Raw genomic sequence first — 72089 nt, forward strand, 5'->3', positions numbered from 1 at the left:
CATACTCTTCGCACTTGGTGCAGGCATTTCCCTATGTAGACATTGTGGATTAAACCTGGTTTAAGTTGATGTGTTTCCCGCCGTTTTATTTTCTCTCAATCGATTTATTACGCGGTATACTACTGTTGCCTTTATTTATAGGTAGCTAAATCGCAAATCATTATGGCATATCTATTTTATAAATGACGAAGGATATATTCAAATTACTGTTAAAACAATTCCGTCTCCTTTGTCCCTTATTGTGACAAATCGAATTCAAATTATCAACATTTGTACTACCTGAGCAACATGAAATGTGCCACGTATGGAGCAGGATCTGCTCACCATTCCGGGGCCGGATATCACTTTTGAATTTGAATGTCTCTTTGGTATCTTTCGCCTATCCTTTAGAAACTGCTGACTTCAAAGCAAGATTTTGAAGAAATTCAGTATTTCTTTGGATTATTTTGAAAAGTATCAATACATAGATCACAGTTAGCAAACAATTATAACAATACAAGACCTATCAATCTTACTGACAATTTCTAAATCTTCTTGGAGTTTGCCCTTGAAGGATGATTTTTAATCAAGTTTGCTTTTTAAATTTTAATCTTGAAAAATTATTACAGATAGACAAAACACTGCTTGCATCAAAAATGATCAGCCATTCGAAAACAAAATTGAAATTATATTTCGACGGATACTACATATTCATCATAGATACCATGATTACATTATGATTAAAAGTTTGAAAGAAAGATTTCAAAAAGACTCTTTAATTTTAAAAAGTTCAAAAGTCCAAATGGAGTACGAAAATGAAGAGCATTTGGGACCCGATTTCCAAATTGTTTTGTCCAGATACAGTTAAATTAAATGTTAATCATGGTGTAGAAATCCAACAGTTAATGTATGACCATATCAATGATAGGGAAATGATAATTCGTGTCAACACAGATGTACAATATAACTGACGCCTCAAAGAACTACTAAACAAAAACCTAAGATTTATTTTTGTCTAATAAAATTGAGAAAGGAAATGGGGAATGTGTCAAAGCGACAACAGCCCGACCATAGAGCAGACAACAGCCGATGGCCACCAATGAGTCTTCAATGTAGCGAGAAATTCCCGCACCCGGAGGCGTCCTTCAGCTGGCCCCTTAAACATATGTATACTAGTTCAGTGATAATGGACGTCATACTAAACTCCGAATTATACACAAGAAACTAAAATTAAAAATCACAAAACTAACAAAGGCCAGAGGCTCCTGACTTGGGACAGGCGCAAAATTGCGGCGGGGTTAAACATGTTTATGAGATCTCAACCCTCCCCCTATACCTCTAGCCAATGTAGAAAAGTAAACGCATAACAATACGCACATTAAAATTCAGTTCAAGAGAAGTCCGATTCCGATGTCTGAAGATGTAACAAAAGAAAATAAACAAAATGACAATAATACACAAATAACAACAGACCACTAGCAGTTAACTGACACGCCAGCTCCAGACCTCAATTAAACTGATTAAAAGATTATATTCATCATATGAATATCAGACACAATCCCTCCCGTTAGGGGTTTAGTATCATTCTATCATAAAATATATGAGAAGAACATAACCCATGTCATGCCAACAACTGTTTTTTTTTTAAACAAATGTGTTTAGTTCCGATGCAAAGACCCTATAAGTGAATCAGTATTAAAGCCAAAATATGCAATATTTAATGATCTTACAACAGTTTCGTAACTATATCCCTTCTTAATAAGTCTGTTAAAAGGTTTTGTGAGTTTTTGAGGTGAATACTGACATTTTTGTGTTTTGTAAAGAATATTACCATAAAAGATTGGATGTGAAATACCTGAACGTATAAGATGTCTGCATGTTGAGTTATATTTACGAATTATTTCCTTATACCGATGATAAAATTAAGTAATTGTTTTGACTAGTTTGTGATATCGAAAATTCTCCATCAGGGTAAATAATCGCTGTGAATATATCTAGATATGATGGTAACAATGCAAAATCATAACTATCCAAATATTTTAAAATTTTATTCGAAAAAGGGATACCCGTAATAGTTAATCAGCAATCACTAGCATTAACACATCACATCATACTCTGCAATGAAATAAAATGCAAAATTATTAGCACCATCATCATAACTACAATGATTGTGTTATATAATTATCCAAAGTACCAGGATTATAATTTAGTACGCCAGACGCGCGTTTTGTTTTCATCAGACTCATTAGTGACGCTCAGATCAAAATAGTTATAAAGTAAAAACAGTACTAAGATGAAGAGCATTGAGGACCCAAAATTCCAAAACGTTGTGCCAAATACGGCTAGGTTAATCTATGCCTGGGGTGGGTAAGAAAATCCTTAGTTATATAATGGTAAACAAAGAATTGTAATTATTAAAGAGTATTTTAAACAAAAAAAAACATGAATACAAAATGCTATTTTTTACAAGTTAGTTTTAAACTGCCAGCAATTCTGCAAAGTGTTTATCCTTTTTTTTATTTTGTTTGAGGTATCAAGTAAGCCGTTATTTCAGAATATAGTGTTTTTCAATCAAATTGCAAGATTTAAACATCGGTAAACTTTTGCCTAATAACATTAATGGTACATTTTCATATTGCAACTGATGCACATTTCGATAAAAAATAAACAATAAATGTTTTTTTTTTTTGTGATGCTCATGTCCAAACATCTGAAAATAAGATCCAAATCTTATTTCGGATAAAAAGAGCTACAATTCAAAACGGAAAAACAAGTTTATCCAATACCGGTGGAGGAATCAGAGCTTTGCATGATGGAAATATATTTCTAATTTGAAATGATTTGTTAAATTTTGTAAAAGCATATTCTAATAACAAAGAATTCCGACTAAATTTACTTACACAACTGGCTGGTAAATTAAATACTGATGGATCAGACGCAACTGCTTCAATTCCCATATACTGTATTCCCATTTTAACGGATTCTATATATAAAAAAAAGATAAAACGGTTACAGTGAGACAAGTCAATGACGTCATTTATACAAATTTATCTTACAATTTTGAGAAATATAGATAATTGGTAAAGCTCATTATTCTGAATAGTTTGCTCCTTTTAGATTTACTCTATTCATATCGTTTCAAAAAATGGATTTCACCCTTATGTTCTGTTTGGCAGGCAGGGTCTGTAGACACATTTTGTTAATATCTTACCCTAATGATAGTTTTGGACAAGTTTGGTTTTTACCTCAGCAGTTAAGGTTAAGTTATTTGTCTTAAAATTTCAGGACAGAGAGATCTTAAATTGATGAACTTTTTTACATGTCAGATTTGCTCTAAATGCTTCAGTTTCAGAGATTTAATTCACTATGCAATTTTACCCCTATAACCGTTTTGTAGCCATGGTGGCCACCTTGGTTATCGGGTTAGGTCATCAAACACATTTTTTTTAAATTAGATACCCAATGATGATTGTGGCCAAAGGATAAGGTACGATAAGGCCAGTTTTGGCCACCTATTTTCTCATTTTTCAAATTCTGTTTTTGAAAGCTACTTATTATGTTAAAATATTCCCTGATGTTTGAAGTTTGTTTAAATGAACTTCAAACCCAATTATTCTAGCAACTGGGCGAGGTGAGGGGAGTAAACTTTCTGTTATTATTCAAATATTGTAATTATTATTCACTTTTCAAGTGTTTCGTACAACGAATTTTTAGTCTTTAAGTGCCTGCGCCAACGTGACCCAGGATTTTGTTTATTCCAATTTCATAAGCACTGTTTTTGCTATCGAAATCGCCGTAATTTTCTCCGGGTCACATAGGCGCACCCTATTGATTTTCAGAAAATATGACTCAAAATCGTAATTTTTCCTTCTTTTGGCGTTTTTGGTGCCCTTTAACCCCTTCACCTCACCCATTTTCTGAAATTAATAGCTTTGAAGGTCATCCAAACAAACTTCAAACCTAAGGGAATATTTTAACGGGTTAAGTAGCTTTCCAAAACAGAATTTGAAAAATGAGAAAACAGGGGGTCAAAACGGGCTTTATCGCATCTTGTCCTTTGGCCTATTAATTTCAGAGAAGATTTTTGTAAAAGTTAACAGACGACGACGGACGACGACGGACGACGAACGCCAAGTGATGATGAAAGCTCTTTTTTGGTCCTGAGGGCCAGGTTAGCTTAAAACTAATAAAAAAACACGTATCTAAAACTAATATATCAATTGAGAAAATATCAAACAACTATTGAATTTAGTGTAAAGACGCCATTAACAGTAAAAAAAAAACCACCCACATAACATTGTGTAAGATAGATGTGTAGATTGTTTTGATATTAATCAAGCCGAGGCTTCCCCGTGTGAATTGTTTAACAATTTGTCTTTTTAGCACCGCTAGTTGCATGCACCCTATTTGTTTGAACTATTAAGCATTTCGCATGATTGGTAATTGATTTATTAGCTGAAATAAAAGTATGTGACTCCTTAAAGGGTGTAAATACCTCCTTTTCTGTTCATTCCTGCACCCTCGTAAAAAATTGGAACACAGCCATCATCTGCAACAGTCAGGTAAACCAACAGTTGTTCATCTTCAAATCTATATATTGTTGTTTTAACCTTAGCTGCTCCAGCGCCCATGTACGACTGATTCATTACAGTTGCATTAGCTGGAATAAAAATAAATAACTGCTACAATCGTTTTTAAAAATTGGAACCCAAACTTTTAGTTCATAATCTTTATGATATTGTTATGGGCATAAAAAAAAAATGCTGATAAATATTATACTACAATCACATATAACTCAACTTTCTCTTAAAATTGAAAATTATACATTTTCTGCCTGATGTTCTGCCTCTGAAGCACTTTGATGAATTAATCCTCATAAGTTAAGCACAGCCAAACATTTGAAAGTCAGGAATGCGTAAACTTTGAGATGAGATTTAATACCAAAAAGGACCTTAACATAACATCAAAATTTATCCAAAGGTCAACTTTGCTCAAAGGGAGTCGACAGCTTTTTTTTTAATATTTTGTGATGCAAATTACTTACTAAAAGAAAGATACAATAAGAATGCAGTTTTATTCTCATTTTTAACTTCAGTTGATTTTATATGTGGATGATGTATGATCTAAAGCTTATATGCTAACCAAACGCAGGAGTCTCGTTCAGACCGTTTAAGCGTTGACGTGTTATTGACCAAGAGAAGGACATTGAATCAAAGTACTACACAGTCAAAACTTCATGTTAAGTGTGTTTACATAATTTCTATTCATTTCTTGTATTTATCTGTTTGAATATTGTATGATGAATGCATATAGGAATACGGAGATATTACTGTTTTGGTATTATTTTGTTTATAATTTGATAGTGTTAGAGCTAGCAACTATAATTCTCCTTTTTTCAACTTACTTGGTATGCAGCCTGGTTCCATGGTTGTAATATTGATCTTCGTACACTTGTTATCCCGGAGTATGTATTCCATACCCTGCACAATTAAATAGAAAGATCAATTTCACAAAGAACAACACAATTGTAAGGCTTCATCAAAGGAGAAAAGCTATTAATGATCAGAATTTCGCTTCATCAAAGGAGAAAAGCTATTAATGATCAGAATTTCGCTATTAAAAGTATATTCGGTCTATAATTTTAAAACATTAAAGAAGATAATAATATAACTTCACATTCCAGGCATATGTCTTATATTATGTATTATGTATTGTAATGACTTTTAAAAAAAAATGTTTGATAGGTACGTTTTTTTAGGTAATTTTGTATTACGCTTTTAATCAAACAAAACTGTTTGTTTGTTTTGAGATTGTGACACAGTGATGACTGCGGTATCCATAGTTTGACTACTTTACCTATTATGTCTGTTTTGTTCACGCATCGTTGTAAATATAATGGAATTCGATGTGACTGTCATACAAGTGAGAGGTTTAGCGCTATAAAACAAGTTCAATCCACCATTTTCTACATTTGAAAATGCATGCACCAAGTCCACGGTGGGTATGGTTGTCCTGCGAGAGAACGTACTGTGCTGGTGATTTGGTCCTGATGGGTGCTGGTGGGTCCTGATTCTGTGCTGGTGGGTTTGTTTACATTGTATCAGAACGGCAATAAAACGACTGTTTTGTTGCTTAATTTTTCTCTGATGCGTCATAAGTACCATGAAAAGTATATTACAACAATATAAAATTGCAAAAGTCGTGCAAGTTCGTTAAACGGAATTGTCCTGACGATGTGCTGGTGATAAGAAAAACGGTCCTGGTTCTGTGCTCCTATGTCCTGGTTCTGTGCCTTTATATTTTAGTTAAAAGTGGCAAATATTCAGTCAAGATCAATGATGCTGTACTGTTATTGACTACTAGTAATTAACTGTTGTCTGCTTTCTTGAAATTGACATTGTTATGAATCTGTTTACTGTTATTATGAGAGAAAAAAAAACCCTATTTTTTATTCTTTTTATAATTAACTGTGATTTTATTTATTGGCCTGTTAATGGAACCCTTCTTGCCCCCTTTTAAGATAAGAAAATATGTTTACGATTTTCGGGATTACGATCATTTTGCAAGATCGCCAAAATACGTTGTAATTTATACAATACTTATATAAAGTAGATGATGTTGTATGTTTGTTGTCAATGGACAAATTTCCATAAGAAACCAAAGAAAGTATGTGTTAACAACCATACGTCATTGTACGACCTTCAACAATAACCCATAAAATAAAAATGTAAAAGGTTTTGTATAAAAATGGAGAGCAAAAATATAGAAGAAAGGACTTTCTGAGCGTTTGAATCATATGTCTTTAGCAGCTTAAAACACATTTGTTTGTGAAAAATTGAGTGCTGACTACAAGAATGACAATAGTATTGCGGGTTTGTTTGTTTGTTTTTTTTTGGGGGGGATGGGGGATAAGTTAGAGCGAGGTTACAGTGAAAGTGTTAAGCTTGGAATAGTTTCCCGTAAGATTTAAAAGTTGTATTTTAAAAGAAAAATGTATCTTACAGCTATTAAGAATCACTTGCTGTATCTGTAAGATTTTTTCAACATATTTTTTTTGTCTGAACGGTTATCAGGTATTTTTTTTCGAAAGTTCGATAGAACACTAAAAAAAATCACTATTTTATGAAAGGGCAGACTAGAATATGTCAGAGAATATGTCAGAGAATGAAGACGAGATAACCTAGAGAACATTAACAAAACTAAGATTTCTTAGCTTTTTCATTTCAAAATTCCAAAATAAATAAATATTTTTGATAAAGAATTACAGGGGAGGAAGTGAACAATGTGTCCTACTTTTCTATATTTAAATATTTTTATGAATAAAAAATCAAATGTGCCTTAATTATGATTGAAAATGAGTAAATGGAAAAACTACCAAACTAAAATACATTTTTATTTTAATATTGGTAATATCACTAAGCTTTTAAGTTTTGTGTGTCAAACACACCATCTCTGTAGTAATGACCCCTTATTAAGATATTTCACATCTCCATTTTTTTTCTGCATTTTTTTATATTGTGAATTCTTAGTATTATTATATTAAAATGTAGACTTAATTTATATTTAAAAAAAAACTGAATCTAAAGCCAGATAAATCAAACATTTTTGTTTCTATCTATCCGTTTTCAGGACTTTAACAATCAACGTAAACACGCCTGGAAAGTAAAATGCGTACTCGGCTGTCTGTAATCGACCATTTTTAGACACCCTCCTAAAAAACAAGCCGGGGTGGGGGTTCAGAGATGCAAATTAAGTACTTAGATCAATATTTTATATTTTCGTGTATGGTTTATCACCCCCTCCTGTGGCCTGTCAATTACGAAAATGTGCAAACTGCAATAGTATCAAAACAGCACAGACAATGAATAATAGAGATATAATTTTGTACATATACATGTATCAAGGGGAAACTTCTTGCAAAGCATTATTATTTATAGTTCATTATTGTATTTAGTAGAAAAAGAGAATTTGGTGAAAATAAAATCACTATTTTTGTAGAAAATTCACAGACCTTTGTACAGAAATTTTTGTTATGTTTAGCATGGGATCAACACAAGGGTACATTATCCTTAAAAATCTATTTAAAAGTATTTGAAACTAACGTTTGCTTTGTTAGTTGTGCCTTCAATTTCAAAAATTAAAATATCTCGTAACTTCATACTACCAATTGAGTATAAAACAAGTTAATAAGTTTAAAAAAGAAATTCTTAGATTAAACACCTAGATTTAACTTTAAAAAGTCATAACAGTTTAAAACAATACAAATCTACACACACAAATAACTGGCTTAATTTCAACTGATTTTCAACCCGAATCGCTATAAGATCATATATAAGCTCAACTGTGTCGAGGGATCGTGTGAGGTTCATTTATTGTCTTGGCGTCCGTATTACAATGACCAAATGTTACCAAATGATATTTTCAAGAGTGAATCTAGGAAAAACAATATTCATCAACAAACCAGACCACTGTCTGTTAAAATGTATTCGAGTTTTTAGTTACAGCCGATTCCATTGAGTATGTAGGCAAATGTTATATCTTTGGTTAGCTTGCTTGTTAGCTAAACCGTGAAGTCATTGTTAGGTAAGGTCTATACCCTCCTTTCGAATTAGCCTGGTCCTACAGACAGAAAGATGTGTCATTTGTCGGACTAGTCTACTCTTAAAGTAGGGTAGTTTACATAACCTAACAATGACTTTTCTGTTCAGCAAGCAAGATAACCAAATATATTCCCTTTGTCTACACACTCATTGAAATCGGCTTTAATATTGCAAATGTTCAAGCAATTAGGGCAAAACTTACCGAGTAAAAAAAATCAAAATGTCTATCACCTTGCACATTTCAGAAAATTCAGATCAGATAACGAAACTGGGTCCAGCAACATTTATAAGCAATTTAAGATTTTGACCCTCACAGTTTCCATTCACCACAAATATTCTCGTTACAACGAATCAAATACCAGTTGCAGCCTTTTGTTTATCTATTAATATATGTATACGGATAAAGTTATGAAAGGCAGCAGGGTCACCAGGGCTGAAATAAATGCTAAGCATAGATCTAGAAAGCGGCAGATAATCATGGCATTAAAAAAACTCTCTTCTTTTCGACTTTTTTCGAACAAATTGACACATAAAATGAATTATATAGTATTATGGAATTTTTAACTTGTTTTCAATTCATTGATTACACCTTTTACTAGGATAACAGTCCTGTCAAGTATGAGCTGGGTAAAATATTTCAGAAAAGAAGATGGAAATGTGAAAGTTTCCGTGCGTCAGGTGCAACAGCATACGAACAGCTAACATGTCTCGTCAGGGTGGAAGCTAAAAAGTCCACGAAAATTTGATTTAAAACCTTTATTCGTTCCAACAAAGATATTGTGATTTTGTTGAGGATTTAACCATCTACGACAACAAAATTTCTTTTTTTTTAGAATTTACAGCTCTTCTATAAATATATGCAAAGCAAACCATTAATTAAATTGCTTGCTGTGATTGTTTGGATGTTTGTAAACGACAGGTAAGTAGTCTGTTTACTATATACTACAATTTATTTGGAAAATAAACATTAACTTCAATTCCTGTCAGTTTGTATTTGTCCAATCAAATCCCAGTATGTATTGAAACTCCGCCTACCTATTGTTTGAAAACATCCAAGCAAACATAGCAAGCAAGTCAATCAAAGTTTTTTTTTGCATGCTTTTATAGAAGAGCTGTACTATATAATGCAAGGAAGCGTTTAAGTCTTTCGCCAAAAAATACTATCAATTTCTTTTTGTCCTATGTAAACTTACGTACCATTTCCTTCCATTCATGATCATTAAATTGAACTGTAAAATATTGCTTGGTACCTTCTTAATTCCTTTATGAGTCTTATGTAAACATAATTATGACAACAACTGTTGTGAGAACAAGATTCACTGCACACTTTTAAAGTTCTGCTTCATCAAACATTAAAATGTGAACTTAAGTTTTGAGACTTTTTTAATCTACACGATTGGGATTTTTGTATATGAGAACATGGTTTATCTATTAGTTGAAAATGCGGCTTTGAACTAGCTTTCAGTACCTGCAAGCATTCGTTATTCAATAATGTGTGTCTTTGTGTTATTATTTTATGTAATAAATTGTTGTGTTGGTACACCACTGTAACAATGAAGGAGGAAATGAGGAGGGTTGGTTGGGTGGAAGTGGGGAGGGGTATGCAGAGCGCTAACAAACATGTCTATGCGGCATTGGCTTTGATCATTGTTGAAGCATCAATGTAAGGGACATTTAAAATATCTTAATAAAACTATTCTTATTTTAGATACTATATATTGTTATCTGATATTGGACGAAAGATGTTGCCCTTTTATGTAATTATTTAATACAAGTTACGATCATTTCAAAACACATATTAAACAGCCAAATGGATGCACAAGAGCTAAAATAGGAGTCATAGATCCTATTGACAACAATTATCTGCCCAATTTTATTGATTTTGTAACATTTGTTTCAAATATGACCAACTTCTTATCCAAAATCACCAGCACCGTATCAGGACCCACCAGCACAATGTCAGGACCCACCAGCACAGTATCAGGACATGAATAAATTGAGAAAATGCTAAATGTTAATAAATTGCAATGTTTTTTCACAAAATAGTTTTGTCGCGTGGATTGCGGTATAGAAAGCGGACTCTATGAGCATTTTTGTTTTATTTTTTCAGTTCGAGATTTTCTGAAAATGAGCATTTCTGTGTTACGCTTACTGAAAAAGTTTAGAGGGTCAACTTTTTAATTGTTTACATATGAACCCATAAGAAACAAAATTGAAAAATCTCAACCGTTTTCTTCCATTTTTTATGAGTGAAAACGTCAAAAATTATTATTTTCGTCTTTGTTTACATTTTTTCATTGATCACCAGCACAGTACGTTCTCTCGCAGGACAACCATACCCACCGTGAAGTCAGGAATATGACAGTTGTTGTACATTAGTTTGATGTGTTTCATTATATGATTTTGCTATTTGATTCGGGACCTTCCGTTTTCAATTTTCTTCGCAGTTCAGTATTTTTGTGATTTTACTCTTTTTTCACATATACAAATGATGAAATGTTACAAGGAAATCGCACTTTTTAATTTGAAGTTAAAAAAAAGCTACATACTAATATTTAAATTGTTTTCATGTGTTGACATTTTATGAATAAGAATTCATTTAAGTACTTACCGTATTAAAGTCTAGTAAAGATGTCTGGTGAAATTCAGGTCCCCCGTCAACACTTATTGTTTGATTTGCAACCAACTTCCTAACTGTTTGATCGTAAATCAGACCTTCCGAAATCTTCAATAAAAGACACAAACTTAGTGACAGAATAATTATACAGTTGAAATAGTATTGCAAACTGTAATATACACATAACATGAACCGTGTTCTGATATGAAGTTGGGATGCATCTTCGTTTTACCTAAAGTTTTCTTAAAGGGGCATTTTTTGGGGTTAAAATATGATTTTTTTTAATCATTAATGAAAATGAAAAAGAGAAAAAAATAAGTAAGTATCGTTCAATTTTGTAAAAATAAGCCACCTCATTGGAATCCATATTCATGTGAATTTTTGCTAGAGATGGATTATGCATGAAATAGCGTGTTCGGTTATTAAAAGGAAAAGAATGTCAATATTGAAAGTGAAACAAGGGTTAGCCATATAATTGACTGATTCGATCCACACAAATTAGTTTTTAAACTGGCAAAAAACTGTGACTATAAACCTTTACTAGTAATATGAAATTAAACTGACATAGAAAATGCAATTACATGAGTTCGCTATGTATTTATATCTATATTTATGTTTATATCGGGTTATATATCCGCAGTCTGTAGAGGTCACTACAATGGTTAATTTAATATCGTCTACACAAAAATGCACACAAAATTTTGATTCATTTTATATCACCTTTTGGTTGTTCATTTATGTGTTTATTTTAGACTTTCTATAAATGGACACGTATACGTTTTAGTATGATATAAATCAAATATAAAAATTTGAGTCAAATCAGTGAACACAAATTTGAGCTAGTGCCTCTTTAATTTGACCATTTTCGCATTAAATATGATAGATCAATTGTATTAATTCAATCATTTCACAAGTGACCAATTCATGATGTGTACTGTATGTTTATGCAGTGAAAGAATTGTAAAAAGCATACGCTATTTTAACTACGCATATTAGTCATGTTAGTATTTTGTTTAGTATTTTAATATTTTTTGTTAGTGCGGAAAGCATTATTTACCTCACTCCGGTGACCCATTCCATCATCACCCCGCATGGAGTAATCGACGAACACCATACCTCTCCATTGTTTCGGAGGGCAGCAACACAATACAAATGCTGGTAATAAAACAAGCGCAACAAATCGAGTCATTTTCTAATTTTTGATTTTACAACTGAGAATAATGTTATATTTACACAGGTACTTATGCGGAATTGACACCTGATAATTATACATAAATTCCCATTGTTATATAACTTTACATCTGATACATGTATGATAAGGCATACGTTCTTATATAGTATAACGACCTCTTAACTGTCAATTACACTTATGTCTCGAAAGTTAGAAAACCGACTTGTCTTCAGAAATCATTTCTTTAATTTGCAATAAAGAATAGGCAATAGAAATCAGGTGGACATATAACATAACAAAACTAATGCAAAATTTATTAAAGTTATTATTAAGTTAATTCACAATGCGTTGATTATTGTTTTTCCGACACCGCCCTGTCCCATTTGTGTCTTTTTTTGACGATATAACTCTGTGCCGGAAATAAAATGTTGTGATATCAAGAAATATATGTATCTGTTGGGCATAATTTATGAAATACATTTACAAACATCTTTTATACACTAGTTATTTTTCTTATATTCTCAAAATAAGTAGATGTGATATGATCTCTTCGCAAACAAAAACCTCTCAAATCTACATGTATGAGGAAGAAAAACTGACATCGACGTTAAATAAGTTTTATCGTCAGCTTTACGAACTGGTTGTCCAATACGGTCTGTCGGTGTCATAGATCTTTAGTATAGTCGTATGATCTGTAACTTGAACGATTATGTCCTTTTCCCGGTTATTGCCAACTGACTAATTGTGTATTGTCAATGCGGGTGATGCATTTATAGCTAAAGACGCTTACCCTGTTAAAGCACACATTGTCAATCTCTCTCTCTCTCTTCGAAATTCATACGATTCTCTGAACTTCTTGTTCCTACGTCGAGTATTCGTAGATCGAAACCTCTGAACTACTTGTTCCTACGTCGAGTATTCGTAGATCGAAACTGTATGTCTTTTGTTTGTATGTTATTGGTTTGTTTGTGCTACGTTCCAATCTTAAGAGTCGATCGAATTTTTTTTGACAAACTACTGTTGTTTTCTATAAAATACGTTGATAAGTTATATCAAGTTATTAGACATCACGCAATATCAAATTGGTAACAGACACTTATCTAATATATTCATTTAGGGAATTTAGATAAATAAACGAAAAACTTGAACAAAAAAATAAATATCTTTTATTAGAAACTGTCTGAAAACATATTTTGAAAATGTGATGCGCAAGTTTAAGATCAAACAGGTGGGATTCTAATCATCTTTGATAGCCAAGGGTTACGATCCACTCCCTTCCTCTGATGAGTGGATCGTAACCCTTGTCTAGTGAAGATGGATTTTAAAAAATTGAGTACGAATCTGCTTTGACATTCCGATTATAAGTTTTTAATATTTTACCATTCTAGACCAAAGGAGGTGGCATGGCATGTATTGCTAGATTTGTATTATCACCGGTTCTTACCCAAAATAATTTCAGTTCAATGTTCCCAAAACCACCTAAGATCTAAATATGTACAAGTTGTGTGTGTTTAACAAACCAATACCGTGTAGTCGTCAGCAATGAACTGGGTTTTGTTATAGTTTGTAGGTTTTATGTTAAAAGAGGAATCGGATGTTTGGTTTTCATGTAGTCTGTTATAATGTCGGAAGATTTTGGTGATTCCTGTTTTTTTTTCTTTTTATCTATTATTGACTCGAAAATCAAACAATAATGGTGGAACTAAACTCATTTAAAATTAACTATTCTCTATTTTAAATTTATCGACTACGTTGATTTCAATTGTAGATTGTTAGTCAAGGGAAACAACTCGTATAAAGGAACACGTTTATTCCTGCCTATAGAAAGGATGTTGATAAGCAAGTTGTATTAGTCAATCAAATTATTTACCTTTGTTTCACTTTCAATGTTGACTTTTTTCCTTTAAATAACCAATCATGCACACTTCACACGTTATCCATCTCTGGGTGAGGTGTTAAATTGAAGTTCACATGGATACGGATTCAATGAGGTTGTATTATTATTTAGTTGAAAGGAAATAATAATAAATCATCAATGATTGTAAGCTTAATTTGACAAAAGTAAACCATACTGGCTTCTAAAAGCGTGTGATGATTTCACTATTTCAATTTCTTAATGATTGAACAAAAAAATATAAAAATAAAATTTGAAACTCACGTACATATAAAATCTAAAGATCTTTCAAGCCTCACATTTTTAAAGTGTTCCACATAGTTCTTAGCATGGTACCATTTCTCAAAATATACCTTTCTTCACCATCTAATTTTTCAATTACGCCGGTCAGCTCTTGCCACGTAATTTTTCAATAAGGTTATATGGTCTTTTTGTAAACATAACAATTCAAAAATTATATGCTATAAAAGGCTACATCCAGCCATACGTAAATTCTAAATTTTCTAAATAGTGTCTTTTTGTTGTTGGGATATACATGTACAAATACCCGACCACGTCCACTCTGTATTTATATTTGTATCAATCTCATGAGTTAAGACTTTTTCAACTGATTTGTAATTCAGATGTATGTGCCTGTCCCAAGTCAGGAGCCTATTATTCAGTGGTTGTCGGTTTTTATGTGATACATTTTTGTTTTTCGTTCATTTTTTGTACATGAATAAGGCCGTTAGTTTTTTTTCGTTTGAATTGTTTTACAATTGTCATTCGAAGCTGACTATTGGGTAATGGCTTTGTTCATTGTTGAAGGCCGTACGGTGATCTATAGTTGTTAATTTCTGTGTCATTTTGTCTATTGTGGAGTGTTGTTTCATTGGCAGTCATACCACATTTTCTTTTTTTATATGGATTGGGAATCATAAAATTATCAACAAGACAGCATTTGTATTATGTTTATTTAGATACTTTTGATTGTGAAAATTAAATGGCAAATTGATAAAAAATCCTATTTCCTTAGAATTTATTGTTTTACAACAATGTAAAAGTTCTAAAATAAATACATGATCGATGATTTTCACCTACACATACATCTTACTTATCAAGAGTTCAAAAATACGAGGAAAATGTTGTTCGGTCGGTCAAAAATTCACGATGAAAGTTCATATGATTAATGGGTCTTTTTTTAGGTAAGTTCTGAACATTTCAACATACCACCAATAAATATGTTCTGGTTAATGAACTGATTCTGATCTGCTTTATCTTATCGGTTAACTTCCATTACGAAGGCTATGCTCTTACTTTATAAATGGAAAAATAAGTGATAAGAACCAGCCTTCAATTCGTGTATATATAACACTGACAAGTGGTAGAATTTAATTATATCGGACAATATGTTTCGTTACACAGCTTTGATTGTGCTCCCAGCTTTGGTTTGGTCTTGCTGTCCACCAAGTAAATGGGAAGGAACCGAGTATATTGCTCTGGGTTCCACAGATGGCAAGGGACAGGGACATTACACTGAGGTAACTTTACATATCACAAAAAACTGAAGAAAAGTGTCAGGTTTTCATTTCTTTTTTACTTATGCTTGATTAAAAAAAAATATGTCTATCAAATTATTAATCATTTCACTTTTACCTACTCTATCATTGACCATGGACAAAAGAGGTATCGGTGTTACAGACAATCATCCATACAAGTAATGTTTGAGATTTGATGTTGTTAAACATGGAGTCTGGAGCCTATAAACGCGGAGTCAGGAGACTATAAACTTAGAATTGAGAACTCAGTTGTAATTCAGTGGGTGTCATTTATAACCGTGTATCATATTTGGTTTCGTTTATTTTGTGCATAAAATAAAATCAGATGTTAGTTTTCTCGTTTGAATAGTTTTACATGTTTTGTTATGTAGGTGCCTTCCTGGGCTTCCTAATTGCTATTTGATTTGCTTATTGTTGAAGGTCATAAGGTGACATATAGTAGCTAATAAATACGTCATTTGGTTGCTGGTGGATAGTATTCTTACTGTCAATCATGCCATATCTTCGTATTTTATATAAACGATCAATCTTTGAAACAGTTTCAATACGAGATTGTCTTATCGGGTCACACATGTATGCATGCATGCTCATAGTACATGGAAGCTCAAAAGTATAAATGTGTATATGTAGTCTGATAAGGCACTTTAAGAATTCATAATTTAAATTTAAAGAAATAATTCCAAAATAAAAAAAAAGGATTTTGGACGATATGTATAATATTAATGCAGCAAAATGCATTAGCGAAACAATATATATAAATAGATTGATTCTTTATTTTCGTAAGTCGTTGAATCAAAGATAAAATAAATTTAAAAAAACTACTTATTTTAACTATTTTGAATAAAAGGTCCATGTTTTTGAATATTTCAACAAAATTAGCAGTTACCTGAAATTGTGCTCTCTGAATTATTAAATTTATCCGTAGTCTGGTTCGTACGAGGAGGTATCTTTGATGAAGTTTATAGAATTTAAAATGGAAACTTTTTTACTCCATGCAGTTTGAAATCTTCACTTTCAGTTTCCGTGGTTGGCAATTATGCAAAAAAAAATTAATTTTATCCTTTCAAATTTATATTCATTTTAGTTGTAAAACATTATCTCGAATGGGTTTCAAAAGAGGTAATTCTCCCTCTTACATACAAATACAAACTCTTGAAATAGAATTATAGCTGATTATTCTATTTTTAGATTTCACAGAATGTAACTGTAGATACAGACATGAGGAGAGTATTTATAACACAACAACTTTCAATGGACGGTCAGGGTATGGAACAGAAAATATTACAAGATTATAGTTCTGTAAGTGAATAAATATATCGATCGTCATACTAATTCTTAAATGTTATCTACTTTAATTGCCAGTTGATTATAGTGTATTATTATTTTTTTTCCTGTCTTTTGCAATTCCTTCAAAACTTTGCTCATTACTCCAGAGACCAATCTCCAGCATTCAAACCTGTTTTTGCTTTTATGATGACTTTTTACTTATAAACATAATGTTGAAAAGAAATTAAAGATTTAAAGTCATTACAATAAGTTTGTTAAATAGTTAACTATGTGAGAGTCATATCTTTACGGATATATTACCGGATTTAGTATCCATTGGAACTCACATAAAATGAGAGTAAAATGAGTATTTGAATAATATTTATTTTTACTTATATTTATAAAAAAAAATAAAAAATGCGTCAATTAAACTTTTGTCTTTGTTTCATGAACAGGGAGAACAATATGTAACAACAACAAAAGATGGTATGGAAATTAGTTGTATGAGAATGCCAATTAACTCAATTGAGCCCGGATGTGTTCCAAGTAAGTCTAGTGTTTTGTTGACATTTGTTTTTATTTTTGACATTCGATTTGGTCATTGTGGTGTCTGTCGAATGACTGTTCTGGTTACCTCTTGGTTTTTTCTGCTTTTTATTGTATCAGTGTTAAACTTTTGGATACGTTCTACACTGATTGTATGGCGTTTTAATACAAAAAATAATCAGCAGTATTTTAAATAGCCCGCATGCTATTGTATCAACTATAATATTAATTCGCTTTTTCGCCTAATACCTAAAGATATCGGAAAAAAAATTTCTGTAACAAACCTTCGCAGAAACAGTCAGTGCACCTAATTTGATCCAATAATTCGAACTGCATTGCATAAATGAAAATAAAAAAAATCATGCAAGACTTATTTAAATTAATTATACATTTTGGGACGAGAAAACAATCCGTTGACACCAAAACGCAAAGGCCACCAATAGACCAACATTCAATTTTCTGACTGCTAATTACATATGGAAAATTTGAACTAACATAAAATTTTGTTTTATGGCGTCCATTTCAGAAGGTAGGACAGGGGGTTAGCCTGAACAATATAATTATGTAATAGAATATGCTTACATTTAACATCTTCAGAAACAAAATGTTCTCAAATGATTTGATATTCACTATTTTATATTTTACCTTTTTTTATAGAGAATCATACAAAAATAATTCAGTCTTATTTCGGAGCTGGAAGCTCAAAGGTTATGGCTACAATGTACAAATTCAATATGGGCCAGAACGTTATCTATGCCACTATGTCCGACGATGGATGCATACCTTTGGCTTATGAAGCATCAGGAGCAACTGAAGATGGAGGTAATAGTTAGGAGCTACTTTAATTATTTCGATCAGATTGACAATTTAATGCATGGGAAAACTAAATTTGATGTATGTTATACTAAATTTGTGTTAACACGTCTTGAACGGATTGCCTTGGAGATGTAAACAACTGCAGTTCGTTTTTTTTTATGGCAATGTGTAGTTCATCTTAAACAAACTTTAAGACAAACCTTTGGCATATGAAACCTCGGGAGAAACTGAAGGTGCAGGTAGTAATAAGAGCTACTTATATAATATTTTGATATTGTCCAGTTGGGGGAAAACATGATATTTAATTTGTTTATGTTATATTTAATTTGTGTATACACGTCTTGAGCGGATTTCCAAACAAATGTAGTTCTTTTTTTCATGGCAATGCCTAGATCATCTTGACCGGACTACAAGGCAAAGACAAAATATCAGATATCTGGCAGTTTCAATTCACAATATATAGCATTACTTAAACTGATTAACTGACATCCGTGTAGTTTTAAAAGTATAAACAAATGTTGGAACTGCTTATTTATATATCACTAACATCATCAAAGAAAGGCACCATTTCCTAACGTGTGTTTAATAAATGCAAAAACTTAAAATCAAATCATAGCAATCAAACTTAACTTTTAAGGATTCAAATTTTAAAATAATTTTAATTGATCGCACATGTGTATACAACTATAACTTTTTTTTTTATAATTTGACCTCATTTTGAAAATTCCCTTCCAGCTAGATCATTTATTTTAACTCCTGGTGTCTGTTTGATTAACATTACCCAAAGATTTAGTTATATATGGTTAAATTCTCATATGTTGTTACTTTACACGTATATTAATTTCTTGTAGGTGGTTATCAAATGACTGTTGAGTTTTTCGGAATTACCCCAGGAATTGCATCCACATCTGTATTCCAAACACCAAAAAATTGCGTAAGTAGTATTTCACATCATAATTACCTTTATATATTCATCCACAAAAGTACTAAAGATTTCCGAAATGGTACATTTTTTTTATACACATCAATTAGAAGAAAATTTAAAATTATGACTGCATGACTAAAAAAAAAGAATTTACTGTAACGTCATTAAAACAAAACTTGGGGAAATTCACTCCAGGAACATTAGGATAATCTGACATGGAGTAGAAATGTCGCTCAAATTATTATTTTGTTGTCAACATGCAGCTAGTTACAAAATACGTTCAGTATAACTATCTGTTTGTATCAGGGTTGTGTCCAACGGTAAATAGGTTCAACGACTTTGCAGTTTAACTGTATTCATTGGTGTTTCATAAATGTATAACCAAATACACGGAAATGATTCATACTAAAATATGTTCTTGAACTTGATTACTCTAATGTTCATTCATTTTTGTAGCCACTACCACGACCAGTCGTAGCAGGACTTGGAAAATAAGAACATTTCTTTATGATACTCAAGATTTCAACCTCAGGATTGGATATATTAAAATGGTGTACTTTTTCATAGTTGTCTTGTTTTCATATATATTGTGGGAAGGAGGGTATGGGGTAAAAGAGCACGAGAAAAAAAAGCCTAATACTGGGAGTGTATCATTGTACTAAGCAATATTATTGTTGTTGCTGTTCGTTTTGGTACATAAAGGCAACAGTATAGTTTATAACTCACTGCCTCATATTGATTGATAGTTAAAATACATTGATTACTAGTGGAATGTTATCTGAAACTTCCGGTTTCATGGTATTTGTTAAACGAATTCACGATAATCCATTTCCGTTCTTGGTTTTCGGTGTTGTACATCCTTTAAATTTCTCTATAGTAGTTTTATTTGTCTTTTTGCCATTATGTTGCTTGACTTAATTCCTTTTTTGTTTTTACCGAACTGTTACATGTTTGATTTTCAATGTGGTCCTTAGAGAAACAATCATCTTAATAACAATAAACATTCGAACAACACATGTATTTGAAGAAAGACTTACAGTAGAAAATAGGGTTGATAGATAATGCCAATATACTTTCTGAATAAATCGTCTTTCCGTAATAAGGAATTTAAGTTGATATCGATTGTGTTCTTCATTTTATGAATAAATCAGTCATTGCAAAAAATTGCGCTATTAAATGAAAAACAAAGTTTTCGACCGCTAATCAATCGCATTGTTTGTAACCGTAAAAAAACTTATGACAACAAAATTATCGACATTGCAAACAGGAATCCTTAGTATTCGATTTGTTCGCCTCAAGGACTCTTTTGCTATTTGAATTTGAAACACATTTATTACGTGTAGTTTAAAACTGATAAAAGATTCAGTGAAAACTAATTTCAATAATTACTTTGAAATATGGCAAACATTGATAACAGTATCATTCGTGTATGTAACTATGACGACCAATAATGACAGAGAGAAAACTTTACTTAAAATATTCAAAATAACATAGTATAACGGATATTTTAAAGAACGATTTGTTCATTAATCATATCACGAAATTTTGGACAAAATCCCCTATTTGCATAACGTTATCATCTTAATGTTTGCTATCTTAAATGCTGTGTGACCACAACTCCATGGTAAACTACCTTTATCCATAATTACCCTAATTTTAACTTTATACTGGATGTAGAAACTGACAAAGAACATGTTCACCCTAAGTATCGTAGACGGCACATAAACATGAACACTTGTTGTTTCGAAATAATTCATAATCAATTCCTTTACCAATGTAAGCAATCTTTCTAACGCTGCTTCAAATAACATAATTTTTGAAACACGTCAACAAAATATAGATTTTTCATTTAGTTTTATTTAAATCAAACATTACTTTGACATAAATTTTAGAATCTATAACATGATTTTTTTTCAACCGACCCTTCATGTCAATTTCTAGAAGTAAGATATGGAACAGTCTTAACCATCTTTGGTTCCCTTTATTTTAAGTTTGATTTGATAGACGCGTTTTACTTTATCAATGAACTAAATTATTCAGTGTGATAACATCATCATCTAACAGAGTTTAGAGTTAAAGTTATTGCTGGCTTCATTTCATTCTTTCCGAAAAGCTCATCTATGAATACACAATTGTGTCCCAAACAATTTAGATTGCTAGTTGAAAAACACATTCTCCAGATGTAACACATATGTTGACAACCCAGAACCGTCTTGATTATATCAATTTAGAAAAATTGTTTGGTTATGCCGTTTTTGACAAGGTTTACTGTTTCCTTTCTAAAATTAGATATTTCTATCTACGTAAATGGAGGAAAAATTCATTAGTTTGAGTAAGATCTTAACCCATCATTGTCGTTTTATCAGTATGTAGGTTTACTAGAAATAAGCAACAATAAGAAATGTGTTTAGCATATTTTCAGGACAAAACAAAAGACTTTTTAAGTAGTAAAAATTATAATCTTAGTCTGTAAACTTTCATTTGTTTGCTTGAAAAAGTCATAAGAAAGAAAATAAAAACAGCCGAATTTGTACATAAAAAACAATAAAGCAAATATCTAATGAATACTCAACGTCGAAAGACTTTATTTATTTGCTCGATAAATCAAAAGAAAGAAAAATTCGAGCTTATCTCATACCATTTAAGGTAACAGTAAAAGAAATCCGAAAATATAAATAAAAAAAAAGAAAGCATTTCTCTAATGAATATATGCAACGTCAAAAGGCTTATAACAAACATTGCAGTATGACGTGTCTTTTAAACAAAATTCTTACGAAACAAAACAGCGGAATTTGCAGTTATGAAAATGTTTTTAAAAATAGTATAGATTTTATTAGTTACAAATGTTAGAAACTAGATAATTTTAAATTCGATTTCGGACAAGGTTTGTGGAACAACCTTGAACCTTCTAATCTTGTATTAAAGTTTAGGATAAGCGTGTTAAGTCTAACTTAGTAATACATTATTACTTATAAACTTAACGCAAATAAAAAAAAATCATTTCAATTGAATATGGACTGTTACTGGTTTAATAATAATATAAAATAAATCTCAATTCAAATTTGATTTTTCTTTTAAAGCATAAAGTTTAAAGTCACAAGATAGTATGAATATAAAAATGATAAAGGCACTTGCATCTGTGAAGGACACTGAATCAAACAGTAATGAAAGCTATGTATGTTGGTTTGTTAAAGACACATTGAGGAAAACAGTATTTTCACAATCAAAAGATTCATGAAAAGTCCAATTCTAAATAAAGAAAAATGTTGTCACATAGACTGGCAATTAGAACATCTAAAATAATGATGTGACGAACGTATTATTCGCTGCCCAATCTTCCAATCGTATGTGGTTCGATTTTTGTTCTCAAATATTTTTCTGATATATAAGAGAATATAATCTTCGTCATATGTGAAACAGATATCTCATTAAATTTCAAAGGGATGATTTCGATTTCACCGCTTGGAATTCTTGGATCAATAGCATCCTTGCAAGCAGCAATACTCATCAAAGAAATACAACCTCTGGAATGTCGTACCAAATTGTAGATATATACACCATATGCCGGTACTTCTGAGATGTTGCCACATAAAAAAGAAAGTTCACAATTTGCAATCTGAATTCATCTCTTTTGTCGTAAAGTTTTGTTCTCAACAGATCGTCATTGAAAATTTTTAGGTACACGTCAATTTATTAGTCAGACTATTGTATTTTTTTATTACAATTTCGATGGAATTGTTAAAGGATAATGCTAGATTGTGTTCAGTTTTTTATAAGAGTCTATATAATGTAAGCCTTCTATTGATAAAGGCAAGATTGTGAAGAAGATGAGCACAGTTAATTCTTATGGGTGTACCAATTGTTTGTTGACAAACACGTCCTTCAAACGTTGCAAAGAAATCAATTAATTGATAACGAAAATTTCTAGGAGTGTTATGTTTGATTCTCAGTGATGTGTTTTCAAAATTTTGTTTAAATGTTTAAATTTGAATAAAAAAGATCCTTGGATCACATGGAAGACCCTCTATTTAATGCTGTTATAATTACATTTATTTAATTTAGGCATCAAATTAAAGCTAGGTTCACACTGCCGATCAGACCAACTCGATCAAGCCCGATTAAGACAAATTACGTGATCGGGAGACTGATCTGACTCAATCGACAAGGATGTTCGGGATTGTCCACCCTACTCGTCATCGATCTGACCATCTACCCGAGAATTTTTGACATGTCAAAAACAATCGAGTAAGGACCGAGAAGCAAGTCACTCGACAAGAGATCGGGAGTTCGTCGAGTAGCGAGTCAGAGTGGTCGAATGTTGTCGCAAAGGGGTCGGGTATTGGTCGAGTTGGTCTGGGGTAAAATAAATATTGAAGTCGCAGTGATCTGGAAGCGATCGGACATTGGTCGAGTTAATCTGGAAATGATCAGACATTAGTCGAGCAAAGGTCGAAATGATCGAGTACTGATCGGAAATTTTGTTGTATTCCGACCAATCTCGATCTCTACACGATCCTTTCCCGATCAATTCGACCGCTACTCGACGAATTATCGATCTCTTCTCGAGTGACTTGCTTCTCGGTCCTTACTCGATTGTTTTTGACATGTCAGATCGATGACGAGTAGGGTAGACTATCCCAAACATTCTTGTCGATTCAGTCAGACCAGTCTCCCGATCACGTAATTTGTCTTAATCGGGCTTGATCGAGTTAATCTGATCGGCAGTGTGATCCTAGCTTAAAGGCGAAATCAGGCGTTTGAAAATATGTAATAATTATAATTAACTATTTTACACAAAAAAAATCTAAAGGAATGAAACACAGGTTTCCATTTTGCTCTATGTTTATCACTTTTTTGCAAAACTGTATAATTTTATTATAAACATTGACACTTTTTGCGAAACAATTAAACACGTTTATTCCATTTGTTACAGTCCTACGTTCCTCGCGTCCCTAGTTTTGGCGTCACTAGGTATATGTATGGACACTATACTTGGCTCCATTGCAGGCATTTATTGTAGTATTTGCAAAATCTCAAAATATTATATATCTCCACAAAAGAGGCGTGGTTTGTAAAACCGCTGTATTTACAAAGTGCAACCTAAACGAAATTATGCATAGATACTTCCACACTTACAGTACGTTGAAAAAAACCGAAAAGGTCCATAAGCAGCTTTTCACAAGGTAAATTATCTTCTAATTTTTTCGCATGGCATTTTGCTGTCCGGACCACCAACTTTTACAAAGCTACCTTTGAACACGTTGTCAATCAATTCTCGTCTTGACTATGCATGAAATATTATCACTAAACGTGTTTATTCCTTTTTCAGTAGTATCTTTTTGGTGTGACTTGTGAGTTATATATCTCGCAACTGTGTTATTGTGCTTTGGTCATTTCGTTGTATTCTTGTCTGTTATTTTCCTTATGTGCTCTATCCTTAGAGTGTTTACATGCCGTTTTGTTTTTCTTTGTTGTCATAGTTGTTAGTTTAATAGTGAATAAGATCATAACACAATGTTGACTGATTAACCCCAAATTTTTCTCATGTTTACCTATTATGCCTAGAGGTTTGATTTGGTCACACATTGTTATCAATATATAGCAATTAAACCAGGTTTAATCCATCATTTTCTACATAAGGAAAAATGCTTGTACTAAGTTAAGAGTAATCTGACCTCGAGAATCTGATAGCTGTTTTTTTTATTCGTTTGATGAATTTAGGCGTTTGATTTTTCCATTTGTTAAGAGATTTTCCTGTGAATTTTGTATTTTACTGTTCATTCCATTGTAAAGGGTATGATATTTTAATTTGACAAACTTTGGTGTTTACAGTACAAAAAACATTTCGGATCCGAGTATATTGCCAGGATTATAAGGTTCTTGTTTAAAATTATTCACAGTAGAAACAATTACAAATTATTCCAAAGATCCAGAAAATAATATCGTGTTACTTGTAAGCGCATCCGAGTACAGATAAAATATCGGCACTCACGACGTACACATCGAGATAAACGTACATGTATTCAATGACTTCCCAATGTCACAACAACTTGTTTTTTGTGGTTTTATTTGTTGATTATATCGTGCCTGGAAAACTTAATTAGCTGATATTGGTTGATCATATTGTTCCTTTTTGGTGCCTATAAACATAATGATAAAGCTCAAGTTTCAAATTGTATACTAAGTAGAACTGAGTAGGAGTGTGTACGTATTATAAACTTCTACGTTATATCCTAGTTACTTTAATGATTTATAGGGTCACTGACCTACTTACACGATTTGTTGTGTTTTGATATGCTATTATTAACTTGTTATTATCAGGACGTGGATAATAATATGTAAACATAATCTTACAAGCAGGTAACAATAACTTTTATTGTTTTGAAATCAAATTGTTGTAGATTTCTAATATTCTGTTACAGTATTTTTTAAATCTTTTTTAAACATGTTTAAATGTTAGACTAAAAATAATTTGTTTTACTTTTGGGACAAGTTCAATATGTATAGAGGACATAATTTTCCATGCATATGTAATGTTTAAATAAGAAGCATATGTTTCACAAATTGTTTGTTTTTATTTCAACATATTATTCCCTTTCTTCTTTTCTGTTGACATCGATAAACGCTGGTGAAAACTAACATGACTAAGTTAAACCTAGTTCTAGAGGGTCTGCAGGATAGGGTTTACAGAAAAGAGAATAATGGGCAAAATTAAGTGCAGAATAACTAGGCCCAACAAATAAAACAATAGAGCAAAATAGGACAAAAATACTTAACTTTACAGAAACCTCTAAATGGGAAGTAACTATGTAAATTGAAAATAGGACAACAAAATAACTTAAAAGAGAATAATGGGGTGCTTAAAAATCAAGTTTAAGAGAACAATGGATAAAACATATAACGGACGAATAGAGTAAAATGACATATAAAAAGTTTAATACAGATGGCATGATCATGTGATTCCTCTATGACGGTTCCATGATCTCACATTCCTCTTTATCATTGACATGTTCGTGTGATTCCTCTCTGTCGACGCCATGATTGTGTGATTCCTATTTGACGATAACAAGATTTCACATTCCTCTGTGTCGATTGCATGATCGTTATATGTATCTTTGACGATAACATGATCTCATATCATGTTCCTCTTTGGCGATGGCATAATTGTGTGATTACTCTTTGGGGATAACATGATCTCATGTTCCTCTTTTGCGATGACATGATCTCATGTTCCTCTTTTGCGATGACATGATCTCATGTTCCTTTTTAGTCATGGCATGATCGTATGATATATCTTTGTCGACACAAGATCTCATGTTCCTCTTTGTCGGTGGCATGATCGTGTGATTACTCATTGGTGATGACATTATCTCATGTTCCTTATTAGCGATGGCATGATCGTGTGATTACTCCTAGGATTACTCTTTTCTTTGGCCATGCCATGATCGTGTGGTTCCTCTGTGTTCATTGTTTAATCGTGTGGTTCCTCTTAAACTAAAGAATTTGAAAGTTAATGATATAGGTCTGGTCATTTTCACAATCTGATTGATATAAAGAGGGAAATGCAGTGAATGCCTTGGCTCTATATGCGGTTTGACAACCTATATTCTGCTAAATACTAATGGCTTTGTTTTAATTTTTAACTATAATTTTAACTGGTTCATGTAACAACTAAACACATTTATACCAAAACAAGCTGTTGTTATTTGAAAAAAAAATATGTTCTTCTTTTTTAGTTTTAAAATGGACAGAACGTCAGATGAAGCCTTACATTGCTGTAAAGTCCCTATATTCAATGGACAACGTGCATCTTTGGATGACGGACCAAATTACCTGCCATTTTCCAAAAAATATCTTAGATCATTTGATCTGTTTTCTTCAATTGGAAAGACAACAGATATAACTCCCGACGGAAATGAAGGTACTTAATATGTTTTGGGCTGCTTTCTGCTCTTTAGCCGGGTTGTTGTCTTTTTGACATATCCCACATTTCTACATCAGGAATAGACTACCTTAGCTGTATTTGGCAAAGATTTTAAGATGTTTTTGTCCTCCATGCTCTTTCAACTTCGTACTTTATTTTGCCTTTTTAACATTTTTTGATTCTCAATTTTATGTGTATATTATCTTTATTGGTCAGTAGGCGTAATTGATGAGAATAGTAACTTTTTTTTTCTGTAGCTCAGTCCATATCGTAAACTTGTATATGTAAGATGACTCGTTTCGACATTTTCACACATGTGGTTCAATTTTCGGGGTACGAACTGGATTCAATTTTCTGTAAAGTAGCACACCCTGACAATCCATCCGTGATGCGGTTCCTCGTGGAAAAAAATCCCTTTTTTCACACAATTAGTTCTTTGATCATTTAATTCTTTGTATACATTTAATTACTCTTAGTTTTACACATTTATTCTGTGGTCCTATCCTTTCCAAATCAACATAAATGGTAAAACTCAGTCAAGCATATCACTACAGAGAGATTTTTTTGTTTAAGCGCAGCTTTTGTGTTCCTTAATTTGACACACATTAGGGATATTGACCCATGTATATAAAACTGAATATATGGTGTCTGATTGCTTATGAATTTGTTTTTTTGACAAAAAATCAAATTAAGGTAAGTGAATCAATTTAAATGTGCGGTTGATTGCACGGTGATCTATGATGGACAAAGGTAGTCTGTCATAAATTTGACATACAACTTCTGATACCCTGTTATCATAATATTTGTGTTTGAGTTTGCTCTAACATGCATTTTTGGTTAAACACACTTTAGTAATTTCATCTTCAAAATTTTCTCTATTACAGATACTACAAATTTAACCTTCAGACCGAGAGTAAATTCGTGTCCACAGACTTCCAAAACTAGAAATAATAAACAACATGCAATTTCTGACGAAGTTAGTAGGCTAGGATTAACTGCTGAATCAGTGTATGATGATAACAAATCTGAAATTGACGAAAATGAAAGTTATTTGGAAGAAAATAACGACAGTCGTTTTTCGACCGGATATACAGGAAGTAAATTGTTAAAAGATGTCCAAAATGTACCAAAGTATTCAGGTTCAATGGCAGACAATTATTTCAAAGAGAAAAATGCAGAGGAAATTAAAAATGACAATATAAACAGACGGCTTAGCGAATTTGGACATTTCGATATTTTAGATTTAAATAACATAGCCGATATTCCAGGCAAATCATCTACTAGCACAGCTTTGCAGAAAGCGAAAGATTGTAATAGATATCAGGATACCTTGGGATTATTGTGGTTAAATGAAGACACTTTATCATTCAGCTCACCAGAAATGGTGGATGGAGGAGTTAAAACAAATAGTACAGAATCAGGGTGGTCAAGTGACCCTGGTGATCGACAGAAAATAAGACATAAAAAAAGGCTATCAAAGAAAAGTGTGAAAAATCAGATCGCAGGGGAACGTCATAACATCGACGATACCAAATCTTTTCAAATTCATCCTGAAAATGAACAGAGTACAATTGACATTGAAGTCCAAATAGCGACAATAAAACATTCTGCACACACAACTGAGACTAACGACTCCTCTGAAGACCAGAACATATCAAATTTGAAAACTTTGAAAAATAAGACAAATACAGTATCGAAACATGTGACAGCCGAACATCACGATAGTGGGGAAGAGGATATGCATGAACACTCTACGTTTCAAAAACAAACTTTACAATGGGTCACGACAAGCAAGGTCCAACAAAGTGGACGTGAACAAAACATGCTTTCTCAGCCAACCTTTTGATTTGTTTTCAATAATGTTCCGAGTAGGTTTGTCCTTTGATATTGATTTGTTTATGTTAAAGAGTTATTTATTGTTACTTCCATAACTTCGAGAAGAGTCGTAGTTGTGTTTTGTACAAATGAGTGGGGAGAATATGTCATGGCGTTTCTTCATTTGCTGTTCTGTAATTGTACGAATACCAGGTTTATAATGATGAATAGCAATTTTAACTTTTGCTTCTGATTGTCCTAATAAGTGCTTCAATATTTTCCCATTAATTGTTCTGAATGTTCTACATTATTGTTGAGGTTTTCATGAATTGTTAAACACTACATAATCATGTCATTTTATCATATTTACACAAACTCAAACTAACTTTCAATAAGCGCAATATTTATCAATCTGCGGTCCACTTAAACTGCTGGGGTAAATTGAAGTTTTTGTAGCTGGATTTTTCTTATTTTTAAATATTTCTGTAATGCACACCATTGAGAAAAAACAGTTTATCTAATCACAAATAAAATAAATTTCAATAAAAACAATTTGCATGCATGTACATCATTTTCGAATTTGGAGCTTTCCTTAAGTAAGTCAACGTTTAACTTGTATAAAAATGGAATTGTGTACATCATGTATATTGGAGGTAGTCAAACTATATGTATGTTTATTATTTATTATTGAAGGTCTTTGGTCTGGTACTTTCTCATTTTGTAAATAAATTCAACAAGAAAATAATTATACAAAACAGTGTTATGTTATCTTTGAGTTGATTTATCCGGGTACACTTCAATACTAGGAAAACAAATTTTTCGGATTTTAATAAAAAGTCCAATTCTGAAAAAAGGAAATGTTGTCACAGAGACTGGCAATTAAGACATTTAAAAAATATATATATAACGTTTTGACACAATAAAAACATTTCCCTGTTTTTTTCATTTTTTTTGTGGGTGTAATGTATAATACAAGTCCAAAAATATATCCAACTTTCAGAAATATTGCATGTTTACACCTTACACAGTTAGTCAATACATATCCATTCCCGTATAGACAAGTCATGAGATGTTCCTTAAAAGAGGGACGAAAGATACCAAAGGGACAGTCAAACTCATAAATCTAAAACAAATTGACAACGCCATGGCTAAAAATGAAAAGGACAAACAAACAACAGAACACAAGACACAACATAGAAAACTAAAGAATAAACAACACGAACCCCACCAAAAAACTAGGGGTGATCTCAGGTGCTCCGGAAGAGTAAGCATATCCTGCTCCACATGTGGCACCCGTCGTGTTGCTTATGTGATAACAAATCCGGTAAAAAGTCTAATTCGGTAGGTCACATTCATGAAAGGGAAGGGGATTGTAGTTACGACGTGATGAACATATCCGAAATCATTTGTGAAACGGTTATTCCATAACGGTCAACCAACTCGTGATGGCGTCCGTAAAATTTACGAAGGGATGATTTCAACTTCACCATTTGGAACTCTTTGTTTAATAGCTTCCTTGTGAGCAGCAACCCTCTATCGAGAAAATCATGATAGGAAATGCAAGCACGGGAATATCGCATCAATTGGGAGATATATACCCCGTATGCATGTGCTGCTGGAATGTTGCTACTTAGAAATGGAAAGTTCACAATTGGAAAGCTGAAATCATCTCTTTTGTCGTAAAGTTTTGTTTTCAACCGACCCTCATTGTCAATTTCTAGATGTAAGTCAAGATATGAGGCCGACTTAACTGTATCTGTAGTATCCTTTATCTCTAGCTCGATTGGATAGATGCGTTCCACATAGTCACCAAATTTTGAATTATTTAGTGAAAGAACATCATCTATGTAGCGAAAAGTAGAGTTAAAGGATATTGCTAACTTCTTATCTTTCTTCATAAGAAGTTCCTGCATGAAGTCAGCCTCATAATAGTAAAGAAACAAGTCGGCAAGTAGAGGGGCACAGTTTGTTCCCATTGGAAATACTGTCGAAAAACACGTCCTCCGAACGTAACAAATATGTTGTCAATCAAGAAATCAAGCATCTTGATAATATCAGTTTCAGAGAATTTTTTGTTCGATTCAGAGTGATCCTTTACAAAATAGGATTTATCCCTCCCTAAGACAAGATACTTGTATCTACGTTGGCCATTCTGTTTTACGAAGCAAAGCAATACCAACTCTTTCAATTTGTCTTTTATTTTGGAATTAAACTGTAAATATGACCTTTTTGGACTTGGCCGAATCACTCTTTCCATATCAGAATCAGTTAAAATAAAACATCCAAATTCCACCTTTTAAAAACTAAGAAATGTATGAGATTTGAAGAGAAACAAATAAAGAAAAAATTAACTTTGATTAAAGGGGGATCATTAATTGTGGTCTGGGACCTATTCAGATAAGATTCAGTCATAGGGTCTTTGCATCAGATATAAACACATTCATTCTAAAACCAGTTGTTGGTATGATACGCTTTATGTTCTTTTAATTTATCTTTTAATGGTATGATATTAAACCATACATTTATTTTAAAACCAGTTGTTGGTATGATATGTATAGGGTTATGTTCTTCTCATATATCTTATAATGGTATGATACTTAACCACTAATGGGAAGGATTGTGTTTTATTTGAATATGAAGATAACATAATCTTACAGTCAGTTTAATTGAGGTCTGGAGCTGGCATGTCAGCTACTGCTAGTATTCTCTTGTGAATCTATGTATCATTATCATTGTCATTTTTATTTTATTACCTATACTGATATCGGAACCTGACTTCTTTTCAACTGAGTTTTACTGTGCATATTGTTGTATGTTGTTTTTGTTATATCTCCATTGGCTAGAGGTATAGGGGAGGGTTTAGATCTCACTAAACTTGTTTAACCCTGTTGCATATTTGCGTCTGTTGAAAGTCATGATCCTCGGGTCATTATGAATCTTGTATTAATCTTAATTCTAGTTAATTTCTATTTTTCGGATTTTAGTATGACGTCCATTTTTACTGTACTAGCTATAGGGACCAGATGACTCCCACTTCGTGTGCGACTGTGCGATGTTCTCGTTGTGATGAAGGCCCATTGGTGGCCTTCAGTTCTTTTCTATTTTATGGTCGGGTTCATGTCTTTGACATAGTCCCTATTTCTTCTCTTAATTTTATCATATGTATCATAGCTTGAGAAAAAAATAATCTCATACGGTTGGAAGATTAGGCAGTGAAAATCATGTTTACATATACGAGTGAATCGAACAAGATATATAAACACAATAAATTAGTATCAAGGGAACGTCACCATCTAAAAATGAATAATCAACAATAGGAAATGAAAAATCATATCTTTTATCATAAATTTTGTTATTAAGCTTCCCCTTAAAGTCATAGATATCACGATCCAGGAAAGGGCAGTGTTCATTATTAGTAATCGCTTTATTTAAAGTCAGTTCAGCCGAATAAATCTCTTCAGTGTATATACTGAAGTCGTCATTATTGAGAGCCAATATATCCTTCAAATATCTTAATGTGTCATAAGATTTTTGTATCAGTATTGTTTCGATAGGTCTTTGTTGATGCTTGTCATGATTGAGAGGTGCACAATTAATTCCTATTGGAATTCCGAACACTTGACGATATACGGAATCTCCATAGCGAACATCATATTTATGCAGTAAAATTTCAAGGGCAGTTATAGTATTAAAGCATGTCATATCGACAGAGTTCTTTTGTTTATAACATAGAACCTAAAAAAGTTTGGACGTATGTATATAAGAATGTATCGATCATCATATTCGAAACAGATATCCAAGGCGTGAAGGCGTCTGTAAAGTTTACGGAGGGCTGATTTTGTCTGCACCACATGAAACTATTGGGTCAAAGTGTCCATTGTAAGCAGCAAACCTCAAGCGAGGAAATGTAAAATCTGGTATGTCCTATCAACTGGTAGATTTTCTCAACCGACAGCCATTGTCAATTTCAAGATGCAAGTTTAGATATGGGACAGACCGTTGTATTCGTTATTTCATGTAATGTAAAAGGATACTCATAAACTCTGTTCATACTTTCTTATGATATACTATATGAAGTCAGCCTCGTATGGATAAAAGAAAAAATCGAAAAGAAGAGGAGCACAGAGTTTACTTTCGCCTTATTTTTATCAGTTTATTGAAAAACTGTATGACTATATACTCTGACATTTTTTTAGAAACAAATAAAGGTATATATTCAATTTGTCGTAGCAATAATATAGGTTTACATTCTCGAATTCATAGTTTTGACGTCGGTCGGTATATAACTATGGTTTCCATACTTCGACCCATTGCAGGCATGTATTCCAATATTAGTAATATTTTTCTCTAAAAAATGCACTTTACTTTGCTATAGTGACAATTTACTCGACCAGCAGCAGTTGGCCGAGTATCCCTGTGAATCATTCACAGAATAACCAGAGAAATTATCACGTAAATTCATATATTCCTTTCTCAATTTTAAATATTTAATTATATATACGTAGTTAGTTAGTTAGCTAATATAGCAAAATATTTAACTACATATTAGTAGTTAGTTAGTTAGCTAATACCAACATTTTTATATAATATGTAGTCACCTGATTACGACAAATGTTACTGAAATAGTAGTCATTTGTTTTCGTTCTGAATATGAATGAAATATTTATTGGACGTTAATGAAACAAACAATCAATCAATCACTTCCTCGTTAAGTTATTGTAAGACCACAATAAGCTATACATCGAAACAATATCTTAAACAGGATAGATTACCTTAGCCGTATTTGGCACAACTTTTTGGAATTTTGGGTCCTCAATGCTCTTCAACTTTGTATTTGCTTGGCTTTATAACTATTTTGATCTGAGCGTCACTGGTGAGTCTTATGTAAACGAAACGCGCGTCTGGTGTATTAAATTATAATCCTGATACCTTTGCTTTAAACCTTCACATTTAGGCTTCAACTTTAGCCCTTCGGTTGACTGAAATTTTTATAACGTGTTGTTTTCAGTTTTTATCTTTCACTGTAAATATATAAATGCAATGAAGATTAGACCAAACTAACCCTTGAACGCAAAACGTTGATTTGGAAATACAGACATTATGATCAGACATCACGCTAATGATACCGAATCTATAAGAATGGAGAGGGGGTGTCCGTCTTTAGAACTGTATTCAAAATGCAAGGATACGCCTGTTTGTATATGGAAATAAAATCCGATGTATAGACACTTCAATGCTCATAGCACGTTGAAAAACACTTGGAGGGTCAATAAGCGGCCTGTTGCAAGGCAAATTGTCTACTATTTTTTTAACATTGCAGTTTGATGTCCTTCATCCGGACCACCAACTTTGCAAATCCCAGTTATCCAATCATAAAATTGACGTTAACAATCAACCAACACTATATCAAGGTATATCCCCTCATTGTTTTCTTTTGCTTTCTTTTCTTCCAACATGGCCTCCCCATTTATTTTATATCTATTCCTGAGCCCCTATCCCTATTTTTAAAAGGTTTAGTCCATATGATGTTACGGGAAAGCCCACAAATAGATCCGAAAAAGAAGTAAAATTGCATTGCGAAATTTTGTGCCATAGTGAAAAGCTGGTCCATTTTTATGTTATTTTGAGTAGATTTAACGATGGCAATTTTTTTTTGCCATGTATAGAAATAGAGAAACGTAAAATATCAATCTGACCCAGAGTTCATTTTATCAATATTGCTATGTCATACAAGTAACTTTTCTATGTACTGACGTTGTGTATCATCTTAATTGCGTATTATGTGTTCTTTTGTATTTGTTTTTATAAACCTTTACTTTTATTAAGTTTTTGCTAATATCCCATTGGCATGGCTTAAAATCTGTACATTCCACCACTGTGTTATTGTACTTTTGCCATTTTTCTGTACTCAAATTGTCTTTCATTTTCGCACATGTGCTTTGTCTATAGAGTGTTTTCGTGACTTGCGTTTTCCTTCGTTTTATATTGATAGGATTATAACACAGTATTGACTGCTTTGGAACAATTTTTATCTATTATATATGACAAAAAGAAGGTGTGGTATAAATGCCAATGAGACAACTCTACAAACGAGAAAAAATGTCTGTTTGATTTGATCACACATTGTTGTCAATGTAATGGAATTTTATTCGACATTTATAAAAATGAGAGGTAAAGCTAGCTATAAAACTGACATTTGTTTTTCGTTTGTTTTATGCATTTGAGTGTTTGATTTTGCCATTTAATAAGGGATATTCGTTTTTAATTTTCCAATCCATTGTATAATCAGTGATGTTTTAATGGACCACCTTTGGTGTTGATATGAAAAAAGATATTTAAATCTGAGTATTGTGCCAGAAGTAATAGAGTTGGTTAATATTATACATCGAAGATATAGTTGGGAAAAAATTAATATCGTTTCACCTCTTAGCACATCCGAGTACAGATAACAAATCGGCAGTCACGCACACATCGAATTAAACGTATTCAATGAGTTCCCAATGTCACTATAACCAGTTTAGTGTGGTTTTTGGTGGTTTTTTAAATCGACTGGTAAAATCAGTTGATATTAGTTGTTCATCGTTGGTGCCAAATTTTACACTCATGAGAAAAGTTCCGAATTTTATACTAAGTAGAATTGGATAGAAGTGTGTACGTATTATAAACTTCTACGATATATTCTTGTTACTTTATGAATCGATAGACGCATAATACGGTCATTGACCTACTTACACGATTTGCTGTGTTTTGATAGTATTTTTCTTATTAACTGGACTCGGATAATAATATGTAAACATATTCTTACAAACAGGTATTGTCTTGAAATCACATAATTGTAGATTTCAAAAATTCTGTTACGGCATTTCATTTTTTTGTTTAAATGCAGATTTTATGTTAAATTATAAGCATAAGTTTGATTAGTTAAATTATTTGGTTTTATTTCAGTCATATCATTCCCGAAAAAGACTTAGCTGATAAAAGTATTTTGTTGTTAAACAATCTGGTTAATAATGAGGGTAAATCAATGTCAATATATTTATGAAATTAAATCTAACTTTCTGGTTTATAATGGGTCCTAACAGTTCTCTCAAAGATAATATCCCTTTTGACAGCCTTTATTAAATTCATTACCATAACCACTTATTTCAAATAAAATAAGAACACTTTTTTATCATATAAATGGCTCAAAAAATATGTATTTATGATGTTTTATTAGAAAAATAGTAAGTAAAAAGATAAATGGTCTCTAAGATTGAATAAACATTTTGATTGGGAAAAGTGCAAATACGTCTTTTTACTACACAAAAAAACTCATACCTTCATTGATTCAAATATAGAATAGTGCGTAGGCACAAATGAATGTTTATTCGAAATTAAGATACAGCAAACAGATACATGTAACTTCTTTCTGTAATGACGCTTTTGCAGATATCGAGCACATATTTTGACATGATATAAAATATCAGATTTAAGAATTAAACTAAGTTATTGAATTTGTAACCAAACACAAATAATAATTTCATTTAATATGGGTAATATTTTAGTTGGAAATTTAAGTAAAAAAGGAAATAATAAAAAAAAAATTATACTCCTTAAAAAATCTATATTAATAGAGCAAAACTTTGTGAAAATCAGGTAAATTTTATAGGACTGCAAAATTACCTCAAATAATCTATTACACTCGTAAAGAATATATATATATATATTTATGTGACCCCTTTCAAATGGCCAATATCTTCTTGGACCACTGGCTTCCAATACTAGAATATTTTGTACTTTGTATACCTGAACTACTCCTGAGAATAATTACTCTCACTTACATTTCTTTAACTTATTCACATCACCATTTATGTTCTTATTTAATATTCATAATTGTTATATGTTAGGTTTATATGTATGCTTGATGTTTTTTCTATGTTTATATTAACATCTATATATAGACAAATGCAATCGAAACAAAACAAAACGTGTGAGCTGTAATGCATGTTCAATTAATGAATTAGAAAAACTGCCAAAACATGCAAGATATTTAAGATATTTAAATCAATAGATGAATGATAGAAAATATAAAAAAAAGAATAATATCCACTTTTATCGACTGATTAGTGTGTATACATGACCTACTTAACAATCGTGTCAATGGCTTAAAATAGATTTATTTGTATTCGGGAGAGAAAAAAACATACAGAATGATTTGTTTGTAAATGATATTATTGCTTTGTGTAAAATACATTTTACATACAGTAGCTTTTATTTGATTTCTGTTTTAAATATGTATATTTGAATGAAGATTTGTTTGGATAACGATCGATCTATATCTAGCTTATTCCGGTTTTCACCCGTTTATTTATATATTCATAGAGTACATTTTTTCACATGTTCTCAGTTATAATTAAGGCATCGTAATCTGGAAGTTACTTATGATGGTACCTTGCATGTTGTTTGCTTTTGATACAGGTAGGAACGATATATTTATAGATATTTTACATGACTATGGTCCATGAGGTATCAAACCTTGGTGTCCGCTACTTTCGGGAACCAAAATTTCGAGACCAAAATGCTTTGAATTCATATTTTCTGCTGACGCAGGATGACCCAAAGACATGCTTACTTGTGTTGTTTTTGTTTTTGGCTAGTTGATTATATGTTTATCTTTATATAATAATCTTAACTAAATGTGTACAAGATATATATAGAGCTAATATTGTGTACATTTTATCTATGGATATCTAATTTTTGGCTATATGTATGTCATCTATATCAATCACACTTGCAATATAAAGCATTATATAATTATAAATATAGGTTTTTTTAATCCGTATATTACGTTAAGAATTTGAATTGTTCTTATAATGTTTTTTTTTTTTATCTCATTATCTGTAATGTATTGTTAAAATTGATGATGTTGGTGAGTGGAATGTTGATGCCTGTGGTGCCCATAACTGGAAGTAAAATCTTCTTACGCTTCATGAGTATTTCTTTGGGTTTTATTTCATAATAAAAAAAGTAATGAACAATTGTAAAGTTACCATTCCATTAATTTAGTAGTCATCAATGTCACTGGCTTTACCCAATAATAAAGCTTATTTAACCATTTAATATTGTTTAAAGGAACATCTTATTTTGAGGCTTACACTTTTTTCAATTTTTCACAGTGCATTGTCTTTGATGCGAATACGTGTGAGTTCATACTGGTATTTAGATCTAGCCTTTTCCTCTACATGTTAATTTTTGATGCGACAAAATGTCACATTTCTCCAAAACTGTCCTCATACGTAAATACCTCACGAGTCCATTTTTTGTCATATTAGAAAACACATTAATGACTACCAAAACGTATCTATGAAACCATTTTAATAGTTCAAACTTAGTGATCAAGTACGACTTAATTTTTGAGAAATACATTTTAGCGTGAATATAACAAACAATGGACTGATGAGGTATTTACGATATTAGGACGGTTATTGAGAAATATAATACCGTTTTATCTTATCAAATATAATGACGGAGAGACAGTAGCTGGATGTTAATAAACCAATCTGAACTCTTACTAACTAATACCCATTAAAGACAATGGACTGTGTTGATAACCAAAGGAAGAGGGTCCTAAATACAATCCCGGGGGTTACTGATTTAGGGTATAATTGTGCCGGAAGTACTTGCCAAATCATACCTGTTCTAACCTGAAAACATTGAAAAAACATACCATGTTCTAAACGGAAATATTGAAAAACATACCCTGTTCTACAAACGCTCAGAAAATATATACCCTGAATTTTTGAAATACTAAGGATTTTCTACCTCAGGCATAGATTACCTTAGCTGGATTTGGCAAAACTTTTAGGAATTTTGGCCCTCAATGCCCTTCAACTTCGTACTTTATTTGGCTTTTTTAACTTTTTTGGATTCGAGCTTCACTGATGAGTCTTTTGTAGACGAAACGTGCGTCTGGTGGATATACAAAATTTAGTCCTGGTATCTATGATAAGTTTATTTTAGACCGTATAAAATAGATGCTGTTCTAAACTGTATCTTAAACAATTAAATAAGCAGTCCTGTACTAGAAAAAATAACTCTGTTTAAAAAAAGACCCTAGCTGTTCTCACCAGCAGGGCATAAAAAGGCGACCCTGTTCTAACCAGCAGGGCATGAAAAGGGGACACTGTTCTAACAAGCAGGGCATGAAAAGGGACCCTGTTTTGTGGCACATTCATATCACTAAAAATATAGGAAGTAACATCCCCCCGGAATACAATATAATATTAAATTATTAAATTGGCCATGCACGTTTAATTTTTGAGTTATAGCCATTGACAGAAAGAAAACTACTGATTTGATAGAATGGCTTACAATTGTTTATAATTTCTTTTCTATCATTGTATTACAAATTTAAAAAATATGAGGAAAAACAGTGTATATATCGTACGTGTATGTTTACAAATAAACATGCGAAAATTGGAATAATCTAGATATAGATCGATCGTTATTACAACAAATCTTCAAATTATAGTTGACCGTCAATTAAATATAAATACTTGAAACAAAGAGGAAACAACCGTTAAGTATATTATGTGTCTTTAACACAAATTCTTAATAACGTTTATATACAAATGGTTGTGTATTCTCTTTTTTTTTGCGAATACAAATGAATCTATGTATAGCCAATGGTACAGAAAACATTCCGATTGTTAAATAGGTCATTTATAAATATGACAAATCAGTATAAAAGTGGATTTTTCGCATTTTTTTCTATTTTCTATCATTCATCTAATGACATAATATGTATTCACATGAATGAAATTTGAAAAAAAAAGCAGGAGAGGAATTATGAGTAAAAATGAATAGGCAGGATGAACGAAATGCATGTTTCTCTTTTATATCCGTTAAAAAGTACTTTTTCCACTAATGTGTATAACTTTCCTCGAATGAGAGAAATGTTTCAAAAAGTAAAAAAATGTAATAACAAAAATACCGAACTCTGAGATTTTCAAAACGGAAAGTCTATTATCAAAAGGAAAAATCAGATATAAATGAACATGATATATTGTATGAGTTAAATGCATTGATAAATATTATAAGAGTTAATGAAAGAGGGGCGAAAGATACTCAAGGGTCAGTCAAACTCATAGATCGAAAATAAACCTACAACGCTATGGCGAACATAGAAAAAGACAAACAGACAAATAATAGTACACAAGACACAACATAGAAAACGAAAGACTAAGTAACACGAACCCCACCAAACACTGGTGGTGATCCTAGGTGCTCCGAAAAGGTAAGCAGACACTGTTCCACATATGGCACCCGTAGTGTTGCTCATGTTTTGAAATATGTCGGGTTATTTTGACAATGTGACTTATTTATTCATAGGAGGAACAGAGTTTAACTAGAATGGTTCAAGTTCTTTATAATAAATAAAGTAACAAGGGAGTTTATCGTCAGAATTTGAAGACAAGACACAGAGAAATGCCGTTGCTGCGTTTTGACAACCTATATTTACTTAAACACTAATGGCTTTTTGTTAATTTTTTTCATTAAACAAAGTTTATACCAAAACATGCTGTTATTATTTTTCAACAAATATTCTTCTTTTTTAGTAAAACCATGAATAGAACGTCGGATGAAGATTCGCATGGCTGTAAAACCCATATAGTCGATGGACAACGCATATCTAGGGAAGACGGACAAAATCTCCTGCGATTTTCTGAAAAATTTCTTAGATCTTTAGATTTGTTTTCTTCAATTGGGAAGACAGCAGATGTAACTTCCGACGAAGGTACGCACAATATATAATAATATGTTTTTTTCTGCTCTTTGGTTGGGTTGTTGTCTTTTTGACACATTCTCGGTCATTCTCCACATCATGGATTACAAATATGTCGAGCTTTGAGATTGAATAACAACACAGAGATGTCAGTATATATTCAAGAAACTGCCGGGGTAAATACGACGTAATTCATCCCAATAAGAACCTCACCAACGCCATCATAATGAAAAAAAGTAAAATCACAAAAATACTGAACTGCGAGGAAAATTCCCTAATCAAATTGCAAAATTAAAAGTTGGTACAGGCATTTTCTTATGTAGAAAATAATGGATTAAACCTAGTTTTATAGCTAGCTAAACATCTCAAGTATGACAGTCGTATTAAATTTCATTATATTGACAGCGATGTGTGAACAAAACAAGCAGACATAATACTTTCAACATAAAACAAACAAATGTGTAACACAGAAGCACAAAAATACACATAGACAAAGCACGTAAGCAAAACCGAAAGATAAGAATAAGCAAAATAAACAAAGGCACAATAACAAAATGAAGGGATGTATAAGAACAGAGCCATGTCAAACACGTTATATGTGACAAATAAACACTAAAAGTCTTATTGACAAAGAAACTATATTTGCAAAATTGAAAGACAAGAATACATAAGGTAGCAATAAACAGTTAGGAAAAAATATCAAAATTTGCTCTCATAAATCTTACCATCCCGTTTTCATTGCTTTCTTGCAATATTAAGTTTACTATTTGTGTCATATATGTGCATATGCATGTGATCAGAATCTTCCATAGATTTTATATCCAGTATATAAAATGGTAAAATATAGTTTCTTTTGGGTGTATCCATGGCAACAATCTGCATTTATTTGCTATAAATTTTGCAAAAAGGGGGGGGGGGGGGGAAAGATGTCACATATTTCCCAAAAATTTGGCTAAAAGTAGAATTTCAATCACTTGAAGTAATACCTTTTCTGAAGCTGTTTACATATATCTTTCAGGTAATCCAATGAAAATAATATGTCTTTCTTCTATTTTTTTTGTAAAATTGCATCAAAAACTTCGTGTAAAAAAAAAAGTGTTTGTAATTATTACATTAATTTCTGGACCGATGGCTGGTCTAGCTATGAAAATACGGTGAGTCTAACAGAAAATAGCCAATAAAACATGTAAAAAATAATCTTGACGATCTTATAAACCATCACTAAAGGCTAAATTAGTACTCAGCTGCCTAAAAATAAATTTTATTACACAATAACTTTCATACTTGAAAAATCCTCTGGGGCCAAAATGCGAAACTAAACTCCTAACTGTGTATTGCTACCTAAACTATCAGTGAACAATAATACAATGACGGGATGAATAAGTACAGCACCACGTCAAATGGATATCAGCAAAAACAGACTTAACAGTAAATTCAGTATTCATAAAGACAAATAATAGAATACTATATAACGTTATAAAGACGATAAACAAAGTCAGTGCCCAGAATCTATACTTCAAGACCATCATGTTTTATTTCTGATGTTAAAACGAAGTATTCATCAACAAGGATTTTCTACCTTCCGATGAACTTTGTTTTAAAAAAGGACGAGACGTTCTTTGACGTACACCTGGTTCATCAAATTTTTGCTCGGACATTGATGACGTTTTCACAAAGTTTGAATAGGAGCTACAAGCTCTTGAATACCGAATAAGCGGGGAAATGCATTTCTTATATTCAGATGAAAAGTAAAATCACCAAAATACTTAACTCCAAGGAAAATTAAAAAAAGGAAAGTCCCTAATCAAGTTAGCATATTGCTAGTTTGGGAAAATTAATAATTTCAAATTTTAAAATCATCTCGTTTGTCATAGATTCTGGTATATACTGAGATGACAGCGCATGTCAAATTCGAGGTAAGTCTAAAAATGAGGCGGAGAAAGCCGTGTCTGTTGTTTCCTTAATTTCTAGTTCTGGGGGGTATATTAACGGAACCCAATCAGAAAAGTTAATATTGTTTATGGAAAAAACTTCATCAATATACCTAAATGTGAAATTGAATGACCTGACATCTTTGATTTTGACAAGTGTCTGAATGAACTCTTATTCACATGAAAATAAATAGATGTAAGCAAGGAGAGGCACATCGTTCGTTTCCAAAGGAAGGCCGATAATATGTTGAAAAAATCTACCTCAAAATTCAACAAATATGTTGTCAATAAGAAACTCCAAAATGATGATCACTTGTTCCTCTGTTAAGGATGTTTTACCCTTTTGTTCACTATCAACAACATATGCCGTATTGTTTCCAAAAGTAACTTTAGTTCTTTAGAGTTTTTCAGAATCCACATATAGTTAATGCCACTACGCGAGTATACAGTTTCACTTTATTTCTGAAGGCACTCTTTACCTGCAGACAGAATTTTTGTCAATCTAATAGACAATTCTTTAGTCGAACATGCAGATGAGCCGGCAATATACCGTTGTTTGTACGGAATTTTGTGAAGCTTTGGTATTAAATACAAACAAGGTAAGTCTTCCGATTTGTTGTTCAATGTAATGTTCATTGAAGCCATGAAGAACGTTTAGATCGCCAAAATCTCACCAATATCCAATGATATGTTTTTGTTTGTGGAATTACATGAGTGCTCATTTATTCCTCATTCTTTTTACAAAAGAGGAATGAAAGATAACAGACACAAGACTCTCGTAGTATTACGATTTACATACAAAGACAATATTATTTGAAGTTTTGTCCGCAGGAACAATATTTAAGAAATAATTCCTTCGTGTCATGCTCTATGCTCATTTTAACATGGGTAGTCATTATATTTGTCGATATTTTACACTGAGCGTTAGCGAGGTGTAAAATGTGGTCAAATATAATGCCTACCCATGTTAAAATGAGCATAGAGCATCACACGAAGGAATTATTTCGATTCTAATAGGACAAATACAGTATTTTTATAGGTCGAAGGGTACGAAAATACAGTAAAAATTTTTGGCTTTTCCTGTTTCCTCCCCAAGGAGTCTGTGCATTATATTTCATATTTGATAAGTTTAAAAACTATGAGCAGGGTAAATATATGTTGTTTTATAAAAATATATAATAAAAGTTTATGCTAGCTGCTTAAATGTATATATTTTAAAGGATAATGATGGAAAGAATATTAACATACACAGTAGGTTCGTGCGCATGTGTCAAACATATTTTGTGCTCATTAGAACACGGCTTTGTTTACAAAGCGTAATAAGTACGTCATATTAGAATTTAGTTTAGACCATGCTCTGGCGTTGTCCTCCACGGAGTCCATACTTATTTTGAAGTCATGGTTCTAATTAATATGTTGGAATTCTCTAAACTAAGGACCATGAAATATCACCCTTTGGAGATGTTCATGTTGATAAATGTTTAGACACCCCAGTTATAACATGACCAAAGAGCCTGTAAATATAAGGCAAGTGAGAAAAGTCACATGTCAGAGGTTGTTTTAGGTATTGTTCCAAATCAAGGTCATCCAATGCTTGTTTATTAATAATTAAATATTATATAATTAGTATTTTGTTGACCACTTGTTGCATTAAATTTAAAAGAACTGTTGAATTTGAAAAACAGAAAAATGAGGGAAGAAATTCTAAAACAGGCGATGACGAACCAAATGTAATTGAACACTACTACTACTACTACTACTAATAATAATATAAATGCTATTGATTAGAAAATCAAGGAAGCCACTGCCAGTAAAAACTTTTTTTTTATTGTGCCATTCTTTTTCTTTTCTGTTTAGAAGAAAGCAAAAGTTGTTGTGTTTAGTGTTGCACGTATTGGACACTTGTCTGTATATTGATCACTACACAATTACTTTATATGTTTTTGAAAAACGGCTTTGATCTTCTTTTATTTTAGAATCCAACCGAAAACCAACGTCTCCAATCGTGTTCCTTGTCATTGAATAGCTGTGAATGTGATTGGAGGTCACTGAAAACATTTTAGCACTATAAGATAAGATAAGATATTTTATTTTTCAAATTAGGTCCCCAGTGGGACATACACACATAACAGATATAATCGAAAGAACATACAGTATTTTACATGATATTCAAATAATACACCTAAAATATTGATATAAAGTCATACAGGCTATTTATTTATAATACTGTAGGTTTTCCCTACTGCAACAGACACCAAGGGGCGGTGCTTGAAGCAGACAAGAAAGTCAAATAATTAACAAGTTTTAGGGGGGAAATACCAACAGAAGTTATCATTGACTTATCTTCTGTGTTCATAAATTAGTTTATTTCTTGAATTAAGAGTTACAAAATTTGGGCCGCTATTAGTAATTTCTTGAAATAGATGAATGCGGTCATCTTTAAATTTAACACATCGTAATAGAAAATGATATTCATCCTCCACATCTCTGGAGTTACAACGAGTATAAGTTTTGAGAAGTAATGGGGTTTTTAACTTGATACATTTTGACAAATATCATTTATCGGATCACATTTGAGGAATGTAAAATCGTACACGTTTGGGGGATAGGACACGTTTGGTGATGGACATGTTTGAGAGTGTAATGTATATGTATATATTACTTGTATGTATTAAACTGAAGATATGTTGCCTGATTGCGTATAAAACATTTGTTTTCGACAAAAAACAAATGAAATAAAAAAAAATAAATGCGAGGTTAACCTCGAGGTCTTCAACAATGGACAAAGGCTTATGTAATAAATTTAATATAAAACCTTCTGAAACCCTGTTATCATAAAAAAAAAAATGAAAACAATCTTTGCTCTTTCATGCAAATTTTCGTTCAAAATAACTTTTCTTGAAAGAACGGTCGTGTGCACACGCCTGTAGTAATTTCATCTTCAAAGTTATTCTCTATTGTAGATACTACCAATTTAACCTTCAGACCAAGAGTACATTCGTTTCCACAGACTGCCAAAAGAAGAAATAACAAAGAGTATGAAATTTCTGAAGAAGTTAATAGGTTAGGATTAACTGCTGAACCGGTATATGATGATAAAAATTCTGAAATTGACGAAAATGAAAGTAATCTGGACGAAAATAACGACAGTCGTTTCTCGACAGGATATGCAGAAAGTGAATTGTTTAAAGATTCGCAATATTCAAGGTCAAGGAAAGACAATTATTTCAAAGAGAAAAATTCAGAGGAATTAAATAACGACAAGCTTGGCGAATATGGACACTTCGATATATTAGATTCAAATGATATTGCCGATATTCCATTCAATTCAACTACTAGCACAGCTTTGCAGAACGTGAAAAATTATAATATTGTTGGAGATACAAAATCTATCCAAGTTTATCCTGAAAATGAACAGTGTATCATTGACCTTGAAGGACACATAACGACAATAAAACATCATTCAAACACAAGTGAGACTTACTGCTTCTCTAAAGACCAGAAATTATCAAATGTTAAAACTTTGAAAAATAAAACAAATACGGGATCGAAACACGTGAAATCCGAACATCGTCATAGTGGAAAGGAGGATACTTCTTTCCAGAAACAAACTTTACAATGGGTCTCGACAACCAAGGTCCGACAAAGTGGCAGTGAACAAAACATGCTTTCTCAGCCAACCTTCTGATGTATTTATCATAATGTTCCGAGTAGAATCATCCTTTGATATGATTTTTTTTTTATTGTTAAGAGTTATTTACTGTTCCTTTCATAACTTTGAGAAGCGAAGAAGTTGCGTTGGGTACAGTTTCATGGGGAAACACTTTCAATATTTCATTGCATTTCTTTATTTGTTGTTCTGTAATTGTACGAAAACAAGGTTTACTTTCATGAATAGCAATTTTACCTTTAGCTATTGGTCGTTCTAGTGTACTAAGTGCTGCCATAATAATGCTGTTAATCATCTTTGTAAATAAGCTTCAAAAGTTATGCTTAAGCATTTTATCTCTGATAAACTAAATATTTACTGTTTGATAGTTGTTCGAAAACTATTCTACTCTATTGTAGTGAATATGGGCACATAATATGTTAGACAACTCAAGTCTTGACATATATATTTTTTGCCATCAAAATTTCATATAAAATTTGCTAAATATCTATATAAGTGTCATTAAATGAATGCAAAAGATAAAAACAAAATAGGATTCAATCATGTATTTGAAAATAAGAATTTCATTCGAAAAAAAAATGTCTGGTTATTGCTGTAAGAAAATATTAGATTTCTGGAACAAAGTATTTTTAAAAGAGCAGAATAACCCTAATGGAATCAAACTAGGAACAAACAGTAAACAAAAAAATATATTACAAATTAGGACTTTTTTTACTAGTAGATTTATACCGATACAGGATATCTAATTATGAACATACCTTTGGAAAACAGTAATCTTCCCTCTGTTTAAAGGTGGAAGAAGATGAATATCATTTTGCTTTAAAATATCAAATAAAAGAAAAATGTAGGCAAAATTTTTTTTTAGGAAGTAGAGAGTACGGTTCCATCTTTCAACAAAATGTCTGATGAGGAAAAATGTTCCTTTTTTCACCATTAATGAGTATGACATAACTAAAAGTATTGTCAAGGGAGTTATATATATTAAGAAATAGACTGGCTGATAAGAAAAACTTAATATGTACATGTCATACAAATTTATGGGTATTTTATATATTTCTGATATATTTATCATGTTTTATTTTATAACATTTGCATAAGGAATATTGTACATTTACATTCAAATTTGAAAAAAGTAGTTATACCTGCTCCAAAACAATATATATCTTATAGAATATGAATGTTACTTAGATTTTAACAATAAATGTTTGTAAATAATGACATGTTTGTCTGGGTAACAATCCAATATTTGAATTTTATACCAATAAATGCTCTGAATTGATTTGATTTGATTTGTCAAAATTTGTACAATGGGAAAGCTGATTGGACATAAGTGACGATTTGTCACGCCCTCATGGATGGGCGTCAAATCAACTACCTTCAGTAATCATAGTTCGTTCTTATGTTGTACTGTTACATACTATCCCAGGTTAGGAGGAAGGTACATTGTCAACCATGCCACCTATTGTATATATGTGCCAGTCCCAACTCAGTAGCCTGTTTCCAGTCGAAGTCGTTTAAGGCTGTTTAACATATTAGTTTTTTTTTCATCTATTTGTTCATAAATTAGGCCATTAGTTTTCTGGTTTTAATTGTTTTACGTTTGTCATTTCAAGGCCTATTATAGCTGACTATGCGGTATGGGCTTTGCTCATTGTTGAAGGCCGTACGGTGACCTATATTTGTAACTTGTTTTTGTCATTTCGTCTCTTGTAAAGTGTTGTCTCGTTTGGCAATCATACTACATGCATCTTCTTTTTATAGCTCATCTGGTCCGAAGGGCCAAGTATGCTTTTCTAATCTCTTGACGTCCGTCGTCTGTCGTTGTCGAAAATGTTTTACATTTTGGACTTTTTAGATAACAACTAAATGGAATGAAACCAAACATTGCATGAATATTTCTTATGCGGTGCTGACCAAGTATGGTTACTTTGTAGCTGGAACATCATCCAAGATGGCCGCCAGAGGGTACCTTCGTTTGACATAGGACCCAAAAGACAATGCATACAAATGTCTTCTTTTTAAAGAACAACTAAACGGAATGACTGCTCTTTATAAAGTGCTGACCAAGTGTTGTTATTTGTATCTGAATCATCATCCAAGATTCCCGCCATAGGGGAGGCATCGTTTAACATAGGACCCTATGGACGTACAAAGGTCTTATCTACAGAACCAAAATGAATGAAACCAAACAGTGCATGGAACCAACATGGTATGAATGTTCCTAATGAGGTGCTGACCAAGTGTTCTTACTGTTTAGCCAATCAATCGTCCAAAATGGCTACCAATTGGAGCTTAGTTTAACATAGGATACAATGTGAAATACATACTAATGTCTTCTTTGAAGAACCACTGAATGGAATAAAACCAAGCAAGGCCTGAATGTTACTTATGAGGTGCTGACTAAGTGTTGTTACTTTGTAGCAAATCCATCAACCAAATGGAAATAATCTACAAATATTTTCTTCTGGAGAACCACCGAATAGGATGAACCCAAACATTGCATGACTGTTCATAATGAGGTGCTGATCAAGTGTTGTTACTTTGAAGCCAAACCATTATCGAATATGGTCGCCAGCAGAGGACTTGGTTTGACATAAGACGGTATGGGAAATACATACAAATGCTTCTTTTTGAGTAGCACTGAATGGAATAATACCAAAAATGATTTAGATGTTCCTAATTAGATTGAGAACACCTAAATTCATGTATCTTTAAAGATTGAGAACACTGATAGACGTACAGTTGGCTTTGTCAAGTTGGTTGGTTTATTTTTGTCCAGTGTTGTTACTTGAGCCTGCTTCAAAGAGAGGCAAAAAATACCAAAGGCACAGTCAAACTCAAAATCGAAAATAAACTGACAACGCCATGGCAAAAACAGAAAAAGACAAACAGACAAATAATAGTCCACAAAATACAACATAGAAAACTTAAGACTAAACAACACTAACCCTAAAACTGGTGGTGATCTCAGGTGCTCCTGAAGGGTAAGTAGATCCTGGTCCATATTTGGCACCCGTCGTGTTGCTCATGTTATTACAAATCCGGTAAATAGTCTAATTCGGTAGGTCCAATTCCGTTTATCCGAAAATAGTTTTAATAGATACAAGTATTAATGTTGTTAACTTGATCCTTTATTTGTAAAATTAAATCAGGAGTTGGTGGGTCGTATATCACATCACTACCAATATTATCTGCAATTGTCGAAAAATGTATTTAGCACTGGTTTTGTGCTCACATGAATTATCATTGATATTGTTATATTTATAAATTAACTGTTTACAAAATTTTTAATTTTTTGAAATACTAAGGCTTTTCTACCTCAGGCATAGATTACAATAGCTGTATTTGACAAAACTTTTAGGAATTTTGGTCCTCAATGCTCTTCAACTTCGTACTTTATTTGGCCTTTTTAACTTTTTTGGATTCAAGCGTTACTGATTAGTCTTTTGTAGATGAAACGCGCGTCTGGCGTATATACAAAATTTAGTCCTGGTATCTATGATGAGTTTATTCAAGTGATGTGAAACGGTCCTGACAGGGTGTTATATCAGCTATTGTGTATTTTGATATGAGTAGTCACAACAACTTCCAGTTTAATCAGTATGATTTGTGGTATTTCAATTTACGTGCGTCACTTTCACGAATGTGCTGATTGTTTTCCCATAAGCAAAACTATACATTCGCGATCAGTTTATATCCGATATTTGCATAATTTCTCTGTTCATCTTTAAGAAATGTCTCCATTTTCACTGATGAGTCCTTTGTAGACGAAACACGCGTCTGGTGCAAATACAAACTTTCAATCCTAGTATGTATGAAGAGTTTATTTACAACGACTTGTTCGAGTGGTCGATGCCACTGATGGTGAAGTTTTTATTCTCCAAGGGTATCACCAGGAAAGTAGTCAGTACTTATGTGTTGACATGAGTTATCATTGATATGGTCATAATTATAAATTACCTGTAAAAAACTCAAAATTTTTAATATACTAAGGCTTTTCTACCTCAGGAATAGATTACCCTAACTGTATTTGGCAAACATTTTAGGACTTTTTGGTCCTCAATGATCCTCAACTTCATATTTATTCGAGTGACACTGATGAGTCTTGTGTAGACAAAACGCGAATCAGGCGAAAATACAAAATTTCAATCCTGGTATCTATGATTAGTTTATTTTCAATAGTAAATTCTTCATCTACACATAAAGACTATCTATTGACCATCAAGAACTTTTCCCTGTGTTGGTCTCCGAGATAGTTAACTCAATCGTGCATGCCGATTTTCACCTTGTCCTTTTACTTTATTTTTGTATCTGCAGGTTTGCTTTATACTAGAAATCATGACCTTTTTAATAATTATACGAAACCCTACGATATTTTGATCGTTTTAATAAAATGATTGATTTGCGCAAACGTTTATGAATAAGGAATTTTGAGCAGGTAAATTTCGCCCTAATTTTTGTCGCGCACACATGGATTTTTGTCGCCCGAACGTAGCACGCGGGCCACGAATGGCATCGACAGTACATGAGGATCACCTCTAAAACATATATCTTATCAAGCATAATATAGCCAATGCTATGATATCTTAACATTTTCGTTGGTTTCATAAAGTCATTTACAAAGTTTGTTTGGTTATTTTCGTTATAAGGCAGATCATTAAATAGTGTATGGAAGACATATCCTGGACTGAGTATCCAATTAAGATCGCTAATTAAGCGTTAATTGAGAATTGAGTAGATTAATTGGTCTATTACGCTACGACAGAGGCTAACGATATCTATTTCGTATCCCAGCAGTATCGTGGCCGAATGAAACTAGCATGAAATGAGTATAGGAACTATTCAAGCGACCATACGATATTTGAACAATAAACTATCGTCAGTCTATTGATAGAGACATCTTTATCACGTCTCTTTTCCAAATGATTAGGATGAAGTAATGAAGCTTGGCGTATTTTATTAGGCGTAATATGTTATAACCAAACAATTTATACGAATACTCGAAAGCATTTCTTCGAAAATAAACCCAAATTTACAGAAAAAAAGGATTATGTTACGCCTAATCTTATCGCAAAAATATGCTTTGAACAGCGGTATACTACTGTTGCCTTTATTTTTTGTTATCATGATCACATGACCGCACCTTTGATTGTTCACCTACGAAACTGTTGATCAATATGAATTAAGATTAGCAGAAACAATGTATAAACGGTACATTGGAGTTTCCTCATTTCGCTTTAAAAAGGAGAAAAAAATGGCCACAAAAAGCAATCTTTTTTTAAATTCTGTTTGGTTCATTTTGATGGTTCTCTCCTGACGCTACATAACAAAATATTATAAATCTTTAGTCAAATTATTGTAGGGATACTCAGAGTTTTTCATATTTATTCTAATATGACGTACAATATGGCAATAACCTTTGCCGGCAGATGTTCTCCACAGACAGCAAGGTAATGTATGTAGGTACTTTGACCCTTCAGAAAGAATCATCCTGTCGATGATTGTGTGCAACTGACCCAATGGGAACTTTGGGAAGTAACATTTTTATCATAATAATAGTAGAGGATATGTTCTAACTTGCCAACAAATCATATCTGACATCTCTTATATTTCGTATTGTTATGCCCTGAATGCTTTTCAACTTAGCACTTTATTTGGCCTTATAACTTTCAATTTTGATTCGAGCGTTACTTATTAGATTTATATAGACAAAAAAAAAAAAAAACGCCTGGCGTAAATTTTTTTAAGCCTAGTATCTTTTATGAGTTATATTATATCATTTTTAAAACATGTTATTAAACTCGTTAGAATGACAATAGTTTAGCCACCATGCAGAGGCAGTTCTTAATTTTGAAACTTCTTTTAAAATGTTAAAAAATTGCATGAATGATAAGACATATTATAATATTATGATAATTTTTAATCTATAAATACTACAACTCCATTGACTTGAACACTATCCAATTTTCTATCACTATCCATATAAGTTTCCAGTGTAACATTCCTGTAACTTTATTTCATAGATGTATGACTTGAATAGTTTCTCAAAATATACTGAAGTTTGTTTAAACAGAGAAAACAAAATAAGTCATGTATATATAGCTTGAATAAATGACTAGTTTGTATACATGTGTATGACAAATATGTATACCTTGTGAAAAGGTCATCACTGGGCAGTGTCGACGGCCTTCAGGTGTTTTCCATTGTCCAAATAATCTATCCTTGAACTGCTATATAACAAGTTAAAGTGTTTATCCAAGGAATATTACCAAACTTACTTCTCAACGGCTGGTAAAAAGGTTAGTACAAATAGTTTAATTTTGTACACAATTGCATGTTTAATAACTCAAAAGTAATTTTATATCACATCTTCTTTTTTATATTATAATTGAGGTGAGGTAAACGATAATATATTCCTTTCACATACGTAGTATAATCGACACCTTTTCTTTCGTTATGTCGTCACATTCAAATTATTAGTAGAATGTTAATTTTATAACAATCAAATAAACCAGATATGATAAAGTATTTGTTATTCACATTGAATACGTTTTTTGCAAAGTTTTCAACAACAAAAACCGATACCGCTTTACCTCAAGTTTCAATGTGATCTTAATTATATTGGAACAAAAAATAATCTTGGTAATGATACCAACGTTTTTACTCTAAGTTTACAATAAAAAGTAATGTTATTTATGATTGACTTTTATTGCTATCTTAATGTCCAGCGAGATGAGATATCTCGTTTAATTTTAAGCTAGACAATTCTACTATAAACTACATGATAGGTTCTGTAAAGCGGTTCAAATAGGAGCAACTGTGGCGAACTTGCACTAGGGGTATGCATAGAATGAGCAATCATTTTGTTTTGCAACACATCATTGCAATAATTTATTGCAAAAGCTCTATTAATAACGGTGTTTATGTTCATTTAACTAGACGTTGCTGCGTATTAATGCACCCCTCAGAGCCAAATGGGTTTCCTCTCGCATGAGTATACTGTTGGAAAGGATACACATCATTTAATCATTTACATTCAACAATAAATGACCAACTCTCTTAAGCTTATACACGTTAATAGATAAGCACATGCAAATTCGTTGTAGAATGATGTCTGATATGTTTTCTGTAGTTCAAAAGTGTTTCTCGTTTCTCGTTTTTTATATAGATTATACCGTTGGTTTCCCCGTTTGCATGGTTTTACACCAGTAAATTTTGGGACTCTTTGTAGCTTGTTGTTCGTGTGAGCCTAGGTTCTGTGTTGAAGACCTACCTTAACCTATAATGGATTACCTCTATAAATTGTGACTTGGATGGAGAGTTGTCTCATTGGCACTCATACCACATCTTCCTATATCTAGTTTTCTTATCGAAGGTCTATGATTTTCTCCAGACACTCCGGCTTCCTCACCAATAAAAACTGTCCGCCAAGAAATAGCCTTAATGCAAGGCTTAAAAGTGGCGTTAAAACACCAAAAATCAAATCAATCAAAATCATATATCTAGAAAAGATAAAAAAAAATGTTTTTAAAATATCATAGAACATGTTTTTAATGCAAATCTGTTGATAAATATTGAACACATGGTAACAAGCATTTTGAATGTACATTTATATATTTTTTTTGTTGTAATGTAAGATTAAGATTTTTAAATAAATTACATAGACCGATTTTAACAAACGCTTTATCGTACGAAGCTTAGTTTTTGAGTGTTCACACTTTCACATTATGACTTCGTAACTGATTTTTTATTCAGTGAAATCTTTCAAAAACAATTCCTAACAACTAACAACCTATAAAAATAATTATGGACTGGTTGCAAAACCTTCGATGTCAGTGGCGGATCCAGAAATTTTCATAAGTGGGGGCCCACTGACTGACCTAAGAGGGGGCCCGCTCCAGTCACGCTTCAGTGATTTCCTATATAAGCAACCAAATTTTTTCCCAAAAAGTGGGGCCCGGGCCCCCTGCCCCCCCCTAAATCCGCCTCTGGATGTGTTGCCTAAAAACTTGCGCAATTGGGGATGTTGAATATATTGGAATACTGAAGGACACAAACAGACAATTCCGTAAATTCCTGTTTAACCAATTTCTGGTTGTAATGTGACATGTTGTATAGAAATGACGACCTTTATCCATTTGATAATTCATAATATAACTAGATCGTAAAAACATGTTATGTTTCGTAAACAATCTAAAGGTTATGCAAGGTTAAATAAAGGCAACAGTAGTATACCGCTGTTCAAAACTCATAAATCCATGGACAAAAAACAAAATCGGGGTAACAAACCAAAACCGAGCGAAACGCATTAAATATAAGAGGAGAACAACGACACAACATCGAAACGCAACACACACAGAAACAGACCAATCATCAGACAAAACACCACGAGAATAACAAATGTAACATGAAAACCAAATACATGAATTTGGGATAGACAAGTACCGTGCCACGTCTTATCTCAATATCTCAAAAATAAGAGAAAACACAAACGACTCAACGTTAAAATGCAACACAAAGAGAAACGAACAATATATAACAATGACCATCTTCCTGACTTGGTACAGGACACTTTTAAAGGGGAATAAAAGTGGTGGGTTGAACCTGGTTTTAAGGCATGCCAAACCTCGCACTTTAATGGCAAAGTTAAATATAACATTGAAATGACAACATAATATTACAGGACTACAATACAAATAAATAGGAGAACATATTAGACACAGAAAAACATGATTAATAGATAACAAAAAGCATCAGGTTTAAAATTCAATACGCCAAAAACGCGACTTGCCCACACAAGACTCACCAAATGTGATCATGCTACAAACGTAACAATATTTACAATATGACTTTTAGTATATTTGTATTGGGTCGAAACACTATGGGACGTTTTTGTTTTTGTTTTGGGACAGTGTGCATCTGTTAAGGAAGCTTCGCTGCCACCATTTACGTTTTAAATACATGCATACGATTATCAACCATAACTTTGGTAAGTGAAAGGAATCTTAAATATCAGAAAGTAAAAAGTCATAAATTAACTATGGGTTAACAATAATACATTTTAACCCGTTTTTAAATTTTATACGTATATAATAATAATAATAATAAGTACAAATTTGTACACGATTTCGTGTTTGATTTGAGGATCTGCCTAAAAATGATAATAGCTTTTGAAATTGACTCAGAGTACGACTCCACTAATGATTTATATTTAAAGCAGATTGTTGATTTTTAAATAGTTCATAACGATGGTTAAGAGGCCGTTTACTTGTGTCGCCAGTATCGAATTTGGAAAGGAGAACTCGTACGTTATAACATCATTACCGTGAGGTCGACCATTCAGATGGTGTCTGCTGAATATCCTGTGACATAGGCGATGAAACTGATCATTTAAGTTTTTATTTTACTCCAATTGATGAACAGCAATTCTTTTATACATCTCTATAGTCTGCATTCAGTCAGTAGGTTGTTTAGTCATTTACTCATGTTGATCAGGATCTCTCTATCCTTCTAAAGCACATGCTATCTGTCCAAGTTATTGTGGTTATATATGTGTTGCTCAGTCGTTCGGTTTTATGGGTTGTTGTTTGTCTATTTGTTTTGTTTTTGTGTTTTGCCATTGGTTTGTCGACGTATGCATTTGGAGTAAGTAATATTAGGACGTCTACTTTGGAATTGCAAATTACAAACCTTAAAGACAATCTTCAGTTCAAGATTAAGAATTTACAGGAGCTAAATCAATCTTCTATTAATTTTAATATTCATCGAAAATTTTATATTTGCAGACTTTTTTTGAACCAGCTTGTGAACTGTAACGATGTATTTTAACAAGAGAAATGCACTTCCAGGAACCATCACACATTCCAATGGGAAAAGTTTCTTTGATGAAGAATCTGATGATGGTTTCGTGATATCAGATCTTCAAAGTTCCTCTACACCATTCAACTTGTATTCAGCTCTTGAAAGGTTCGGGGATACAATAACAGAAGAAAATGAAGGTATAAAGTTGATTGAGATAATGCTTGTATATTGTTGATTGTGAATTTTGAAACGTTAGAACAGGATTATTTTTTTGGACCTTATCTTAGTTAACTGGTTTTTATGCCCCACCTACGATAGTAGATATGCATTGTGTTTCTTGGTCTGTACGTCCGTTTGTTCGATCGTTCGTTCGTCCGTATGTCCCGCTTCAGGTTAAAGTTTTTGTCAGGGTAGTTTTTGATGAAGTCCAATCAACTTGAAACTTAGTACACATGTTACTTATGATAATTTTATGTTCTTTCTAACTCAATTTCACGGTCCACTGAACATAGAAAATGATTGTGTGCGTGGAGCATCTGTGTACTATCGACAAACTCTTTTTTTTCATTATTTTTTTTTGTCATTTGACTATGAAAATGCAGAAATTACGAACATACAGTATCAACTTCCAAGCAAGGACCGAAGCTCATAAACGCAGGACTTCGGGAAAGTTCGGAGAGCCGACAACCTTGCTTCGGAACTTGATACAGTATACTAAAACTGCAGAGGACGATTATATTGTTAAAATATATCAGGAGTTTCAATCTAGTATATAACATTTTTATATAATTTATATAAAAGACATTGATTAGAAGAAAGTTTCAAAACGGGATTAACTATTTTGTTCTTAGTTTACGACATTGAGATCCAGTTGTGAACACGTGTATAAATTGATACTTTCTATATATTTATTACGTCGTCTTTAAAAAAAAATAAATACTGGTACGTTCATTAAAACGCTTTTCTTATTTCAGATTTGTTTGATGATTCTTGCAGTCCACAAGAAAGCAGTCCATTCAACAACGATAAAGACAAAAATACTTTTGACCATTCAATTTCAAAGAAAGTTGAAAAGCTCAGATTCACTGCAAAATCTGAAAATACAAATGTTAAATCAGTTAAACGATGTACTCAAGAGGAAAATTCAGAAACAAGAAAAGGCCGAAAAGAGAATAATACCAGGATGTACAACTCAAATAAAAGTAAAGTACATCAAAATTTGTCTTGTGTTAGACGAAGGTCTAGTTTAAATGATGTAGCACAAATGTTTCCCTGTGGATGCGATGAATATTCGACATATACGGAAAAAGAGAGTAAAATGGATGTTAACGAATTTAACAGAAGCGTGAAATTTGAGAATTCAGTGTTTCAAGACTCGCAATATATGAGAAGAAGGTCAAGTTTAAACGGAATATCACAACTCAGGGCTTCTAATAAGGATGAAAATAAAAAAGAAATTAGTGTGAAAAGCAGTCATCTAGATAAATATTGTATTGATCGATTTTCTAAACTGAATGAACAATCGATGGATAAAGATATAAAACAAACGAAACGATGGTCAAGTTTAGATGATGTAAATAAAGAAAAACACACAAACGATAACAACAATTCAGAAATAAAAGAGAATGTGATTTCCCGAATTTGTCACTCGGATGATATCGATTCTAATGATATAATATCGATTTCACAAAATTCATCCACCAAAGCAGCTTTACGAAGTACAAAAAGTGCTATAAACTTACGTGAGTTCTTGGTTAACTCAAAAATAGTTTTACCAGAAAAAATGATGCTATATTGTTCGGAAGGCCAAATAAAAACAGACAAAGTTGAAATAGCCGCTGCCGGACACGATTCCAGAGTACAGCTAAAAGATAACAACGCGTTGCAAAGAAAACAGAATGAGAATAAAGTGGAACAATCGGTTCATTTAATTGAAGACAGTTGTGTTGGTGAGAAAACTGAATTTAAAACTGGAAAGTATAGTAGTGATAGTCAAAACAAAGATTTGAGTTCATACGAAAATGATTCCGTCCAAGCTAAACCATTGGAGTGGCTGTCTAAAAGCAAAATTCGACAAAGTAAAAGAGAACATCATATGATGTCTCCTGCCTGTTTTTGATTTTTTCATTGTTGAATTAAATTCAAATGACTCCTTAATTAAATTATTCTTATATTTTATGTATTATGTGCATAGCCTAAAGTCTCTTAATAATCCGGCTATAGGTCTTCAGATATGTCTAGAAATCCAACAACAAATCTAACCCAAAAAGAAATTTATATGTATCCTTTTAATGGACTTTTTCAAAAACAAATATTGGACTGCTACAGTGGACACGGCACATCATCAGGACTATTTCATTTTACCCTAACATTTACATATTAACTAAATTCGATATCATTCTGTACCTTTAAATCTGTTCAAGGATAATAATATAACTTAGTTCAAGGTTACTCGTGTTATGTATAACAGTACTTTTTGTCCGATAAGACTTTGACAAGTCGAATTTGAACCCTATTAGTGATATATGTATTCGATGCAATGTAATCTTCTATCTAAGAAATGTTAGCCCTGAAAATATGAGTAAATTACATCTGATTTACACAGAGGGAATATATTAATATTTCATCTTTCTTCTTTTTTAAAAAGAGCAATTATTTTTGAGAAAACAGTTAGTGTCATTGTCTCAAATTTTCCAGATGCAGTCCACACTTTTAGAAGATGTTTTGTCCAAGAAATACAATCTTAATTGCGTTTATTTTTCTGTCATCAAGATGATATCTTATCACTGCATTTGTGTGGCAATCAGAATTGCTGTACTACCTTGTCTTTTCTGGTTTAATTGCCACAATTTTAGTTTTTTTTTTTCTATTACATGATAACACTTCTATGTATGTCATAATAACACTATCATAGCCATGATGGTTATATTATATATTTACTGCTGAACTAAATTAAGTATCATCTTTGAAGAGAAATGAAAAAAAAAAGACTAAACACTTAATAGTTTTATGATTTGACATTATACACGTCTTTCAACATAACTGAATGTATTTAGATGTACACAACACGTTCACAGTAAATATCAACAGATGGAGTGTTTATTGGGAAAAGTAAATCTACGGTAACGTCGTAATGCGACGTTCTCAAAAAGTCATTTTTAAAAATGAACAGATTAAAACTGTTACAAGCATTAATTTCTCATAAAACTGATAGTATGCATGGACTAATGTCAAATTGTTCTAAATATTTGAAGAAATGGAACAAATTTAAGATCTTTAATGATGTGAATTTGAGCATGGATGCAATTTGGGTATTATTCAATATGGATTCAAAATTAAATTGATGTGACTATATAGTAACAAGGATACGTCTACAAATAAAACACAACATGGAAATAGTAAAATCACAAAAATACTGAACTCAGAGGAAAATCTAATCGGAAAGTCCATAATCACATGGCAAAATCAAATGACAAAACACATCAAAAACGAATGGACAAGAACTGTCATATTCCTGATTTGGTACAAGCATTTTCAAATGTAGAAAATAGTGGATTAAACCTGGTTTTATAGCGCTAGACCTCTCACTTTGATGACAGTCTCATCAAATTCCGTTATATTTACAATGATGCGTGACCTAAACAGACATAACACATTAAATAGTCAAAATATGTGTACAGCAGTCATCACCCTGTAACAATTTTAAAAGGAACAATTTAACAGAACACAAAAACATCTATCTACAAACACATTCATTGATTCGCGTGTCTGACGTCAGAAAATTTTATACGTCACGAAACTTTTGTCTAGATAATACAAAACGTAGTTGAAAAAACAGTAAAAATAGGTGCAAATTAGGTACCCTCATGTTACCCATCAGAGTTCAAATGAAGTAGATGTAAGCAATCAATACAACCTTAAAGCCCTCGACAATACCGTATAATCTAATTTATAACAATACAATTTACGGAAAACAAATATTACATACATAAACCAACAAAAACCACTGAACACTGAGACAGTGGCGAATCAGAACAACATCAGCCGTATTTTGCACAACTTTTTGGAATTTTGGGTCCTCAATGCTCTTCAGCTTTGTACTTGTTTGGCTTTATAACTTTTTGATCTGAGCGTCACTGATAAGTCTTATGCAGACCAAACGCGCGTCTGTCGTATTAAATTATAATCCTGGTACCTTTTATAATTTATTAGAACAACCTATAAAAATCAACTGTAAAAGCCTAAATTCATCAGAATATAGCAATCCCATACAACTAAAGAGACACCAAGTACAAGTCGGAGAGTATTCGCAGTTTCTGGCAGCCTAGTTAAAAGCCAATAACATGTATCTAAGACATAAATTTCATTCAGTACACATCCAACATCCGATGGGTTTAGTGTAAATAAAGTCAAATGTAGTATACGACTGTTCAAAAGTCATATTGACGTCATCAACAGTCAGTATCTTAATTTCGGGGATCGGTAAGTAAACAAAGCCGGTGACAGTTGTAAATTCATATTTTTAAGTTTATAAAGTCACGTTTTTGTCTGAGTTTGTCAGTCATTTTTTATGGACTACCCCGTTTTTAGCTCACCTGTCCCAAAGGGCCAAGTGAGCTTTTCCCATCACTTGGCGTCCGTCGTCCGTCGTCTGTCGTCCGTCGTCGTTAACTTTTACAAAAATCTTCTCCTCTGAAACTATTGGGCCAAATTAAACCAAACTTGGCCACAATCATCATTGGGGTATCTAGTTTAAAAAATGTGTGGCGTGACCCGGCCAACCAACCAAGATGGCCGCCATGGCTAAAAATAGAACATAGGGGTAAAATGCAGTTTTTGGCTTATAACTCAAAAACCAAAGCATTTAGAGCAAATCTGACAGGGTTAAAATTGTTTATCAGGTGAAGATCTATCTGCCATCAAATTTTTAGATGAATCCGACAACCCGTTATTGGGTTGCTGCCCCTGAACTGGTAATTTTAGGGAATTTTTGCTGTTTTTGGCTATTATCTTGAATATTATTATAGATAGAGATAAACTGTTAACAGCAATAATGTTCAGCAAAGTAAGATTTACAAATAAGTCAACATGACCAAAATGGTCACTTGACCCCTTTAGGAGTTATTGACCTTTATAGACAATTTTTAACCATTTTTCGTAAATCTTAGTAATCTTTTACAAAAATCTTCTCCTCTGAAACTACTGGGCCAAATTAATCCAAACTTGACCACATTCATCTTTGGAATATCTAGTTTAAAAATGTTTGGCGTGACCCGGCCAACCAACCAAGATGGCCGCCATGGCTAAAAATAGAACATAGGAGTAAAATGCAGTTTTTGGCTTATAACTCAAAAACCAAAGCATTTAGAGCAAATCTGACATGCGGTAAAAGTGTTTATCAGGTCTAGATCTATATGTCCTGAAATTTTCAGATGAATCGGACAACCTGTTGTTTGGTTGCTGCCCCTGAATTGGTAATTTTAAGGAAATTTTGCTGTTTTTGGTTATTATCTTGAATATTATTATAGATAGAGATAAACTGTTTACAGCAATAATGTTCAGCAAAGTAAGATTTACAAATAAGTCAGCATACCATAATGGTCAGTTGACCCCTGAAGGAGTTATTGCCCTTTATAGTCAATTTTTAACCATTTTTCGTAAATCTTAGTAATCTTTTACAAAAATCTTCTTCTCTGAAACTACTGGGCCAAATTAAACTAAACTTGGCCACAATCATCATTGGGGTAACTTGTTTAAAAAATGTGTGGCGTGACCTGGCCAATCAACCAAAATGGCTGCCACGGCTAATAATAGAACATAGAGGTAAAATACAGTTTTTGGCTAATAACTCAAAAACCGAAGCATTAAGAGAAAATCTGACAGGGTTTTATTGTTTATCAGGTCAAGATCTATCTGCCCTGATGTTTTCACATGGATCGGACAACCCGTTGTTAGGTTACTGTCCTGAATTGGTAATTTTAAGGAAATTTTGCCGTTTTTTGTTATTATCTTGAATATTATTATAGATAGAGATAAACTGTATACAGCAATAACGTTCAGCAAAATAAGATCTACAAATAAGTTTACATGACCAAAATAGTCAATTGACCCCTTAAGGAGTTATTGCCCTTTATAGTTAATTTTTAACATTTTTCATAAATTTTTGTAAATTTTTAGAAAATATTTTCCACTGTAATTACTGGGCCAAGTTCATTATAGATAGAAATAAGTGTAGCAACAAGAATGTTCAGTAAAATAAGATCTACAAACACATCACTATCACCAAAACACAATTATGTCATGAATTTATCCGTGTCCATTGTTTAATATGCACAAGACCAAGGTGAGCGACACAGGCTCTTTAGAGCCTCTAGTTTAATTTGCCTTGGCGATTGGTATTATTGTTATACAAACTGGCTTCATTTTTACACTGTTTTAAATCGAGGTCACACAAGAAGGTGATACCAAGTTGACAATCAAGACCTACATCTCGTTTATATCAACCAAGTCCATTATATACTATATATGGGTGCGCGCATCATCTTGTGTCTTTAGCTCACCTGGCGTCCGTCGTCCGTCGTCGTTTTACAAAACTTTTACAAAAATCTTCTCCTCTGAAACTGCTGGGCCAAATTTTAACCAAACATGGCCAAAATCATTATTTAAATTTAGGGTATCTTGTTTAAAAATTGTGTCCGGTGACCCGCCCGCCCAACCAAGTTGGCCGCCATGGCTAAAAATAGAACATAAGGGTAAAATGCTGTTTTTGACTTATACTCAAAATCCAAAGCATTTAGAGCAAATCTGACAGAGTTTAATTGTTTATCAGGTGAAGATCTATCTGCCATCAAATTTTTAGATGAATCCGACAACCCGTTATTGGGTTGCTGCCCCTGAACTGGTAATTTTAGGGAATTTTTGCTGTTTTTGGCTATTATCTTGAATATTATTATAGATAGAGATAAACTGTTAACAGCAATAATGTTCAGCAAAGTAAGATTTACAAATAAGTCAACATGACCAAAATGGTCACTTGACCCCTTTAGGAGTTATTGACCTTTATAGACAATTTTTAACCATTTTTCGTAAATCTTAGTAATCTTTTACAAAAATCTTCTCCTCTGAAACTACTGGGCCAAATTAATCCAAACTTGACCACATTCATCTTTGGAATATCTAGTTTAAAAATGTTTGGCGTGACCCGGCCAACCAACCAAGATGGCCGCCATGGCTAAAAATAGAACATAGGAGTAAAATGCAGTTTTTGGCTTATAACTCAAAAACCAAAGCATTTAGAGCAAATCTGACATGCGGTAAAAGTGTTTATCAGGTCTAGATCTATATGTCCTGAAATTTTCAGATGAATCGGACAACCTGTTGTTTGGTTGCTGCCCCTGAATTGGTAATTTTAAGGAAATTTTGCTTTTTTTGGTTATTATCTTGAATATTATTATAGATAGAGATAAACTGTTTACAGCAATAATGTTCAGCAAAGTAAGATTTACAAATAAGTCAGCATACCATAATGGTCAGTTGACCCCTGAAGGAGTTATTGCCCTTTATAGTCAATTTTTAACCATTTTTCGTAAATCTTAGTAATCTTTTACAAAAATCTTCTTCTCTGAAACTACTGGGCCAAATTAAACTAAACTTGGCCACAATCATCATTGGGGTAACTTGTTTAAAAAATGTGTGGCGTGACCTGGCCAATCAACCAAAATGGCTGCCACGGCTAATAATAGAACATAGAGGTAAAATACAGTTTTTGGCTAATAACTCAAAAACCGAAGCATTAAGAGAAAATCTGACAGGGTTTTATTGTTTATCAGGTCAAGATCTATCTGCCCTGATGTTTTCACATGGATCGGACAACCCGTTGTTAGGTTACTGTCCTGAATTGGTAATTTTAAGGAAATTTTGCCGTTTTTTGTTATTATCTTGAATATTATTATAGATAGAGATAAACTGTATACAGCAATAACGTTCAGCAAAATAAGATCTACAAATAAGTTTACATGACCAAAATAGTCAATTGACCCCTTAAGGAGTTATTGCCCTTTATAGTTAATTTTTAACATTTTTCATAAATTTTTGTAAATTTTTAGAAAATATTTTCCACTGTAATTACTGGGCCAAGTTCATTATAGATAGAAATAAGTGTAGCAACAAGAATGTTCAGTAAAATAAGATCTACAAACACATCACTATCACCAAAACACAATTATGTCATGAATTTATCCGTGTCCATTGTTTAATATGCACAAGACCAAGGTGAGCGACACAGGCTCTTTAGAGCCTCTAGTTTAATTTGCCTTGGCGATTGGTATTATTGTTATACAAACTGGCTTCATTTTTACACTGTTTTAAATCGAGGTCACACAAGAAGGTGATACCAAGTTGACAATCAAGACCTACATCTCGTTTATATCAACCAAGTCCATTATATACTATATATGGGTGCGCGCATCATCTTGTGTCTTTAGCTCACCTGGCGTCCGTCGTCCGTCGTCGTTTTACAAAACTTTTACAAAAATCTTCTCCTCTGAAACTGCTGGGCCAAATTTTAACCAAACATGGCCAAAATCATTATTTAAATTTAGGGTATCTTGTTTAAAAATTGTGTCCGGTGACCCGCCCGCCCAACCAAGTTGGCCGCCATGGCTAAAAATAGAACATAAGGGTAAAATGCTGTTTTTGACTTATACTCAAAATCCAAAGCATTTAGAGCAAATCTGACAGAGTTTAATTGTTTATCAGGTCAAGATCTATCTGCCCTAAAATTTTCAGATGGATCGGACAACTGGTTGTTGGGTTGCTGCCCCTGAATTGGTAATTTTAAGGAAATTTTGCAGTTTTTGGTTATTATCTTGAATTTTATTATAGATAGAGATAAACTGCAAACAGCAATAATGTTCAGCAAAGAAAGATCTACAAATAAGTCAACATGACCAAAATTGTTAGAGAACTCCTTAAGGAGTTATTGTCCTTTATAGTCAATATTGAACAACTTTTTGTCATTTTTGTAACTTGTACAAAAATCTTCTTTTCTAAAACTATGGGCCAAATTTAACCAAACTTGGCCACAATCATTACAAGGGTATCTATTTTTAAAAAAAGTGTCTAATGACCCTGCCTGCCAACCAAGATGGCCGACATCAGTAAATACAGTAACAGGTGAGCGACATAGGCTCTTGAGAGCCTCTAGTTATCTATTCTTTTGATGTGTTTTGGGCTTTGGATTTGCAATTTGATAAGGGACTTTCCGTATTTAGCTCACCTGGCCCGAAGGGCCAAGTGAGCTTTTCTCATCACTTGGCGTCCGTCGTCCGTCGTCGTCGTTAACTTTTTACATTTTGAACTTCTTCTAGAGAACTACTGAATGGAATGAAACTAAACATGGCATGAATTTTCCTTATGTTGCTACTTTGTAGCCGATCCATCATCCAAGATGGCCGCCAGCGGGGGACTTAGCTTACCATTGGACCCTATAGGAAATGCATACAGATGACTTCTTTTAGAGAACCACTGAATGGAATGAAACCAAACATGGCATGAACGTTCCTTATGAGGTTCTGACTAAGAGTTGTTACTTTGTAGCCGATCCATTATCCAAGATGGCCGCCAGCGGGGGACTTAGTTTAACATAGGACCCTATGGGAAATGCATACAAATGACTTCTTTTAGAGAACCACTGAATGGAATGAAACCAAACATGGCATGAATGTTCCTTATGAGGTGCTGACCAAGTGTTGTTACTTTGTCGCTATTCCAACGTCCAAGATGGCCGCCAGTGGGAGACTTTGTTTAAGATAGGACCCTATGGGAAATACATACAAGTTTCTTCTTATAGAGAACCACTGAATGGAATGAAACCAAACATAGCATTAATGTTCCTTATGAGATGCTGACCAAGTGTTGTTAATTTGTAGCCGATCCATCATCCAAGATGGCCGCCAGTGGGGGACTTAGTTTAACATAGGACCCTAAGGGAAATACATACAAATGTCTTCTTTTAGTGAACCACTGTATGGAATGAAATCAAACATAGCATGAATGTTCCTAATGAGATGCTGATCAAGTGTTTTTACTTTATTGTCATTGCAACATCCAAGATGGCCGCCAGCAGGGGGACGTAGTTTAACATAGGACCCTATGGGAAATGTATACAAAAGTCTTCTTCTAAAGAACCACTGAATTGAATGAAATCAAACGATACAGCGATACAGGCTCTTGAGAGCCTCTAGTTAATTTTCCTCGGAGTTCAGTATTTTTTTTATTTTACTTTTTCTGCCACTACAAGCACCAAACGATTGTCAAAGTATGAGACGGTATCATAATAATAGATAATAATTGATAGGGCGAATTTTGCAAAATTAGCAATAGCAACAACAAGAAACAACAAAGTGGCATAACAGTCTAAGATAAGATAATTTTATGCTGATTTAGATTATTTATGTCATTTAAAAATGATCATCAAAGAAGCCACGTTTATAACTATGTATTTGAAATCAATTGATTGTATGCTAGTATATAAGAACCGAAACAGTTGATGACTTATATAACGAAAAAAGTATTTATCTTACTAGCTAAATCTATCTATGGTTAACTTTGTCTGATTAATTTGTGAATTTAAAAAAAAGAACAATTAAGAACGTTTTTTCCACCACTAAATGCGTCCGGCGTCCGTCGTCGTCGTTAACTTTTACAAAAATCTTCTCCTCTGAACATACTGGGCCAAATTAAACCAAACTTGGCCACAATCATCATTGGGGTATATAGTTTAAACATTGTGTGGCGTGACCCGGCCAACCAACCAAGATGGTCGCCATGGCTAAAAATAGAACAAAGGGGTAAAATGTAGATTTTGTCATATAACTCTGAAACCAAAGCATTTAGAGAAAATATGACATGGGTAAAATTGTTTATTACGTCAAGATCTATCTGGCCTGAAATTTTAAGACAAATCAGACAACCTTTTGTTGGGTTGCTGCCACCATATATATGAATAATATCATGGATAGAGATAAACTGTAAACAGCAATAATGTTCATCAAAGTAAGATCTACAAAAAGGTCATCATTACCAAAATTGTCAGTTGACCCCTTAAGGAGTTATTGCCCTTTATAGTCAATTTCTAACCATTTTTCAAAAAAATTAGTATTCTTTGAAAAAAAATCTTCTCCTCTGAAACTACTGGGCCAAATGTAACCAATCTTGGCCACAATCATCATTGGGGTATCTGGTTCAAAAAAATGTGTGACGTGACCTGGCCAACCAACCCAAATGGCTGCCATGGCAAAAAAATAGTACATAGGGGTGACATGTAGATTTTGGCTTATATCTCTAAACCCAAAGCATTTACAGCAAATCTGTCAAGGGATAAAATTGTTTATCAGATCAAGATCTATCTGCCCTGAAATTTGGTGACAAATCAGACAAGCCCTTGTTGGGTTTCTGCCTCCAAAATAGTAATTTTAAATAAAATTTTGCAGTTTTTGGTTATTATCTTGAATATTATTATAGATAGAGATGAACTGTAAACAGCAATAATGTTCAGCAAAGAAAGGTCTACAATTAAGTCAACATAACCAAAATTTTCAAATGACCCTTTAAGGAGTTATCGCCCTTTACAGTCAATTTAAATTTATAACAATTTTCATAAATTTTTGTAAATTTTTGTAAATTTTTAGAAAATATTTTCCACTATAATTACTAGGCAAAGTTCATTATAGATATAGATAATTGTAGCAACAAGAATGTTCAGTAAAGTAAGATCTACAAACACATCACCATCACCAAAACACAATTTGTCATGAATTTATCTGTGTTCATTGTTTAATATGCACATAGACTAAGGTGAGCGACAAAGGCTCTTGAGAGCCTCTAGTTAGTCAACTAGGAGGTCTTTGATCGTCGACCAAAGAGCAATAACTCATAGCTGACTGATTACAATTTGTACCTGCGTTGCTAACGCCGTTCGACTACATCGGTCTGTCTTCCCGTCTTGAAGACCTTAGAACATTTGTCAAATTTCTATGAAAGGGGATGATTTTATGTTTGATCTGCAGCCAGCTGGTTGAGTTGTAGCATGTAAACAATTTTAGATCTGCCGTGCAGCCACTACCTGTTTTCCAATAGTTTGCAATTGTACATGGAAAATATTTGAAAATCTTGTGTAGCATGTAAGCATTTTTTACATCTGTCGTACACCCGCTATGTGTTTGTCGATAGCAAACCTCATTTTACAAGGAAATTAAGATTGTATTCAAACATTATCATCCCTGAATATTGCATACTAGTAATTGAAAGTTTTTTATTCGAATCCATCTTTGCTAGCCAAGGGTTACGATCCACTATCCTCCTCTCCATTGGGGGGGGGGGGGGGGGGCTGATCGTTACCTTTGGCTAACGAAGATAATCCAAATCGAAATAAACATAGTTTGAAAAATATAATAATAAAAAAAAAACGGTTGAGAAAGGTTTGACTCTTTAGAACGATACTAAGCAGAAAAAAACATCCAACCAAAATACAGACCCGGGACGTGGCAGAGTATTTATACATTCCATCAACAACAAAAAAAGACACAAAGTAAAAATCTGATATCATCCCGCCGACCAAGGATGAAAAACCTAAGTTGATACATGTATATGCTTGTCGGCAGTGAAAAAAATAATCTTTTTTTTTTATAATTTTCGATTCTATAAGACCCGGCGTCACCACATAAAGTGACAATTTATACATAGTATATAAGAAATCAGTTAGCTACTTCTATTTTTACAAAACAAAAAGACTGTTTTGTTTATTTTATTTATCCGCGTTCGTTTTCTTGAGAAAAAAAAACAAATTGGGGCAAATGAAAGATATAATGGTTAAATGTATATTTTGACATGAAACTCATCAATTCAATTGCAAATAATCACAATTTAAGCTTATTATTTGAGCGAGCGATAACTTTAATTCTATTACCATAGGTTCATATGTTGTCTTTAAATAAAACCTTCATATGTCTTAAATTTCTAAACTAACAATTTCCTTCTTTTAATTTAAAATGCGTGCAAATTGTCCTTGTTTACATCTGACATTTATCAATATCATCTACTTGAGCCTTGCTACTGTCTCTGTCTCTGTAATGTCGCTAGACTTCAAAATAATGGAAAGTTAAGTCGTCTAGCATGTAAATGAATTAACAGGAGTGTGCAGCCTCATTGTCATTAATCGTCTTTATTAAAAATGTCAAATGAAATGGCTGACATGGCGGCCATATTTAAAGCGGGAAATTAGCTGATCCGTCAAAGACCCTGATCATTAGTTCTACGTTATTGAGTGATGTTTTAATTATGTCCACAGTACCAGACACTTCATTTTCATTATTTCTCGTTAAATGAAGACATTATTGTTTTTGTTGCCGTGGAACCACATTAGAAGCAAACTTAAGTGTACAATCATTCAATAATGTTATCCATGTTGGTCATTATCCAAATAAAAAGACCAATAAACAAATTGATGTCAGCACCATCTTACTGTTTATTTATGGAAATGAGATCTTTAAGAAAATTCATGATAAAGAAATGTAGATGTTTGAAGAACTTATTTGATACTTCAAATTCGGCTAGCGGTAAACACATTTCAATTGGTCAGTTACATTTAACCTTTCGTGTATGTTAAAAATGTTATAACTTAGTCAAATTCATTCTAGAAGATTTTAAGGGAAAACTGTTGAATTACACAGTCCCATTTTAATAAGGCATTTTCTGATGTAAAGAAAAGCGATTAACAATGGTCTTATGCCTTACTTCCAGCCTACCCCGGTATGATGTGCATCATGTTGTTTGACTGACCATCTCCGAGGATATTGAAAAAAAAAAGCATTCGCTGGAAACAAAGAACGTCCCGGGGGGTTGGGGGAGCTAAAAACCTTAATTCTGGTCGAAATGAGATAGGAAATGTGTACGTTCATTATAGGGCGTTCAAATTAGTAAGACAGTTTAAGGGAAAAAACCTGTAATGTTCAAAATCATTTTAATTTATTATTTCAACAACAATTATAAATCTAAATTATAAATTATTTTCCAGTCTCATTCATTCTGTCACTCCATATTTCATAGCACTATTAAAGTTAAATTTACAGTTAAAAGATTTACACAGTAAACAAGTCTTAAATAACGATCACAGTTAATGTCAGGTTACCAAACACGCTAAGCTGATATTCTCGGCCGGTGCTGGTCTCATAATATCATGTTACAGTATACAGGGTAGTTACACTACTACCATTACTGAAGATTAAGATACGCATTAAATCCCATGTTCTTCATTAGTATGGCGATACAGATCGAGGTGTCATGTCCGACGTCAAATTATGGAATGTGTGTTCGTTTTCGCTGTGTCCGCTTTCTGAATCAGCGTCGTCATCTTTGTACATTGTCAGTTGGGAAAGTTTTGCCTGCTGTTGTTCGTAATTTTGTTTCCTCCATTTTATACGTCGATTTTGAAACCAAACTTTCACCTGGGCTTCTGTTAGGTTCAAAGAACAGGCTAGATAGTATCTGAAATGAAATTGAAATAACTTCTTTTAACATATGGGCATATGTATTATCAGAAGTCTTTTACTAGTCCTGAACGTTTATTGATTCGTTTGCTTATTTAATTGGTAACAGTATTATATATGGTTCAGGGAACTTGTTCATTTATATTGTTTTAAACGGAATATGAATTTTAACATTTGTATCGAAACTTTTGCATGTATCTTTCATCATTGTTGTTCTCTGTGTATCAATATTCTCCTTTTCATCTATAAACGTGTATTCGTAAATAAATAAAATGAGTTTTCGGTGTTGCTCGTTCAATGAGACACCAACCCAACTATACTAATTAAAACCTGCTAGTCATAATATATAAAAAGAAGTTATCGAATGATTGGCAATGGGACAACTTTTCACAAGACCGATTGGCACAGCAATTAACAAAATTATATAAGCATGTATATATGAGAGAAATCTTGCGTCAGCATAAACAAGAGATTGCGATACAAAGGAAACATAACCAAAATACCAAAGCAGTTGTTACATGATCGAGACAATAAAAAGGACAATACAGTATAAGACCAATCAAAAGGACATATGCTAATGTAAACAGTCAACACATGCAGGAATGGTAGGAGAACTTCAACATTGACTCACCTTTCAGTGCCAACCATGTACTGTTGTTTCTCGAATTCAGCCTCTAGTTTTTCGAGTTGTTCTGGTGTAAATATTGTTCGCACTCGTTTTCCTTTCCCTTGTTTCCAGTCACCTTTCAGTTCTTTATCTGGTCGGTCTAGAAATATAAAAACATTTATAACTTTTAAATGTATTATCAAAATAACAAGATATTGGTTAATGTATTATCAAAATAACAAGATAAGGGTTAATTGAAAAAATAGAATTAAGGTATTATATATTTGAGAAAGAGACAGAGACGAATTTATTCCATAAATAAAATGCATGCAGGCGGCTACTGTAGTTTATATGTACAGATTTTCTTAGTCAAACCTTTTAAAAGCAATCAAACGAAATATTAGTCAATGATATCTGGAAATAAAGCAATGTTACAGTACTATCGTTAAAAATGATTCAAATACAAATGTGTCAAAATAAAATGTATATTTTCTGTTCTTAAATAAGTTTAAAGGCGGCTAAAATTTCAAGTTCAATGAAAAATTATCAAAATATGTGAAAGCGATTTATGTGCAAGGGAATCAGTTATCAACAGAACTTGCGTACTTAAAAAAATTATATAGATATTTGAAAAACATGTCGATGACCAAATATAAATATAGGGACCTAACTTCTATTT

The 72089-nt window shown here is 32.6% G+C and overlaps 2 protein-coding genes and 3 long non-coding RNA genes across 8 annotated transcripts; 4 read left to right on the plus strand and 1 right to left on the minus strand.

The window, feature by feature from the left end:
- Positions 1-2013: 2013 nt before the first annotated feature.
- LOC143073265 (uncharacterized) lies at positions 2014-12494 on the minus strand. Its single transcript, XM_076248677.1, has 6 exons — positions 12254-12494; positions 11191-11304; positions 5384-5459; positions 4475-4639; positions 2880-2962; positions 2014-2094 (listed from the first exon to the last, which is right to left on the minus strand). Exons 1-6 carry the CDS (start codon positions 12383-12385, stop codon positions 2083-2085), a joined length of 582 nt encoding a protein of 193 aa, XP_076104792.1. The 5' UTR covers positions 12386-12494; the 3' UTR covers positions 2014-2082.
- A 3046-nt stretch (positions 12495-15540) lies between these two features.
- On the plus strand, positions 15541-19916 carry LOC143073266 (ependymin-related protein 1-like). Its single transcript, XM_076248678.1, has 6 exons — positions 15541-15781; positions 16988-17098; positions 17521-17611; positions 18269-18433; positions 19279-19361; positions 19809-19916. The coding sequence occupies exons 1-6, from the start codon at positions 15650-15652 to the stop codon at positions 19845-19847; spliced, it is 621 nt and encodes a 206-aa protein (XP_076104793.1). The 5' UTR covers positions 15541-15649; the 3' UTR covers positions 19848-19916.
- Positions 19917-25582: 5666 nt separating this feature from the next.
- On the plus strand, positions 25583-28597 carry LOC143073267 (uncharacterized). Its single transcript, XR_012977445.1, has 3 exons — positions 25583-25712; positions 27089-27273; positions 28161-28597. It is a non-coding gene; the product is annotated as an uncharacterized LOC143073267 (long non-coding RNA).
- Positions 28598-35637: 7040 nt separating this feature from the next.
- LOC143073268 (uncharacterized) lies at positions 35638-47736 on the plus strand. Of its 3 annotated transcripts, none has more exons than XR_012977447.1 (3): positions 35638-35742; positions 40689-40867; positions 44763-47736. It is a non-coding gene; the product is annotated as an uncharacterized LOC143073268 (long non-coding RNA). The 3 variants fall into 3 exon arrangements; XR_012977448.1 differs by lacking the exon at positions 35638-35742 and adding an exon at positions 35764-35902; XR_012977446.1 differs by lacking the exon at positions 35638-35742 and adding an exon at positions 37465-37548.
- Positions 47737-52636: 4900 nt separating this feature from the next.
- On the plus strand, positions 52637-58435 carry LOC143070813 (uncharacterized). Of its 2 annotated transcripts, none has more exons than XR_012976717.1 (3): positions 52637-52755; positions 56242-56454; positions 57232-58435. It is a non-coding gene; the product is annotated as an uncharacterized LOC143070813 (long non-coding RNA). The 2 variants fall into 2 exon arrangements; XR_012976716.1 differs by lacking the exon at positions 52637-52755 and adding an exon at positions 55326-55445.
- Positions 58436-72089: the final 13654 nt, after the last annotated feature.

The sequence above is a fragment of the Mytilus galloprovincialis genome, chromosome 4, assembly GCF_965363235.1.
Source record: "Mytilus galloprovincialis chromosome 4, xbMytGall1.hap1.1, whole genome shotgun sequence".
Classification (NCBI taxonomy): domain Eukaryota; kingdom Metazoa; phylum Mollusca; class Bivalvia; order Mytilida; family Mytilidae; genus Mytilus; species Mytilus galloprovincialis.

Excerpts from the sequence above, each read along its gene's own strand:
- LOC143073265 (XM_076248677.1), bottom strand. The coding sequence starts at position 12,385 with ATGACTCGATTTGTTGCGCTTGTTTTATTACCAGCATTTGTATTGTGT. Across the intron at positions 5,460-11,190 it reads CTTTACTAGACTTTAATACG|GGTATGGAATACATACTCCG; the intron begins GTAAGTACTTAA and ends TTAATTGTGCAG. Across the intron at positions 2,963-4,474 it reads AGGAATGAACAGAAAAGGAG|AATCCGTTAAAATGGGAATA; the intron begins GTATTTACACCC and ends TTTTATATATAG.
- LOC143073266 (XM_076248678.1), top strand. The coding sequence starts at position 15,650 with ATGTTTCGTTACACAGCTTTGATTGTGCTCCCAGCTTTGGTTTGGTCT. Across the intron at positions 17,099-17,520 it reads TATTACAAGATTATAGTTCT|GGAGAACAATATGTAACAAC; the intron begins GTAAGTGAATAA and ends TTTCATGAACAG. Across the intron at positions 17,612-18,268 it reads TGAGCCCGGATGTGTTCCAA|AGAATCATACAAAAATAATT; the intron begins GTAAGTCTAGTG and ends CTTTTTTTATAG.